Here is a 71,552-nt window from a genome sequence, read left to right as displayed (position 1 = left end):
TCTGGTCAAAATACTGGGTCCGGGCGCCCGGAAGGGTTCCGGGCACCCCGGTCTGCTCCAGGCGCCGCGGGCTGCTCCAGGCACCCCGGAGCCCAAAGTCAACCAACGTTGATTTTTTCATCCGGGGACCACTGCTCCGGTTTGGTTCGGCTCGGTCCGGGTCTTCTACTCCGGATCCGCTTGCTTGAGTGATCTCTGCCATCCGGAAAAGGGCTCACCCGAACCCAACTTCCGGTCTTCTCGAGCGGGCTTCCCTCCGGCTTCTTATCCCTCGGAATCGCTGCGTGTTTCCTTCTCGTCCGCCGGCGTACTCATCCGCAGTCTTCGTCCCTCGGACGCACCGCGTGTCATCCTTCTCGCTAGCTGCGTCTCTTGCTCCCCGAGCAATCTTCCGCTCCGGCTTTTGTCCCTCGGAACCACCGCACGCTTCCTTCTCGTTCGTCGGTGTACTCTTCCGCAGCACCTCGTCCCTCGGACTGCCGTCCTTCACGCTAGCTGCGTCTTCCACTCAACTACCTGTGCTCCTAAGCTCCTGCACACTTAGACACAAAGTTAAATACACACAGAACCTAACTTAACTTGTTGATCACACCAAAACAACTTTGGGTTCCAACAATCTCCCCCTTTTGGTGTGATCAACCCAAGTTAAGCTGGGGTTAAAATAGACATAAAATAAAATTAAGTAAATTAACTTAATTTATAATTTAAGTGTAAAAAGATAGAAAAGATAAAAAAAATAAATCTATCTACCTCCCCCTAGACTTTATACGTTCCCTTCTCCCCCCATTGATCACAAAAAAATGGGGTTCCAAGAAAAAATAATCTAAGGGTTTAAAAACTTAGAAAAAATATTTCTAAAAAAAAGTTCTAGGTTTTTAAGAAATTTAGAAAATTTTTCTAAGTAATTTAAGCTGAGATTTCTAGTTTCATGAAAAAGTTTTTAACTTAGGAAGAAATGATTTTTGAGAATTTTTCTAAGTAAGAAAAATCGTAAAAAAAAATCCTAACTTAAATTTTTGAGAATTTTTAAGCACACAAAAAAAACTTAGGGAGAAAAAAATTCTATGTAAGTAAATTTCTAAAATAAAATGTTTTGAATAACCTTTTTAAAACACTAATTAATTCTTGTATTAATGTTTTATTAGTAAGTTAATTAAACATTTATTTCAATATTTTGGCTTCCAGGTCGTGGCGAGGCACTAGACCTTCTTGGTTATTGGAGCAACAATCACTTCCTTGGCAAAGCCTCATAAGGAAATTCTTTATTTAATTTTCTCACTTAAAGCGCTAATTTTACAATTTAGTTTAGGCATGATTTAGGAACCCAATATAGGTTCCACCCTACTAAATTAATTAAAAAGCTTTTAGGGACATATTTTCTTGAAATGTTCCTAATTTATCCCGGGTGATATTTAAAGTACCAATTTAAATTATTAAATCTTCTAAAATTGGTTTTAGATGAACATGCATAGTTTTTCAAGTTATCTACTTGAATTTTCAAATCATCATTTTCAAGTTTCAATTTTTCATTTGCTATTTTTAATTTATCTAATTCTTCTAAGGGACAAGACTTAGCTAGAATTACTTTTAAATTTTTATTTTCACTTTCTAATTTACAGCAATCTTTTGTTAAAAGTTTAACGAACTTAAACATTTTATCGGGAGGAAGAGATCGTACCTGACTTACCTTGTCGATCTCATTGTCCGTTTCTCCCCCTGAGCTGCTGCTTTCTTCCGACGTGTCTCCCCCTTCATCGATGCTCTCGATGCTCATTTCGAAAGAGCTTGAATCGCAGTCGTCGTCTTAATGACTCGCCATCAGTGCGAGTCCGGAGAATACTTCGACTTCCGATTCGGACGATGTATCGTCCCACGTCGCCTTCAGGGCCTTTCGTTTATGGATAGGCTTCTTACCCTTTTTCTTGTCTTTGTTCTTCAGCTTGGGGCAGTTGTCCTTGACATGCCCTTCTTCGTCGCAATGGTAGCAGTGAATCGTTCTTTTCTTTCTACCCTGTAGATGGTTAGTTTTTCTTGAACTGTAAAACTTCTTAAATCGTCTTACCATCATTACTATTTCCTCGTCGTCGAGAGAAGATTCTGACTCAAGTTCATCTCTCGATGCTTTGAGGGCGACGTTTTTCTTGGGCTCCTTCAAACCTGCATATCTTGATTTGTGCACTTCAAATGTTGAGAAAAATTCTTCTAAAGAAATTTTTTCTAGGTCTTTTGAAATGTAAAAGGCATCTACTAGTGATGCCCATTTTGAGGTTCTAGGAAAAGAATTTAAAGCGTACCTGAGCGAATCTCGGTTACTTACCTCTTCTCCGAGATTCAAAAGTCCGGTGATGAGCTCCTGTATCCTTGAGTGTAGATGTGCAATTGCTTCACCTTCTTCAAGACGGAGGTTGGTGAGCTGGTTGCGAAGTAAGTCCCATCTCGCATGCTTGGATTCGGATGTTCCTTCGTGTAGTTCAAGGAACTTCTCCCAAAGCTCCTTTGCCGAGTTGTAGGTGCCGACACGGTTGACTTCTTGTGGCAGAAGTACGCTTTGCAGATGGAATTCTGCTTTCTTGTTTGACACGTACTCGGCCTGCTCTTTCTTTGTCCATTGATTTTTTGCTTTGCCCTCGGGGGCTTCAAAATCGAGTTCCATTGTTAGTAATAAATCGAAATCGGTACCGAAAAATACCTCAATGTGCTTCTTCCAGCTTGCAAAGTCCCCCTCAAATTTTGGCGGGTGGATGTTAAATCCGGCCATCTCGTTGCTTCGTTCGGCTGTTTGTCATCCTGAAGCGTCTCGGCTCTGATACCACTTGTAGGATCGTTGGGCCGGCTAGAAGGGGGGTTGAATAACCTGAAAAAAATAAACAGAAAAAACTTTTCTCGAACTTTCAACAGAACACTTGCACAAAGTAAATTAGCAGTAAATAAAAAGCAGAAAGAAGAGGCTCACAACTTGACTTGGTTACAATCAAGGAGGTTGTTAATCCAAGGAATGAACGTGCACAAAAATATCTCCTTCAGGCGGAGAAGCCTCTTACAGCAGTGAAAGTACAAAAGACAGAAGCTAAACTATAACAGAAGTGCACTAATGTTTGGATTGTAAATTTCTGAGTTGATTGAAAGCTTCTGGATCAAGGCTATATTTATAGCCTTCGTCGGAGCACCTGGAAGGGTTCTGGGCGCCTTGGGGGGGGATAAATTTTATCCCCCAACGTTCAGTTCGAGTTTTGACTCGATCTGGTCAAAATACTGGGTCCGGGCGCCCGGAAGGGTTCCGTGCGCCCCGGGCTACTCCGGGCGCCCCGGACTGTTCCGGGAGCCCCGGAGCCCAAAGTCAACCAACGTTGATTTTTTCATCCGGGGACCACTGCTCCAGTTTGGTTCGGCTCGGTCCGGGTCTTCTAATCCGAATCCGCTTGCTTGGGTGATCTCTGCCATCCGGAAAAGGGCTCACCCGAACCCAACTTCCGGTCTTCTCGAGCGGGCTTCCCTCCGACTTCTCGTCCCTCGGAATCACTGTGTGTTTCCTTCTCATCCGTCGGAGTACTCATTCGCAGTCTTCATCCCTCGGACGCACCGCGTGCCGTCCTTCTCGCTAGTTGTGTCTCTTGCTCCCCGAGCAATCTTCCGCTCCGGCTTTCGTCCCTCGGAACCACCGCACGCTTCCTTCTCGTCCGTCGGTGTACTCTTCCACAGCACCTCGTCCCTCGGACTGCTTTCCTTCACGCTAGCTGCGTCTTCCACTCAACTACCTATGCTCCTAAGCTCCTACACACTTAGACACAAGGTTAAATATTCACAGGACCTAACTTAACTTGTTGATCATACCAAAATAACCTTGGGATTCCAACAATCTCCCCCTTTTTGGTGTGATCAACCCAAGGTAAGTTAGGGTTAAAATAGACATAAAATAAAATTAAGTAAATTAACTTAATTTACAATTTAAGTGCAAAAAGATAAAAAAAATTAAATCTATCTACCTCCCCCTAGACTTTATACTTTCCCTTCTCCCCCATTGATCGCAAAAAAATGGGGTTCCAAGAAAAAACAATCTAAGGGTTTAAAAACTTAGAAAAAATATTTCTAAAAAAAATTTCTTGGTTTTTAAGAAAATTAGAAAAATTTTCTAAATAATTTAAGCTGAGATTTCTAGTTTCAGGAAAAAGTTTTTAACTTAGGTAGAAATGATTTTTGAGAATTTTTCTAAGTCTGAAAAATCGAAAAAAAAAAATCCTAACGTAAATTTTTGAGAATTTTTAAGCACACAAAAAGAAAGATTAGGGAAAAAAAATTCTAAGTAAGTAAATTTCTAAAATAAAATGTTTTGAATAATCTTTTTAAAGCACTAATTAATTCTTGTATTAATGTTTTATTAGTAAGTTAATTAAACATTTATTTCAATATTTTGGCTTCCAGGTCGTGGCGAGGCACTAGGCTTTCTTGGTTATTGGAGCAACAATCACTTCCTTGACAAAGTCTCATAAGGAAATTCTTTATTTAATTTTCTCACTTAAAGCTCTAATTTTACAATTTAGTTTAGGCATGATTTAGGAACCCAATATAGGTTCCACCCTACTGGATTAATTAAAAAGCTTTTAGGGACATATTTTCTTGAAATGTTCCTAATTTGTCCAGGGTGATATTGAAAGTACCAATTTAAATTATTAAATCTTCTAAAATTGGTTTTAGATGAACATGCATAGTTTTTCAAGTTATGTACTTGAATTTTCAAATCATCATTTTCAAGTTTCAATTTTTCATTTGCTATTTTTAATTTATCTAATTCTTCTAAGGGACAAGACTTAGCTAGAATTACTTTTAAATTTTTATTTTCACTTACTAATTTGCAGCAATCTTTTGTTAAAAGTTTAACGAACTTAAACATTTTATCGGGAGGAATAGATCGTACCTGACTTACCTTGTCGATCTCGTTGTCCGTTTCACCCCCTGAGCTGCTGCTTTCTTCCGACGTGTCTCCACCTTCATCGATGCTCTCGATGCTCATTTCGGAAGAGCTTGAATTGCAGTCGTCGTCTTGATGACTCGCCATCAGTGCGAGTCCGGAGAATGCTTCGACTTCCGATTCGGACGACGTATCGTCCCACGTCGCCTTCAGGGCCTTTCGTTTTTGGATAGGCTTCTTACCCTCTTCCTTGTCTTTGTTCTTCAGCTTGGGGCACCTTGACATGCCCTTCTTCGTCGCAATGGTAGCAGCGGATCGTTCTTTTCTTTCTACCCTGTGGATGGTTAGTTTTTCTAGAATTGTATAACTTCTTAAATCGTCTTACCATCATTACCATTTCCTCGTTGTCGAGAGAAGATTCTGACTCAAGTTCGTCTCTCGATGCTTTGAGGGCGACGTTGTTCTTGGGCTCCTTCAAACCTACGTATCTTGATTCGTGCACTTCAAATGTCGAGAAAAATTCTTCTAAAGAAATTTTTTCTAGGTCTTTTGAAATGTAAACGGCATCTAATAGTGATGCACATTTTGAGGTTCTAGGAAAGGAATTTGAAGCGTACCTGAGCGAATCTCGGTTACTTACCTCTTCACCGAGATTCGAAAGTCCGGTGATGAGCTCCTGTATCCTCGAGTGTAGATGTGCAATTGCTTCACCTTCTTCAAGACGGAGGTTGGTGAGCTAGTTGCGAAGTAAGTCCCGTCTCGCAAGCTTGGCTTCGGATGTTCCTTCGTGTAGTTCAAGGAACTTCTCCCAAAGCTCCTTTGCCGAGTTGTAGGTGCTAACACGGTTGACTTCTTGTGGCGGAAGTACGCTTAGCAGATGGAATTCTGCTTTCTTGTTTGCCACGTACTCGGCCTGCTCTTTCTTTGTCCATTGATTTTTTACTTTACCCTCGGGGGCTTCAAAACCGAGTTCCATTGTTAGTAATAAATCGAAATTGGTACCAAAAAATACCTCCATGTGCTTCTTCCAGCATGCAAAGTCCCCCTCGAATTTTGGCGGGTGGATGTTAGATTTGGCCATCTCGTTGCTTCGTTCGGCGGTTAGTCATCCTGAAGCGTCTCGGCTCTGATACCACTTGTAGGACTGTTGGGCTTGCTAGAAGGGGGGTTGAATAACCTAAAAAAAATAAACAGAAAAAACCCTTCTCGAACTTTCAACAGAACAATTGCATAAAGTAAATTAGCAGTAAATAAAATGCCGAAAGAAGAGACTCACAACTTGACTTGGTTACAACCAAGGAGGTTGTTAATCCAAGGAATGAACGTGCACAAAAATATCTCCTTCAGGCGGAGAAGCCTCTTACAGCAGTGAAAGCACAAAAGACAGAAGCTAAACTATAACAGAAGCGCACAAGTATTTGGAATGTAAATTTCTGAGTTGATTGAAAGCTTCTGGACCAAGGCTATATTTATAGCCTTGGTCGGAGCGCCTGGAAGGGTTCTGGGCACCTTTGGGGGATAAATTTTATCCCCCAATGTTCAGATCAAGTTTTGACTCGATCTGGTCAAAATACTGGGTCCGGGCGCCCGGAAGGGTTCCGTGCTCCCCGGGCCCCTTCCGGGCGCCCCGGGCTGCTTCGGGTGCCCCAGATTGTTCCGGGCGCCCTGGAGCCCAAAGTCAACCAACATTGATTTTTTCATTCGGGGACCACTGCTCCAGTTTGGTTCGGCTCGGTCCGGGTCTTCTACTCCGGATCCGCTTGCTTGGGTGATCTCTGCCATCCGGAAAAGGGCTCACCCGAACCCAACTTCCGGTCTTCTCGAGCGGGCTTCCCTCCGGCTTCTTGTCCCTCGGAATCGCTGCGTGTTTCCTTCTTGTCCGTCGGCGTACTCATCCGTAGTCTCCATCCCTCGGACACACCGCGTGTCGTCCTTCTCGCTAGCTGCGTCTCTTTCTCCCCGAGCAATCTTCCGCTCCTGCTTTCGTCCCTCGGAACCACCGCACGCTTCTTTCTCGTCCATCGGTGTACTCTTCCGCAGCACCTCATCCCTCGGACTGTCGTCCTTCACGCTAGCTGCGTCTTCCACTCAACTACCTTTGCTCCTAAGCTCCTACACACTTAGACACAAGGTTAAATATACACAGAATCTAACTTAACTTGTTGATCACACCAAAACAACCTTGGAATTCCAACAATCTCCCCCTTTTGGTGTGATCAACCCAAGTTAAGCTAGGGTTAAAATAGACATAAAATAAAATTAAGTAAATTAACTTAATTTTTAATTTAAGTGCAAAAAAATAGAAAAGATAAAAAAAATTAAATCTATCTACCTCCCCCTAGACTTTATACTTTCCCTTCTCCCCCATTGATCACAAAAAAATGGGGTTCAAAGAAAAAATAATCTAAAGGTTTAAAAACTTAGAAAAAATATTTCTAAAAAAAAGTTCTAGGTTTTTAAGAAATTTAGAAAATTTTTCTAAGTAATTTAAGCTGAGATTTCTAGTTTCATGAAAAAGTTTTAAACTTAGGAAGAAATGATTTTTGAGAATTTTTCTATGTAAGAAAAATCGTAAAAAAAATCCTAACTTAAATTTTTGAGAATTTTTAAGCATACAAAAAAAACTTAGGGAAAAAAAATTCTACGTAAGTAAATTTCTAAAATAAAATGTTTTAAATAACCTTTTTAAAGCACTAATTAATTCTTGTATTAATGCTTTATTAGTAAGTTAATTAAACATTTATTTCAATATTTTGGCTTCCAGGTCGTGGCGAGGCACAAGGCCTTCTTGGTTATTGGAGCAACAATCACTTCCTTGACAATGCCTCATAAGGAAATTCTTTATTTAATTTGCTCACTTAAAGCGCTAATTTTACAATTTAGTTTAGGCATGATTTAGGAACCCAATATAGGTTCCACCCTACTGGATTAATTAAAATGCTTTTAGGGACATATTTTCTTGAAATGTTCATAATTTATCCCGGGTGATATTTAAAGTACCAATTTAAATTATTAAATCTTCTAAAATTGATTTTAGATGAACATACATAGTTTTTCAAGTTATCTACTTGAATTTTCAAATCATCATTTTCAAGTTTCAATTTTGCATTTACTATTTTTAATTTATCTAATTCTTCTAAGGGACAAGACTTAGCTAGAATTACTTTTAAATTTTTATTTTCACTTTCTAATTTGCAGCAATCTTTTGTTAAAAGTTTAACGAACTTAAACATTTTATCGGGAGGAAGAGATCGTACCTGACTTACCTTGTCGATCTCGTTGTCCGTTTCTCCCCCTGAGCTGTTGCTTTCTTCCGACGTGTCTCCCCCTTCATTAATGCTCTCGATGCTCATTTTAAAAGAGCTTGAATCGCAGTCGTCGTCTTGATGACTCGCCATTAGTCCGAGTCCGGAGAATGCTTCGACTTCCGATTCGGACAACGTATCGTCCCACGTCGCCTTCAGGGCCTTTCGTTTTTGGATAGGCTTCTTACCTTTTTCCTTGTCTTTGTTCTTCAGCTTGGGGCAGTTGTCCTTGACATGCCCTTCTTCGTCGTAATGGTAGCAACGGATCGTTCTTTTCTTTCTACCCTGTGGATGGTTAGTTTTTCTAGAATTTTATAACTTCTTAAATTGTCTTACCATCATTACCATTTCCTCGTCGTCGAGAGAAGATTCCGACTCAAGTTTGTCTCTCGATGCTTTGAGGGCGACGTTGTTCTTGGGCTCCTTCAAACCTGCGTATCTTGATTCGTGCACTTCAAATGTCGAGAAAAATTCTTCTAAAGAAATTTTTTCTAGGTCTTTTGAAATGTAAAAGGCATCTAATAGTGATGCACATTTTGAGGTTCTAGGAAAGGAATTTGAAGCGTACCTGAGCGAATCTCGGTTACTTACCTCTTCACCGAGATTCGAAAGTCCGGTGATGAGCTCCTGTATCCTCGAGTGTAGATGTGCAATTGCTTCACCTTCTTCAAGACTGAGGTTGGTGAGCTGGTTGCGAAATAAGTCCCATCTCGTAAGCTTGGCTTCGGATGTTCCTTCGTGTCGTTCAAGGAACTTCTCCCAAAGCTCCTTTGCCGAGTTGTAGGTGCCGACACTGTTGACTTCTTGTGGCGGAAGTACGCTTAGCAGATGGAATTCTGCTTTCTTGTTTGCCACGTACTCGGCCTGCTCTTTCTTTGTCCATTGATTTTTTGCTTTGCCCTCGGGGGCTTCAAAACCGAGTTCCATTGTTAGTAATAAATTGAAATTGGTACCAAAAAATACCTCCATGTGCTTCTTCCAGCTTGCAAAGTCCCCCATGAATTTTGGCGGGTGGATGTTAGATCTGGCCATCTCATTGCTTCGTTCGGCGGTGAGTCATCCTGAAGCGTCTCGGCTCTGATACCACTTGTAGGACTGTTGGGCCTGCTAGAAGGGGGGTTGAATAGCCTGAAAAAAAAATAAACAGAAAAGACCCTTCTCGAACTTTCAACAGAACAATTACATAAAGTAAATTAGCAGTAAATAAAAAGCAGAAAGAAGAGGCTCACAACTTGACTTGGTTATAACCAAGGAGGTTGTTAATCCAAGGAATGAACGTGCACAAAAATATCTCCTTCAGGCGGAGAAGCCTCTTACAACAGTGAAAGCACAAAAGATAGAAGCTAAACTATAATAGAAGCGCACAAGTGTTTGGAATGTAAATTTCTGAGTTGATTGAAAGCTTCTGGACCAGGGCTATATTTATAGCCTTGGTCGGAGCGCCTGGAAGGGTTCTAGCGCCTTAGGGGGGATAAATTTTATCCCCCAACATTCAGATCGAGTTTTGACTCGATCTGGTCAAAATACTGGGTCTGGGCGCTCGGAAGGGTTCTGGGCGCCCCGGGCTGCTTCGGGTGCCACGGACTATTCCGGGCGCCCCGGAGCCCAAAGTCAACCAATGTTGATTTTTTCATCCGGGGACCACTACTCCGGTTTGGTTTGGCTCGGTCTAGGTCTTCTACTCCGGATTCGCTTGCTTGAGTGATCTCTGCCATCCGGAAAAGGGCTCACCCGAACCAACTTCCGGTCTTCTCGAGCGGGCTTCACTCCGGCTTCTCGTCCTTCGGAATCGCTGCGTGTCTCCTTCTCGTCTGTCGGCGTACTCATCCGCAGTCTTCGTCCTTCGGACGCACCGCGTGCTGTCCTACTCGCTAGCTGCGTCTCTTGCTCTCCGAGCAATCTTTCGCTCCGGCTTACGTCCCTCGGAACCACCGCACGCTTCCTTCTCATCCGTCGGTGTACTCTTCCGCAGCACCTTGTCCCACGGGCTGTCGTCCTTCACGCTAGCTGCGTCTTCCACTCAACTACCTTTGCTCCTAAGCTCCTGCACACTTAGACACAAGGTTAAATACACACAGAACCTAACTTAACTTGTTGATCACACCAAAACAACCTTGGGGTTCAACAATCTCCCTCTTTTGGTGTGATCAACCCAAGTTAAGCTAGGGTTAAAATAGACATAAAATAAAATTAAGTAAATTAACTTAATTTGTAATTTAAGTGCAAAAAGATAGAAAAGATAAAAAAAAATTTAAATCTATCTACCTCCCCCTAGACTTTATACTTTCCCTTCTCCCCCATTGATCACAAAAAAATGGGGTTCCAAGAAAAAATAATCTAAGGGTTTAAAAACTTAGAAAAAATATTTCTAAAAAAAATTTATAGGTTTTTAAGAAATTTAGAAAATTTTTCTAAGTAATTTAAGCTGAGATTTCTAGTTTCATGAAAAAGTTTTTAACTTAGGAAGAAATTATTTTTGAGAATTTTTCTAATTAAGAAATATCGTAAAAAAAAAATCCTAACTTAAATTTTTAAGAATTTTTAAGCACAAAAAAAAAAACTTAGGGAAAAAAAAAATTCTAAGTAAGTAAATTTCTAAAATAAAATGTTTTGAATAACCTTTTTAAAACACTAATTAATTCTTGTATTAATGCTTTATTAGTAAGTTAATTAAACATTTATTTCAATATTTTGGCTTCCAGGTCGTGGCGAGGTACTAGACCTTTTTGGTTATTGGAGCAATAATCACTTCCTTAACAAAGCCTCATAAGGAAATTCTTTATTTAATTTTCTCACTTAAAGCGCTAATTTTACAATTTAGTTTAGGCATGATTTAGGAACCCAATATAGGTTCCACCCTACTGGATTAATTAAAAAGCTTTTAGGGACATATTTTCTTGAAATGTTTCTAATTTATCCCGGGTGATATTTAAAGTACCAATTTAAATTATTAAATCTTCTAAAATTGGTTTTAGATGAACATGCATAGTTTTTCAAGTTATCTACTTGAATTTTCAAATCATCATTTTCAAGTTTCAATTTTTCATTTGCTATTTTTAATTTATCTAATTTTTCTAAGGGACAAGACTTAGCTAGAATTACTTTTAAATTTTTATTTTCACTTTCTAATTTGCAGCAATCTTTTGTTAAAAGTTTAACGAACTTAAACATTTTATCGGGAGGAAGAGATCGTACCTGACTTACCTTGTCGATCTCGTTGTCTGTTTCTCCCCCTGAGCTGCTGCTTTCTTCCAACGTGTCTCCCCCTTCATCGATGCTCTCGATGCTCATTTCGGAAGAGCTTGAATCGCAGTCGTCGTCTTGATGACTCGCCATCAGTGCGAGTCCGGAGAATGCTTCGACTTCCGATTCGGACGACATATCGTCCCACGTCGCCTTCAGGGCCTTTCGTTTTTGGATAGGCTTCTTACCCTTTTCCTTGTCTTTGTTCTTCAACTTGGGCCAGTTGTCCTTGACATGCCCTTCTTCGTCGCAATGGTAGCAGCGGATCGTTCTTTTCTTTCTACCCTGTGGATGGTTAGTTTTTCTAGAATTGTATAACTTCTTAAATTGTCTTACCATCATTACCATTTCCTCGTCGTCGAGAGAAGATTCTGACTCAAGTTCGTCTCTCGATGCTTTGAGGGCGACGTTGTTCTTGGGCTCCTTCAAACCTGCGTATCTTGATTCGTGCACTTCAAATGTCGAGAAAAATTCTTCTAAAGAAATTTTTTCTAGGTCTTTTGAAATGTAAAAGGCATCTAATAGTGATGCACATTTTGAGGTTCTAGGAAAGGAATTTAAAGCGTACCTGAGCGAATCTCGGTTACTTACCTCTTCTCCGAGATTCGAAAGTCCGGTGATGAGCTCCTGTATCCTAGAGTGTAGATGTGCAATTGCTTCACCTTCTTCAAGACGGAGGTTGGTGAGCTGGTTGCGAAGTAAGTCCCGTCTCGCAAGCTTGGCTTCGGATGTTCCTTCGTATAGTTCAAGGAACTTCTCCCAAAGCTCCTTTGCCGAGTTGTAGGTGCCGACGCGGTTGACTTCTTGTGGCGGAAGTACGCTTAACAGATGGAATTCTACTTTCTTGTTTGCCACGTACTCGGCCTGCTCTTTCTTTGTCCATTGATTTTTTCCTTTGCCCTCGGGGGCTTCAAAACCGAGTTCCATTGTTAGTAATAAATCGAAATCAGTACCGAAAAATACCTCAATGTGCTTCTTCCAGCTTGCAAAGTCCCCTTCGAATTTTGGCGGGTGGATGTTAGATCCGGCCATCTCGTTGCTTCGTTCGGCGGTTAGTCATCCTGAAGCGTCTCGGCTCTGATACCACTTGTAGGACCGTTGGGCCGGCTAGAAGGGATGTTTAATAGCCTGAAAAAAATAAACAGAAAAGATCCTTCTCGAACTTTCAACAGAACACTTGCACAAAGTAAATTAGCAGTAAATAAAAAGAAGAAAGAAGAGTTTCACAACTTGACTTTGTTACAACCAAGGAGGTTGTTAATCCAAGGAATGAACGTGCACTAAAATATCTCCTTCAGGCGGAGAAGCGTCTTACAGCAGTGAAAGCACAAAATACAGAAGCTAAACTATAACAGAAGCGCACAAGTGTTTGGAATGTAAATTTCTGAGTTGATTGAAAGCTTCTGGACCAAGGCTATATTTATAGCCTTGGTCGGAGCGCCTGGAAGGGTTCTGGGCACCTTGGGGGCGATAAATTTTATCCCCCAACGTTCAGATTGAGTTTTGACTCGATCTGGTCAAAATACTAGATCCGGGCACTCGGAAGGGTTCCGGGCGCCCTGGGCTGCTCCGGGCGCCCCGGAGCCCAAAGTCTACTGATCCGGTGGTAAGAACAGGGGACCCCCGTTATGGGGAGTCAACGCTACGTGGAAGTCTAAAGGTCATGTGGCCGACCGGAGATGGGTGGGTCGAAGGCCCGGCCGGCTGACCGGTGTCTAACTGATGGCAAAAGGCGCCCCAGCAGGAAGCTGGGCCCCGACGCTCATGGTACAGGATCGTAGGGCAGAGCGGATGACACGCTCGGCCGAAGACATGAGGAAGCATACTGCTAACAGTCCCCACGAAGCACATTACCGAGAATTTCCCAAGTATACCACTATATGTGTCCGGCCGGACGTAAGGCAAAGGCTGGCCGGAAGTAAGGGGAAAAGGACAAGGGACATCTTTTTCTGACAACGGGCATGTTCTACGTTTAGGCCATACTCCAAATCTTACGACAAGAGGTTCCGCTGTCCCATCGAAGGCATGCTTGGACTGTAGCGGTATGGGGTCAGGTAAGCTCACTGACAGGCCCTTACTGGGGTATGGGCTGAGGACACGTGTACACCTCGGTACGTGTGCACTCGCTTCTCCACTGCCCTATATAAAGGCCCTCATCCTTCGCCAGAGGTACGCGTTCTACAACTTTGGAGCCACTTTTTCACTGTTTGCTTGCCTGACTTGAGCGTCGGAGGGTCACCGCCGGGAACCCCTTCCCGGCCCGACTTCTGTGCAGGTTCCCCAGAGGTCCGTGCGGACAGTCAGGAGATCTACGTCAGCCGTTTGGAGAGCGCCACGTGCCCAGCGTCCGTTGATTCAGCTTTCGGACAGGATCAATTTGGCGGCGTCTGTGGGAACGGTCTTGCATCCGAACGGAAACAATGGACGAGGCTGGACGACAGCACACGGTGACGCTTTCCACGGAGGAACTCGATGCTCTGATCGAGTTGAGGGCCGCTAAGCTTATGGAACAAAAACAGAAGGCATCAGCCAATCGACCTGAGCAGCAAGCCACATCAGCATCAGGTGGCCGAGCGGAAGCACCACAGGACACGGTTCCATTCCATCGAGCTCTATTCCGCACTCCTGAAGCCGCAACAACTAATCGAGATCGGGGATCATCTTCGGATGAAATGCCAAGATGAGATAGCAGAAAAGGGAAAGCCCCTCGAGCGGACGCATCGCCCGAGCGGATCAACCGCCAATTTTCAGAGGTCATTCTACGAGACCCTCTGCCCAAGCACTATGTGCCTTCGACGATCGGCGAGTACAATGGAACCAGCGACCCGGATGATCATTTGGGTAAATTTGATAACACTGCAACCCTGCATCAATACACAGATGGGGTGAAGTGTCGAGTTTTCCTCACCACCCTCTCTGGATCGGCTCAACGGTGGTTTCAGAGGTTGCCGGACGGATCTATCACAAGCTTCAAAGACTTCCGCATCACTTCGCAAGCAGTCGGCGCTATCAAAAAACCAGTGTTAGTCTGTTTGCCATCAAACAGGAAGCCCGCGAATCGCTCCGAGCCTACATCCAGCGGTTCAACAAAGTGGCCATGGACATTCCAACGACCACCTCGGAGACCATGATGAATGCCTTCACACAAGGCCTCGTGGATGGGGATTTCTTCCGATCACTCATTTGGAAGCCGCCCCGAGACTACGACTACATGCTACACCGGGCCAACGAATACATCAACGTGGAGGAAGCGCAAGCGGCCCGAAAAAAAGAAACTCCAGCCGAGCGGGCTCCTCCTGCCGAACGAAAGCCTCACGCTGCTCATCAGCCACCTAGAGGACCACGGGCCGAAGCAATTCATGCTCATCCAAGACCTCATGTCCAAGAAGTAGCAGCCGAGCGGCCCAGGACAAAGAAGAGATGGACCCCAATGTTCTGCTCCTTCCACCGGACGGACACACATAACACCAGGGATTGCCGCAGTCTTCCTCTAATCGCCCACGTCGTTCCCAGAGGCGGCGGTCGTCGGTCGCCATCAGCCGACAGGCGGCAGAGGCCTCGTGAAGCCGATCGGACGGTAGCTGACAGACGACAACAACAGACTCCCGAGCGGCATTGACAGTGAGTCTGTCACTCTCAAAAATCAAATTAATTAATTTATACTCAACCGAACCCCTTAACCTACACTAAGGTAGTATAGTAGAGGACCGGATCGTCTCTCTCGCGGAACCAGTGATAGGACGTTTGTTTTCAGACAAGATCGAACCGAGGGGTTTGTTTGGGGGTTTTGTTCTCTAAACCTAATGCAATAATTGAAATCCTAACTAACCAGCAAAGATGAACCTATAACGCAGTGTCACTCTACGCTACAAGCTACACCTTCTACCGGTATAACAAACAAACATAACAGATAGTAAAACAAGCATAACTAAAACTAACCTACAATTCTATCTAACCATTGAAGAATATACTTACATCGCATCGTCACACTACGACACAAGCATAATCATCAACAGAACTAACATGAAAACATACCAAAGAACACAAACAAACATAAATGAAGCAACAAGACAGTAATTAAGTAAATTCAACAGAATTAACCAAACAAAGCAAGTAAATCCTAATTAACCAATCCACTTCTCCACAGTGAAACACGCACAAAGTACTCTGTCTGTCACTACAGAATCACCGAGGAAGAAGACCACTGTTACTCGGAAATCTCCTGAATCCGGTGAACGGCTGACGTTACTGGTCGGAACTGCAATCAACGATGGTGGAAGCGCGAAATCCTTGAAGAAACCTCTCCTTGGAAAGCTGCTGGAAATGAAGGAAAACTTGCAAGAACTGTCAACCCTACGCTGCCATCTTCACCGTGTCCAGCAGGTACGAGTTGTGTGGTATCAGAGCTTGGAAGAAGTCCGGCTGGAAATTCTCCGGCGAAGGGGAAATATGTGCTGCTGGAACCCTAAATCACTGCCTTCTTCACCGTTTCAGGCAGTGAAGCTTGGATTCCGATGCTGATGTGAGAAATGGAGTGACGCCGGAGAAGAACCCAGAACTCGCCACCGTCGGTAAGTCTCTGCCCTATTCACCGTGTCGGGCAGGAACCCCGACTGGGATGCGAGGAGGATGAAGAACCCACTGGAGTAACCACTCCGGTGAAGCCCTGTGATCGTCGCTGCTGCAGATCTGCCGAAATCGCCGCTGTCGCTTTGTCGTCTTCGATCGGGAGAAAGGAATCGAGGGCGTCGGGCATATGGAAGAGGAAGAATGGAAAGGGGGAAATGGATGTGGAGAGCCGGCCGACGGCAGTGAAGAGGAGTAGAGGTGCCGCTGGCCGGAGAGAAGAAAAGAGAAAGGGGAAGGTGGCCGCGTGCCCTAGCGCAGAAGAGGAAGAACGCCCCAGAGAGATTCTGTGCCATGCGGGTGAGTAAAGAGAAGAGGGATTTTTCTTAATGGGTTTGGGTTTCGGAATTGGGTCCATTAGAGATTAGATCCGGATCCAATAACCAATAAGAATTGAAATTGGGCTTTTATAATCGGGCTTTGGATAAGGCTTAGAAATGTAGGCTTTAGAATGGGTTTGAGAATTGGGTTGAGTTTTGAATTGGAGCTTGATTTCTTTGGATGAGAAAGATCTCAATGAACGGTCCAGATCACTTTAATTCAGGATGAAGGGCTGGATCACTTGATCTGACTGAAAGGGCAGATCTCTCTTGATCTGGATCAACGGTCCACACTGATTCAGCTTGATCTTCCTCATTTGGCCTCCAAATCAAGTCAAATTCGATCCGGTTCGACCCTAATCCATGGCTCTTAGAATTTCCTACAAAATCACATAAAAATATGAAATCAAATTCTATAAATTGTAGAAAATTTATAATTAAGTCCAAAATGAATCCTTATTCGCAAATCATAATATAAACACAACATTAAGTATGCGAAAAGGTATAAAATACTAAGTATAAGAGCCAAAATAATATAGAAAAATACCCATTATCAGGCATCGCTCTCCGAGGCGGGAGAATCTCCGGATGTCTAGGGAACGTCCCCGACCGTCCGCTCAGGAAGAAGAAAATAGAAGCAATACTTCCTGAGGCGAGATCAACATCATAGCTGGTGGGCCGACCGGAGGAGACTCCAACCGAGCAAGAAAGGCTAGCGTCCGGCAGCTCCAGATCCATGCAGTCGGCTGCAGCCGAGAGCGGGCGAGTGGACCCGAAATCAGTTTCGGGCCCGGGGACTTGGAAGGAGTTGAAGTGCCCCATGACGACGCTCTACTCATCAAAGCGGTAATAGCCAACTACACTATTCACCGCGTTTTTATTGACACAGGAAGCTCGGTCAACATCATATTCAAAAAGGCGTTCGATCAACTACAAATTGACCATGCCGAGTTGCTGCCCATGACAACCCCCCTCTACGGGTTTACGGGCAATGAAGTCCTGCCGGTCGGACAAATCCGGCTGGCTATCTCACTGGGAGAAGAGCCGCTCAGGAGGACGCGGACAGCAAACTTCATGGTGGTGGACTCTCCCTCATCATACAACGTCATTTTGGGACGACCGGCGCTCAACGAGTTCCGGGCGGCCGTCTCCACCTTCCACCAGAAGATCAAGTTCCCCGTCGAAGACAAAGTGGGAGAAGTACGGGGAGATCAACTAGCAGCTCGGCGATGCTACGTCGAGATGGTCCGAGCAGAAGCAAATTCCGCTCGGAAGTCGCCACGAATCGAGGTGAATGCTATAACTGAAAAGCCTCCCTCTTTAGTTTATGAAGAAAAAGAGGAAGTGCATATTCACCCGACCCGAGCAGAGGCCACAACGTTCGTTGCGTCCGACTTGGAGGCAGGCCAGAAACAGGAAGTGATCAAATGCCTCCGAAAAAACTGTGATGTCTTCGTCTGGTCGATGCACGAGCTGCCCAGAATCTCGCCTAACATATCGCAGCACGAGCTACATGTCCGACCGAACGCTCGGCCGGTGAAGCAGAGAAAAAGGGATTTCGGCACCGAACAGAATGTCATCATCCGGGCGGAAGTTAAGAAGCTTTTGGAGGCTGGCCATATACGCGAGGTTCAGTTCCCGAGCTGGCTGGCGAACGTAATATTAGTCTCCAAGCCGGGCAACAAGTGGAGAGTGTGCATAGATTTTCGAGATCTCAACAAAGCTTGCCCGAAAGATTTTTATCCTCTACCGCGGATCGATCAGCTGGTAGACTCCACCGCAGGCTGCGAGCTGATATGTATGCTCGACGCTTACCAAGGATATCATCAAGTGTCGCTCGCCCCGGAAGATCAAGAAAAAGTCAGCTTTGTTACAGCCGACGGCACCTACTGCTACAATGTGATGCCGTTCGGACTAAAGAACGCGTTCTACAACTTTGGAGCCACTTTTTCACTGTTTGCTTGCCTGACTTGAGCATCGGAGGGTCGCCGCCGGGAACCCCTTCCCGGCCCGACTTCTGTGCAGGTTCCCCGGAGGTCCGTGCGGACAGTCAGGAGATCTACGTCAGCCGTTTGGAGAGGGCCACGTGCTCAGCGTCCGTTGATTCAGCTTTCGGATAGGATCATCTACCAACGTTGATTTTTTCATTCGGGGACCACTACTCCGGTTTGGTTCGGCTCGGTCCGGGTCTTCTACTCCGGATCCGCTTGCTTGGGTGATCTCTGCCATCCGAAATAGGGCTCACCCGAACCCAACTTCCGGTCTTCTTGAGCGGGCTTCCCTCCGGCTTCTCGTCCCTCGGAATCGCTGCGTGTTTCCTTCTCGTCCGCCGGCGTACTCATCTGCAGTCTTCGTCCCTCGGACGCACCGCGTGCCGTCCTTCTCGCTAGCTGCGTCTCTTGCTCCCCGAGCAATCTTCCGCTCCGGCTTTCGACCCTCGGAACCACCGCACGCTTCCTTCTCGTCCGCCGGTGTACTCTTCCGCAGCACCTCGCCCCTCGGACTGTCGTCCTTCACGCTAGCTGCGTCTTCCACTCAACTACCTGTGCTCCTAAGCTCCTGCACACTTAGACACAAGGTTAAATACACACAGGACCTAACTTAACTTGTTGATCACACCAAAACAACCTTGGGGTTCCAACATACAAACCCCCCTCAAGCGGAAAGTCTATCTATTTGACGCCTAATCATGCCCATTAGGTCTTTTGTCTCTCAGTCCACCCCGATCTACTAGGACTTCCTCCCCCCCCTACCTACTAGGATTTCTCTGCCTGGCTATCCACCAGGACTTCTTGCCTGGTGTCTAGTCCTCTTGATCCGGATATGGGAGCCCCCCATTGTTGAATCGTAAAAGTCGCTAGAGGGGGGGGTGAATAGCAATCGAAAATTCGTTATCGAATTAGAGTAAGCAGCGGAAAAAGCACAAAACACAATGCTAACATGAACCAGTTTTACTTGGTTCAGAGTCTTCGTCGACTCCTACTCTAAGGCCTGCACTCGTCGAGTGCTTTTGTTGGGCAATTCACTAGCAGTTCGAAAAGTGTTTACAAATGAAAGTACAATAACTCGTTTAAAAAGAAAAAATATACCGACAACGATTAAAGATAACTTGAGCCGCAAGTTGTCGAAGAAGCGTCATCGCGTCATAAGAGCAGAGCACAATAGAGCAGCCGTAGGAAGCAGTTATTCTATTTCAGCTCTAGAGGTAGGCTCCTTATATAGGAGTGCTCCGGGCGCCTGGATCCCTTCCAGGAGCCCAGACCGTGACGTCGGCCCGGCCAATCAGTGTGCTCCACGTTGCGACGAGATAAAATTTTGCCTTCCGAACACCCGAACCAATTCCGGGTGCCCTAACCAACTCCGGGTGCTCGGATCCCTTCCAGGCGCTTGGACCATCATTTTCCAGAAATTCTTTTTTTTGCAAGAAAATATTAGTCCGAGGTAAAATAAAGATGAAACTACCCTGCAAAATAAAAGTTAGTACAAATATAATCAAACAGAGTAGTAATTATATTCTGTCTCCCCGAGACCAAAATCTAGTCAAGATCTTAACTTAGACTTCCGAAATGGATCTAAGTTGGATTGACGTCTACTGTTCCCTCGAACGGGGAACACATCCTCACCAAGTCACTCGCCTCTAGTGACTTATCTTAACTTACCTGCCAGACATTCGGTCAGCCCGTTGACCTATCTGGTCTTCGTGCTAGCTACCTGGTCAGCCCGTCGACCTAGTTAAACTCCCCTGCAACACTGAGTTAGCACAATAGATAAGGCAAAATAGTGTTAACAGAATTCAAGTATAACTTAAGGTTATCTCCCCCTAAGGTTGCCCAGCTTCACTCACTAGGACTTCCATTATTTGACTTCACTCACTAGGACTTCCATTATTTGACTTCACTCACCAGGACTTCCTCCACCTAACTTCACTCACCAGGACTTCCACCACCTAGTTTCACTCACTAGGGTCTGGCTTCACTCACCGGGACTTCCACCACCTAGCTTCACTCACTAGGGTCTGGCTTCACTCACCGGGACTTCCACCACCTAGCTTCACTCACTAGGGTCTGGCTTCACTCACCAGGACTTGTACCACCTAGCTTCACTCACAAGGGTCTGACTTCACTCACCAGGACTTCCACCTTGTCTAACCTCCAGTTAGGACTAGTCACTCAGTAGACTTCTCACCTGCCTATCCTTTGGTTAGGACTTATATTCGCTAGTCATCTAGTCCTGACTAGACTTCTAAACATCGAAACTCTAGAGGTCGACTGCACCAACACCCACTTCCTTTGTTCGACATCAATATTCTACTCACATAGCTCGATTAGACCATAGTTCTTGTGCACAGTCGACGGTTAGACCTTTTGACGATCCAAAATTTGATATCAATTGTTAGGAATAAAATAATTAAGATATCTCCATAATGATATAATATTATCCACTTTGGGCCTAAACCCTTATGGTTTTATTTTTGGACTCTATCCAAAAGACAGTATAGCAATGAAGAAATCTTCCTCTTTTAAATCCATGATCTTTTTCATGTGTTACAATATGAGACATTATTTGCAACCTTACAACACCAACACGTGCGACTCAACTTAGGAAGTCCTACTAAGTCAAATGGATCGGATACTAAACAAAAGTCTTAACAGATCAAGGACACCAAGCGAGAAGTCTAGATGGTTCAGTGGACTGAATGTATAGCAGGAAGAGCTTGATGGGTCAGGATTGGAGATTAAGTCAGGAAGTTATGGGGGTCAGATGATTCAATGCTAAATGGAGAAAGACTAAATGAGTCTGGAGAACCCAAGTTTGGCCAATGATAAGTTGAGGTAAGCGTCTAGAGTGGTGTGGTTCTTTTAAAAGAAATAGTAGGTAAGGATGAGCCTCTGTAAGGGGGCATCCTTAAGCATTAATTCGACTAAGGAATTCACTCGAATTCCAAAGTCAAAATAGTGAATTCCTTAGTCAAAATCGGGCAGTCATGTGATTGTCAGAACTTAAATTTCGTAATATTATTATTTACTATGCTAATATTTGTTTTGCAGGATCGATAGACTGATAAGATGGATTGGTAGGCCGATCAATTGAATCGGTAGGTCAAATGAAGATGTGTCAGAAAGTTCCTTTAGTCTGCTAACGTGACATTTGACGTGGACCGATCAAGGATAAGGATCGAGCTATTGACATAATAGAAGACTCTTATTGACAAGTCAACGTGGTAAAATAGGAGTAACTAAGACTGGATCGATAGACCAATCCAATGGATCTAGATTTGATGTCTATGCTGATCGATATACCAATAACTTCCAAGTTCTCCGACTCTTGCCTCACTCAGAAATGTTGACGACGACGTCTTGCTGCTCTGACAACTGTGCTTAATCTTCAGATTTTTATTGTCGATATTCACATTTTATTTAAATCATCTTTCGTACTTATTTTTCTGGAAAAAAACGATAAACTTATTATCGCTCCTAACTTTTATAAAAGACTAACCTCTTTCTCTTTTTAGGAAAAGATTACCAGTGGATTATTCATCGATCAACGACTACATATCTTGAACTAGCAGTTAAATCTATCCTTTGTACTATATTTTTTGTTTATTATTCCGTTGCTATTTCTGAAAGAGTTAACAGAAGATTTCGAAAAATGAAAGTTAGTGACAAGTTCACCTCCTAGCGTGTTTCTCGATCTTATAGGTTGAACAAGGGTGAGACCTAGTTTGATTAACCTAAGCAAATAATAGGATTCCCTTTTCTGTTTGGAATTACCAAATAGACTTTTTTTAAAAAAAATCGAAGTATTTAATTTTTTAAACCGATTAAATCCGGAAGGAAATAAACCCAAATCATAAAAAGCTCCCATCGACCATCTCAATAAATTTGAAAGCCCATGTGACTCCCCAAGCCTATGCCCTAAGTTTTTCATCCTATTAAAGAAAAATACCTGAATAAATTTGAACTCCCCACTCAGGAGCCTACGCCCTAAGTTTTTCATCCTATTAAAGAAAAATACCCCACAATGCATTCTAATTTGGAATCAAACTATGAATACATGATTAATCCATCAAACGTCTAGCTACACGATTGTTGTCTGGGGGCGTCATGTAATTTCCTGAACCAAACATGTGACAAGAGAATGAGTCAAATACTGATTTAATTTATTAGTTTACCATTGGAACGAAAGTCCCAAAACTTTCCCATAAAAAGTTGAACGCTATGCTTCTATTTCCTTTAATTACAAGTGACTAAAAATCAAAAGTAAGTTTATGGCCTTCGTACATTAAAAAGAACAAAATGAAAAAATAATAATAAATCAAAGTTCTAGACCGAGTTCATCTTCAATGTCATCGTCCTCTTCGAAGAGCTTGAGAAAGCGTGCCTGCTCCTGCTCCCTCTTTCTCTTTCTCCACCATCTGTACACCATCACCGCAGCAGCACCAGTTACGGCAGCAGCCAATGTGCATGCCGCTACGATCATGGCTATTTTCCTTCTCGTTTGGCCGGAGGCCTCATTCTTCGACTCGGTGGCGTCGCTGGTAGTAACTGTAGACACCCATCCAAACAAGTCAGAATTATTTCCGGTGAATCTACAAAATACGCCCTTGTTAATGGGAATGACTAAAATGTGCCCTAAATAAATCAAATGCTCCAACTCATTGTTTCTCCCATATTGTTTCCATAATGAATCTGATTGCAAAGAAAAAATAAATAAACATTCAAAACCATAATTTTGAACGCAATCGCTCAGAAGCATCGATATTCTACAGTGTGTGTAAAAGATAACAAAATTATTTATTTTGAAGGTGCAACAAGTTGATCAGCAAATGTGCTCGGACCCAAGTTGATTTACAAATTTTGGTCTAATGTTTCATTAAAATGAACTCCTTTTTAATAAAAAAGAAGCCTGGTAACTAGCTACTTATAATGTCAAAATTCAGATCAATTTGTTTTAATTGTGTACTAATTTTTGAGATGCAAGTTGATGTACTAATAATTTGCGCCTTTATTTTGAGCATTATGAACTTTCAGATAATTTATTAGGCCTCCTTGCACTGAAAAAATTGCAGATGTTGTAGAAAAAAATGAATTGGGACGTATTTTTTATCATTCCTATTTAACAAGGGCACCACAGATAAATTCACCTTTAATTTACAAAACAAAAAAAAAACTAGTTTCAGTTCCCAGGAATTGTTTTACTGCCCTGCAAACCATCTTCTGTAATAATATTCACTATAACCACTAATAGTCATATTGCTTTGAGTTATTTAATGTTCAGGTCACTTACCATCAGATGTAGTGCACTCAGGGCATATGAATGAAGCGTTGAATTGATTGTCTTTGGAGTGCAAATATTTTCCATTGACGAAATTTCCAGCACACAGCTCCCACTCATCGTATACATCATCAGATGTATATGTGTCCTCTTCGTAAACGCCACACCTTTTACATTTCTTCTCTGGAAGTTCTGTAAGGGGCTGCCAAAGAACACACGATGGATAATGATAACTTGGTTTGGATAAGCAAATTAAATGCAGTACAAGTGTGAATAATAGAAATGATCAAATGATGCGAGATAGTATTAACGTGAAGATGAAAACAATTATACAAGAAAAGTTACAAATTTTATAAGAGTCAAGACTTTCCAGTCCTGATTCAAAAGGTAGGAGACAAGCAGTGCTAGCAAAATTTGCACACTAAGATTACCCGATACAATCTGCCCCACAATGAAGGTGTTCATAGTTTGGTTCATAAACAAGGAAGATATAGATGGGAATATTTGGATAATGCATATAGAAATAATAAGCAATAACTAACTAAAGCAATCAAATATACTAATCATATCTCTTCGATATGAAGACATTAAGAAGGCCTTGCAAACAAGGAAAGTGCAGCAAAACATATTTAATAAATGAAACACAATCAAAGGGTGGTTTATTTCCCAATATGATGGGCAAATCTAAGAAGGAATTTATGTATCTAGATCTGGATATAGTTAAATTTAGACCAAATTCATAAAGCTAAAATGACAATATAGTGTGGTACTGAAAGCTAATATACATTAAGTACACAGGTATACATAGATAAACAAGAATAAAATATGCACATATGACACTAACACAATTTTTTGGAGAAAATTATCCAATCTACTTCAACCTCTGCTACAATTTACAAACTAAAATTTGCAGATGAAATTTGAAATACTGACCAAATATATGCAAAAAAAAAACAAAAATAGAACATAAATGATAAAAATCTCATTTTACCACAAACCTGCCAAGATTCATCCCCATTGAAAGTGTACAAAATGTCTTTTTGCTTTACATCAGGCAAGTAGGTCTTATTTTCTCCTTGACAGCGAAAGTAGACAATTGGTTTGGTAGGAAACCACTCATGAGTAGTGAATATCGCAATAGAACCTAAGCTCACAATCCTTGATGAAAAAATTCCTGGAAAGAGAAAACCAAAAGCTACCAACGTGAGATCAAAGTCCAATCAAACAATTTTACAAGCAAGAATTTACAAACTTCATGGTTCTATGTTCCTTATGAAACCCCTCGAGTTCAGCAAGGATGATAAAATGTTTTATTACTTAACCTAGGAATCCCAAGTAGCAGAAGCACATTACAAGAACATCGGATTAAGCATTTAACACCGCAAAATATAAGAACATATGAATTATTATATAAAAAAAAACTAATTTTAATGTTCTTCTAACGAAACACGTTCCTAATCGTACCTTCCCAATAAGCCCCCACCTTCTCCGCCAAAATTTGTTTAAGATGAACAAAAGGTAACAAACCTGATTCCGTGGTTTAACGTCAGATACTACCTAAACAATAATATAGCTACAACAACGAGTTGTTTATTTAATATAAATCATAATAAACAGAATTGAAGTCTGCAGGCCAACAGAGAAGAAGGAAGAAAATTGATGAATAAATCAAATTAAAACAAAAAGAAAAGAAAAATCAAAGCGGAAACAGAGAGAACAGAGCGGCGACTTGTTACCAGGAATTGAGCAAACCAAGACGTGCAAGACAAGGCAAAGGCGAGCAACTGCGATCGACGAGCTCGGAGGCCGTCGAGTTCTCCGCATACCGATCGGAGCTTAACAGATCGCGAGAGATCGAGAGAAAGACGAATCAAGCGAGCGAAGGTAGAAATCGGAGGAAGACTTGATCGAGACGCAGTAAATAAAAATAATGTAAACGAATGGTTTTTACATGCTTGGCCCACCCCCTCGGCCCATGGGTCCCATGGCCGAGATCCGACCTGAATTCCTGACCTAGCATAGCACCAATCGATCGACAAATAAGATGATTGGTATGTACGAAGGCTCGACTCGAAACACCAAATCTAGGAAATGCTAGATTAACCAATTGTGAGCGAAGAGAAATAAGATACCTCCCTTTGTTGTTGCATATTGTTTGATTTTTTTTTTTTAATCGCATCTAATTAATAAAATCATCAAATTTGAATGCCCACAAAATATGTTTATATAAATTATTAATTAAAAAAATTTATTACAAATTATTTTGTTCCGAATTGCTTAATAAAGTCCCATACTAATTGGGCTGTTCCATATAGTTGAACAGATAGATCAATTAATCCAATCGGATATTTGCTTTGAGTCCGTGGACCGCTTCTGCAAACTATGAACTCCACGATCACGACCGTCCATATTGTCTTACCTAAAACCTAATCTGACGTTCCATAACTTAAACACCTCATCCATCCGAACCGAACTGGAGTCTACCAATCACCGCCATCTACTCTCGTCTTTATAAACCGCCCCAACCCATCCACTTTTTCATCATCTCGATCTAAGTCGTCTGCTCGCCCAATCTCTCTTTTTTAGCTCTCTCGATTGCGAACTCCCATGGCGCCCAAGGCGGAGAAGAAGCCCGCGGAGAAGAAGCCCGCCTCCTCCGATAAACCAGCGGAGGAGAAGGAGAAGAAGGCTGCCGCTGAGAAGGCCCCTGCGGAAAAAAAACCTAAGGCCGGGAAGCGCCTGCCGTCCAAGGACGGTGCGGCCGCCAGCGGCGATAAGAAAAAAAAGAAGGTGAAGAAGGGCACTGAAACCTATAAGATCTACATATTCAAGGTGCTTAAGCAGGTTCATCCGGACATTGGGATCTCCAGCAAGGCCATGTCCATCATGAATTCCTTCATCAACGACATCTTCGAGAAGCTCGCCCAGGAATCCTCTCGCCTCGCCCGCTACAACAAGAAGCCCACCATCACTTCTCGCGAGATCCAGACTTCGGTGCGCCTGGTCCTACCTGGTGAGCTCGCGAAGCATGCCGTCTCCGAGGGCACGAAGGCTGTTACCAAATTCACAAGTTCTTGAAGCAATGATGCTCATTAGGGTTTCAAAAACCTTTGAATCTTTGAGACGTGTTGGATTGAAGGGGTTCTCTAGTCATGTTTTCTTTACCTTCTTTTGTTGCCGTTCCCAGGTGGATCGATGCTATTGTAATATAGTATTTGCCAATGTCGAAGCAATGGAAGCTTGATCTTTTAACGGATGAGCGGTTTTACTGGTCCTGAAACAATCAGAACGATTGCGATGTTAGCAAATGCAAATATCGCATAGCTTTCACTTCACATAAATAAATACAAATGCAAATGATGCTTAAATGGCCTCTATGTTTGTGATCGAGGATAAAATCTCATTAACAAGAATTATCTCCATTTGTGACTGCGAAAAACAGAACGAACAAATTAGCATTACGTTTAAGCTAAATCTATATTGATGCTCATTTTTTTCAAGATTAAATGTTCCTTGGCTTGTGGATGACCTCTGCAGATTCTTAGAAGATTGATGCAGTTGAAGATAAAAGAGCGAGAGATTACTTTAAAGAGAAGATCCAGGAGAATTGAAGCTGTAGGAACATGCCTTTAGTCTTGTACTTGTCATTCTCAGCTCTAGACCTATAAAGTCGTAGGTGATATTAAAGATTGAGTCTGCAAGAAGATAATTGCTTTCGGTTGGAAGTTTGGAACATTGTATTAAAAGAAAATTGAACTGATGGATATATGTCAAACCTAGTATTGCAGCAGTGTATTTGTGATACCTAGTATTGCCTATTTGTAAGCAAATGAAGGCCGGTACAAGCATGACAAACCTGATCAGTAAGTTCGATCACAAATGCATCTGCGTGGCCTCCAATCAAGAAAGCATTTGGGAAAGTGGAAAAAAAATTCAGAAAAATTTCAAGAGAGTCATCTGATAGTAGCAAAGTTAAGAAATCAAATGAGAGATCATAATAAGGTTGGAAGTGGTGTTAGAAGTAGTGAAAAAACACACCAGCATCGTTGAAGAATAAGAACCTGAAAGGAGAAGGTAGAGATCTCGACTGGCCTAGAAAAGAAAATCAATGGCAACAAGATTGCAGAAATTAAACTTTGATACTTGGGGGGTCAGGAACAAAACAAAAATGTCATGTACAGTTAAGAAATTAGAAAGCAAAACCTGCAGAGATATCTTAGCGCTTCGCTCCGGTACAAGAGCAACTTCCTCTAGAGGATACTGAAAAGAAAATAACATACAATATTGTTGACGTTTGCGCTTAAACACTAATTGAATTGTTTGAAAGGAGCCAGAAGCCTTGACCTACAGTGAACAGTGATAAAAATATCCTCCCATATGTTTGGATGACAATCTTGATAAAGCCAAAAAAAAAAAAAACAAGGCTGTCAGAAATATAATTCTGCAAATATATTTCAGAAAATAATTCAGATGAATCAATATCCAAGATAAACTAAACTCCTAACGAACTTGAAAGCTAGATTCACCAATATCATAAATTAAGGGTAGAGTGAGAATTCAATGAGATGTAGAGGAGCTGTGTTTGCATAACTCGAGTAATTCTTAATTAAACTGGCCAATATCATACTAATGGACCAACCAATCAACACCATGGATATCTATCTATCCAATATAAGACCAGTAAATGCAGGTAGACTAAAGTGTAACTGAAAATAAGGATATGTAACTGATATTATTGTAACTATGTTAACGGGGAGCTGTTTGGATAGAATATTACTTCTTACAAGATTGATTGTTCATACTATTTTTTTGCACCATATGATTTCTTGATTTTTCTAAATAAATTATTAAGTAGGTAGCTTTCTGATTAACTTTGCAGGAAACCAACACAAAGGAACTAGGATATTCATGAATATGTAAGACATTGATGTCAGCAAGTTATTACATACAACGAGGGGAACTAAAATAAGTTATTTGCTATTTTCATTCACAGATATAAAAGACTACTGCAGCATATGCTGCTAACCCAAAGATATTGGTAACACATTAAAGCATCGTACCAGAAAACATTGCCTGCACCTTGAACAAGGGCGGATCCATAACGTAGCAGTGCTTCAGAATTTTCAACAGAAACTACAAATAATTGAAAGCTCAGAACAAGTAGCCAGAAAATCATGAGATATGGTGTGATAAAAAAATAATGAAGTTGACATTAAAAATCTTCTCATGTGTAACATAAATCTAAGTTTTTGCTGCAATGTCTTTTCTTTCTTTTAAAAGAACACTTTTGTTGTTTATATTCTTTCTTGCAACCTATTTTGTAATGAGAAATGATCGCTGAAAGAAAAAAATGCACGAAAATGAGTCATTATATCCTACGTGGAAAAAAGGGACAAAGTCTCTTACTAAAAACTCAAGCTTCGCACAGCAGCGGGGAGCGGCGTGTACACAAGTTTCCTGTTTCACTTTTCCAGTGTCGCCCTCGTTTCCTAGGATTTCCCCAACCCGCCGCTACGACGTGGCCAACCCACTCCATCACCATCCATTTTTGATCGGTTTCGAGATCTCTAGGTGCTGATCTCCTCCTTCCTTGGAAGGACGTAAGTGATCCCAGAGACTTCTTTCGTTTCCACTGGCGCACGAAGTAGAGATCTGCCACCAGCGATGTTCTGCCATGACCGACCGAACCCTAAAGCCTCAACCACCAACGAAGTGACGCCACCCCAGCAAAGCCGTGAAGCTCCTCTACGGTTGACTGAACCCTAGCGCCATAACTGTTGGGACCTTGGCGCCCGCTAGAGGGGGTGAATAGCGCCTCACCAAAATCGATTGCTTCCTATAATGTTAGTTCACAGCGGAAATACGAAAACAAATACTACCAAGAGAAAGCAAACCTAACAAGTTGATTTAACGTGGTTCAGAGATAAAACTCCTACTCCACTGCTATCCATAAGGTGGATGATCCCGATCCGTCGGTGGATAACTCCCCGAAAAACCTCCGGCTAGCTCAAACTCCTTGTCGGTGGAGAAATCTCGCCACAAACACTTGAATACAAGCACACCGATCACACGAAGGCTTGGGAGACTCTAATAGGCTTTAACCAAGTCTATTTCGTCAACCATGCCCAAACATCCCGAGCTCTATTAAATAAAGCTCGAGAGGAAAACACTAAGCTGTTTTCCCGCTACCAGTCGACTGGTGTATGCACCAATCGATTGGTGTATGCACCAATCGATTGGTCCATTAAGTGAAGCCGACCGTTACCCAACGGTCGGCTACCAGTCGACTGCTACAGTATACCAGTCGATTGCTACAGTAATCCGTCGACTGTTACAGTGCTGCTACAGTGTCGCTACAATACTGCTGCAATGTCGCTACGGTAAATCCTAAAACACATAGAATTTTGGCCTGAGTACAATCACTCAGCACTCGTCCTCGCCCGACCAACCTACACCTAGCCTTCTAACCTCCTTCATCAGTCTCGCGTCCCTCGGATGTCTCCCCATCCTTCACGTCTTGTCTTCTGGAGCTTCCTTCAGCCTTGTCCATATTGTCGGGTCTTCCTTTGCCAAGAGGCTCCTCACCTCCGGGACTTCATCCATTGTCAAGTCACACTTAGACTTACATTGCCAAAACTACATGCTTGGACTTACACCGCCAAGACTCATCCTTGGACTCTCCTCCTTTGCCAAGATCACACTTGGACTTTCCTTGTTGTACCTGTATCTTGCACACTCACAATGCATATCAAATATAACAATAAACCTAACTTAAACCTTTGCCCAAACATCAAAACCTAGGGTACTCATATTGCTCCAACAATCTCTCCCTTTTTGATGTTTGGCAACCCGTTTAAGTTAGGAAACAATATAGCAATACATATGTAAATAAATATGCAAATCAACTCATGCATAAATAATGAAACCTAAATCCCTAGGCTCCCCCTTCACCTAAGCTCCCCCTTGAGCTAGGATTTCCCGCAAAGGTAAACTTCTCTTCCTTAAACAATCGTTCCCCCTTCACCCCTGATGCTAGGATTTTTTGCAAAGGTGTGTAGGTTTCCCACTTAAACCTAAATTTCTCCCCCTTTGTCATACATTAAAAAAAGCTCCAACAATATCCCAATTGTTGAAAACTTGTCATCCAAATTGACCCTAAACTCATGATTTATCCCCCATGAATCTCATACATCTAAACAAGTTGAAAACACGGTTAAGAATAGTGTTGAAAAACACTTTTAGGCTGGTATCAGTCGACTGCACTAGGTACCAGTCGACTAACCCCTTCGATTTCCACTCACAGAACCTTCTGTGTTCGAAATACACTGTTACTGGTCGACTGGTATCGGAACCAGTTGACTACCCTCATCAAAATGAGCTTACAGGGACATTCTGTGCTCAAAAACATTGTTACCAGTCGACTGGTATTTGCACCAGTCGACTAGTACCCTATTTCTGCAAAAATCAGCCTTTACTGACCAACTTCAGAAATGCACCAGAAATTCTACAGACCTCCAAAAAAATCCCAAATTTTGTGGAGAGGTTTATTTTATCCATGTCTACTTGGGAAAAATATATATAAAAATATATTTATTACAGATCCCAAAATTAACACAAAATTCAAAACTAGCTAAATAGTTCAATTGAGCATTGACCTAAAGTCCTAGTTTTGACTTCCTCTTGATGGATCTGCTCATACTAAACCACAATACTTCTCTAGCATGGGTTTATATGGCATTTATACATCAAAAACTAATTTTTATGTAATATGACCCCCAATGTCATATTTTTATGCATGATATCATCCCAATTGTGCCAACCTACTAGGTTAGAGACTTAAGTCCGTCTCCTAACCACTTGACACATTTGATAACCCATCTACCATGGGTCCCAAAGGCTCTTCCTCACCTTAGGAATCTTAACCTTAGTCACCTCCCTTAGTGACTCATCCACTATGGCTAGGCCACTTCGGTGTACCTCGAGTGACACTTGGCCTACAAAACTCACCTTCTTAACCTTAGACACATTGTCTTTGGTTAATTTCTTCTTGTCCTTAACCTTGGACACCTCATCCTTACAATAATTATATGTCACCCTAACATATTCCTTCTTATTGGCCTTGGATGACTTTCCCTTGTCCTTGGTCACTCCTCCCTTACCAATGTTATGGGTCATCTTAGCACTTGACCTCCTTTTGATCTTGGAGGGACCCAATTTGATATTTTTGGATCTTTGACCACCCAAATACATGTCAAGTCCTTTAGGTCCAATAATGAACCTCTCTAGGACTTTCTCCATTTCCTCAAGCTTTACCTTCAATGCTTGATTTTCCAATTCTAGGATTCTAACCCTAGAATCAACATGTCCATCATAGACATTCTTAGATCTACCCTTCATAGGCATGTGTCTCCCCTTCTTGGGATTAATACCTAGGTTTTCAACCATCTTCTTCTCCTTAGGCAAGATAAGTTGTTTCCTTTTAGGTTTATCATTTGAAAATGATTTCCTAGGGTTATCACCTACATTAACCCTATTCCTATCATTATATCTAAATCCATGATTATGCTTGGGTAAATCATAAAAATTATTTCTAAAATGCATGGAAGAATTTAAATTTGAACTTGAATTCAAATTAGGGTTTACCTCCCTTACCCTTGAAGCTCTCTTCTTCTTCCACTTCTTCAAGTGCGCCAATTTCTTGAGCTCTCCTCTCCTTGGGCACTTTGTGTGGTAGTGACCCCACTCACCACATGTAAAGCACCTAATGTGCTTCTTCTCCTTCTTCTTCTTCTTCTTCTTCCTACAACTCACATTAATTTCTAAATTAACTTTAGTGAGTTTAGGGTTTACCTCCTATATCTTCTTGAGCGAAGGACACCTACTCTTGTAGTGCACCATCTTACCACACTCAAAACATTTGATGTGGTCCTTTGTGCTCTTCTTGGTAGTTGAGGTGGAGGGTTGAGCTTCCAAGATCTCCTCTTCCTCGGATTTCTCTTCTTCCTCTTCACTTGAAGATGTGGATGATTTCACTTCTTCCTCCCTTGAAGATGTGGATGATACCTCCTCATCTTCCTTCTCCTCGGATGTTGAACTCGTGTCAACATTCGATTGGTCCTTCTCTTGTTTGACCAATAAGTCCTTCTCCTTGGGTTCCTCCTCTTCTTGGATTTGTGTAGAACTCTCATGAAGTACAATTACCTTTTTCCAAAGGTCGCTTGCGTTCTCGTACTCACCTACATTCAATACCGCATTAGGAGGTAATAAATTAATCAAAATTCTAGTTACCTCCTTGTCCATCTTCGATTGCTTCCTTTGCTTCTCGGTCCAATACCGAGGCCGGAGGCGCTTTCCCTTCTTATTTGTTGGAGCTTCAAACGGTTCCTCTAACCGATTCCTCCAATACTCGAAATTATCTCGATCGTATGAAGGTGGGATCCGAATATCCCATCCAAGCAGACCTTCCGACTCCATCTCGTTCTACCTCTAACGGTTGCTCCTTTGGCGATTAATCCAACGAAGAGCTCACCTCGCTCTGATACCACTTGTTGAGACCTTGACGTCCGCTAGAAGGGGGTGAATAACGTCTCACCCAAATCGATTGCTTCCTATAATGTTAGTTCACAGCGGAAATACAAAAACAAATACTAACAAGAGAAAGCAAACCTAACAAGTTGATTTAACGTGGTTCGGAGATAAAGTTCCTGTTGGTTGCTACTCGGAAAACCTAGAAGTTCCACTGTACAAAAATTTTGTACAAAGGTCTGAACCTTTTCCTAGCTACCATGTGTTCTTTTAAATTAAATTTTGGATCGCCTGCGGAACTTAATACGTTTGATCCAAAACTTAATCTATTTGTTCTTTTAGGTTTTGACTTGGATCTCCTGCGGAACTTAACACGCTCGACCTAAGTCACCTTAAGTTATTAATTCCATTAAATATTAATTTCCATAATTGGTTCCCAGTACTGACGTGGCGAGGCACATGACCTTCTTGGATATGGGAGCAACCACCACCGACTAGACAAAACCTTTTATGGAAAGCTAATATTTAATTTCCTAAAATAACTTTAGGTTAACCGAAAAGAACAATCAAATCACAAGGAAAAGAAAAACAAAAGAACACTATATCGAAAACAAATTCGAAACTCTAGAATCGTATGCCTCTTGTATTTAGTATTATTTCCAAAAATAACTAGTATGATGCGGAAAGAAAAATACTAGTTATACCTTTTAGAAAAACCTCTTGATCTTCTACCGTATTCCTCTTCTAACCTCGGACGTTGTGTAGGCAACGATCTTCCGAGATGAGAAACCACCAAAGCACCTTCTCCTTTCTTCAAATTTCGGCCAAGCACAAAGCTTCCAAAAGATGAAGATCTTTTCCACTAACCAAGCTCTAAGGGATGTAGGCTTTCTCTCCTTCTTCCTCAAGCTAGATCCGGCCACCAATTAAACTCCATGAGCATGAAGAGGTTCGGCCACAAAGAGAAGAAAAAGAGAAGAAGGAAGGGCCGGCCACACCACCAAGGAAAAGAGGAAGAAAAATAGAATAGAGTCGTTCGCATTGAAGTCACCTCTACCCCCTCTTTTATAATCCTTGGTCTTGGCAAATAAGGAAAATTTAATAAAAACTTCCTTAATTCTTTTTCCATTGAAAAGGAAAATTTATTTAATTAAAAATAATTTTCTTTCTCAATTTTATTTGGCCGGCCATATAAAAGCTACAAACAAGGAGAGTTTTAATTAATTAAAACTTTCTAATTTGTCTCCAGAAATTTATAAAAAATTTCTCCAATAATTTTTATCCCTTCATGATTGGTTTATAAAAAGGAAATTTAATAAATTAAAATCTTTCTTTTAAACATGTGGATAAAAATAAAGTTATCTCTAAAAATTAAAATCTCTTTTAATCTACAAATAAGGAAATATATCAAATCTTTTCTTAATCTTTTGTAGAAACTTATAAAAGAGAATATTTAATTTTAAACTCTCTTTTAAATCATGAACATGGTTAAAAAGGAAAGTTTTCTTAAAATTTAAAATCCACCTTTAATCAACAAATAAGGAAAGATTTCAAATTTTAAACTCTCTTTTAAACATATAGATGATTTACAAATAAGGAAAGTTTTTACCAAAAATTAAAACCATCCTTTTAATCTACAAATAAGGAAAGAGATTAATCTCTTCTCTTAATCTTTTGTAGAAAGCTATAAAAGGATATTTTTAATTTTTAAACTCTCTTTTTAAAACCTTGATATCCACATAAGAAATAATTTTAATAAAAATCTCTTTTAATATTCTAGTGGCCGGCCACCTAAGCTTGGGACCCAAGCTTTGGCAGGCCACCTACATGGCTCATCTACTTGGTCTTGGCCGGCCCTAGCTTGGGTTCCAAGCTAGCTTGGCCGACCCTATTGGATGGGTAAGAAGGTGGGTATGCGGTGGGTATAAATCTCTATATACTAGAGGCTACGATAGGGACCGAGAGGAGGAATTGGTTTTGGTCTCCCGATGAAATTAAGCATCCCGTGTTCGCCCCGAACACACAACTTAATTTCATCAATAATAATTCATTCCACTAAAGAACTATTATTGAACTACCGCACCAATTTCAAATTACATTTTGGGCTCCTTCTTATTATGAGTGTGTTAGTCTCCCTGTGTTTAAGATAACAAATGTCCACTAATTAAGTAAGTTACTGACAACTCACTTAATTAATATCTAGCTCCAAGAGTAGTACCACTCAACTTCATCGTCATGTCGGACTAAGTCCACCTGCAGGGTTTAACATGACAATCCTTATGAGCTCCTCTTGGGGACATTCTCAACCTAGATCACTAGGACACGCTTCCTTCTATAATCAACACACACACTATAAGTGATATCATTTCCCAACTTATCGGGCTTATTGATTCATCGAACTAAATCTCACCCATTGATAAATTAAAGAAATAAATATCAAATATATGTGCTTGTTATTATATTAGGATTAAGAGCACACACTTCCATAATAACTGAGGTCTTTGTTTCTTTATAAAGTCAGTATAAAAGAAACGACCTCTAATGATCTTACTCAATACACTCTAAGTGTACTAGTGTAATTATATAGTTAAGATAAACTAATACCTAATTACACTACGACCTTCCAATGGTTTGTTCCTTTCCATTATGGTCGTGAGCTACTGTTTATAATTTATAAGGTACTGATAACATGATCCTCTGTGTGTGACACCACACACCATGTTATCTACAATATAAATTAATTGAACAACTACATTTATCATAAATGTAGACATTTGACCAATGTGATTCTTATTTCTAGATAAATGTTTATACCAAAAGCTAGGGTTTTAGTATACACTCTAACAGTTTCTACTCCACGGCTGTCCGTAAGGTGGACGATCCCGATCCATCGGTGAATGACTCCCCGGAAAACCTCCGGCTAGCACAAGCTCCTTGTCGGTGGAGAAACCTCGCCACAAACACTTGAATACAAGCACACCGATCACACGAAGGCTTGGGAGACTCTAATAGGCTTTAACCAAGTTTATTTCGTTAACCATGCCCAAGCACCCCGAGCTCTATTAAATAGAGCTCGAGAGGAAAACACTAAGCTGTTTTCCTGCTACCAGTCAACTGGTGTATGCACCAGTCGACTGGTCCTTTAAGTTAAGTCGACCGTTATCCAATGGTCGGCTACCAGTCGACTGCTACAGTATACCTGCTACAGTAACCAGTCGACCGCTACAGTGTTGCAACAGTACTGCTGCAGTGTCGCTACGGTAAATCCTAAAACACATAAAATTTTGCCCTGAGTACAATCACTCAACACTCGTCCTCGTCCTCGCCCGACCAACCTAGACCTAGCCTTCTAACCTCCTCCATCAGTCTCGCGTCCCTCGGATGTCTCCCCATCCTTCACGTCTTGCCTTCTGGAGCTTCCTTCGGCTTTGTCCATATTGTCGGGTCTTCCTTTGCCAAGAGGCTCCTCACCTCCGGGACTTCATCCATTGCCAAGTCACACTTGGACTTACGTTGCCAAAACTACATACTTGGACTTACACCGCTAAGACTCATCCTTGGACTCTCCTCCTTTGCCAAGATCACACTTGGGCTTTCCTTGTTGTACCTATATCCTGCACACTCACAATGCATATCAAATACAACAATAAACCTAACTTAAACCTTTGTCCAAACATCAAAACCTAGAGTACTCAGATTGCTCCAATAATAACCACCAGCCAAGTGGCGCCACCCCCATCCGCGAAGCTCCTCCACGGCCTAAGCCCTAAAGCTCCTCCACCAGCGATGCTCCCCCACCCAATTTTATCATCCGCACAGAGGGCATTTACTCCATGGTAGAACCCTAAAGCCGGATAAGGTCTATACGAGTTTGTTTCTTAACACTTGATGAATCTTGATGTTATTCTTTCTGCCTTCCTCTTATCCACCTACAAAATAACTAACAACATTGAACATTAAGCTTTTCACATGCCTGAGAACTTGTAGTTCTTGCCGCATATCATTTCTCATCTTTGTGTTATTGTTATTTATGTTCGCCAATAACTATTTTGTTTGGATTTAGGTTATAAAATTGTTATGGAGCAAGAACTATTAATTGAGAGTGATTTCCAAGTGTTGGGTGATTCGTCATGCTCAAATACAGTTGATACTCCACGAGTTGGGATGTATTTTTCAGCTGAAGAAGTTCATGCTTTTTACAAATCCTATACCCAAGGTCTTGGTTTTGGTATTTCAAAACTGGGTTCCAATAAAGGAGATGATAGTCAGCTGAGGTATTTTTCATTCTCTAAAAATGGTAAGACCGCTCCTAGATTGAAAAACTCCTTTTATCCTAGACCTTGTAGCGAAACGGATTGCAAAACAAAGATTAATATTACAGTTCAGAATGATGGATTATGTGTCAGTACTAGTATTCAACTTAAACATAATCATGCATTAAGTCCAAGGAAGTCAAGACATTTTAGATGTAATAAAGTATTAGATTCTCAAACTAAGAGGAAATTAGAGTTGAATGATCAAGCGGGAATAACTTTGAGTAGGAATTTTCAATCATTTGTTGTTGAAGCTAATGACTATGAAAATTTGACGTTTGATGAGAGAAAATGTAGAAATTATGTGGCTGAAGCACGGAGATTAAGGCTTGGGAATGGTGATGCAGAAGCCTTGAATAATTACTTTTGTCGTATGCAAAGTAGAAATTCAAATTTCTTTTATGTGATTGATGTAGATGAAGATTCTCGTATAAGAAATATATTTTGGGCGGATGTAAGATGTAGGGTTACATGTGATTCTTTTTCTGATATCATTACATTTGATACTATAGATCTTACCAATAGTTATAATATGTTATTTGCTTCGTTTATCGGAGTAAATCATCATGGTGAATCCATATTACTTGGACGTGATTTGATATTTAAAGAAGATTATAAAACTTTCATTTGGTTATTTAAATCATGGTTGACATGCATAAGAGGAGGAGCTCCATAAGCTATTATTACGGATCAATACAAAGTCATGGAAATTGTAATTCTGGAGGTATTTCCGGAGTCTCATCATTGTTTATGTCTTTGGTATATTATGAAAAGACTTCCAGTCAAGTTTAGTAGCCATGCCAACTGTAAATTGATAAAGAGAAACTTGAATAATATTGTTTACAATTCTATGAAATCTGAAGAATGTGATAGCAACTAGAAAAAATTGATCGAAGAATTTAACTTGGAGAAAAATGATTGGTTGAATTCTTTATCTGAAATTCGTCATAAGTGGATGTCTGTGTATGTGAAAGATAAATTTTGGGCAAGGATGCCGATAAGTCAAAGAAGTGAGAGTTTGAATGTATTTTTTGATGATTATGTTCATTCGAATACAACTTTGAAGTAGTTTATTGAACAATATAGCAATGCTTTGAAAAGCAAGATTGAAAAGGAAAATAATTCTAATTTTGCGTCTTTCAATTCAATCATTCCGGTCATCAGTGGCAATCCAATTGAAAAGTAGTTTCAAAGTGTTTATACTAACAAGATATGCAAATTGTTTCAAGATGAGCTGCAAGGTTTGATGTTTTGTAACACTTCATTTGTGAAGCAAGAAGGGTCAACACTCTTTTTTGAGGTGACGAAGACTGTATATGGAAAAGAGGGAGCAACTCCAAAAGATATTTCTTTTTGGGTACAATATAGTGAGTTACAATGTCAGATGAAATGTTTGTGTCATCCCTTTGAGTTTCGTGGAATTATGTGTAGACATTTGATGTCTATTCTAGTGAAAAGAAATGTCACTATAGTTCCATAAAATTATATTTTGGAACGGTGCAAAGGCATTAAACGTGGATATCAAGGAATCATCAATATTTATGATGATTCTTGTCATCATGCAGAGGAACGACGAAGATATGATAATCTTCAACCATTGTTACAGGAAGCGGGACAGCTTAGGTAAAAAAAAAAATGATGAGAGGTGCTTGTTTTAACAGGGATATTGAAAGAAGTAAAAAAAAGGCTTATCGATATAAATATTGGGGATTCATTGAATGGTGATTAGGACAGCAACAGAATACATGAGGAATCAAGAAATGAGAGCAAAAAACAGTCCACTGAAAGTAAGGTCTCATGGGCGTCTATCGACGAAACAAAATTAATCCAAAATTGAGCAAATTGTGAAAAAGGCAAGGCAAAGTCTCAGAAAAAGGTTTGGTTGCATATTTGGTGTAATTTGTTTTTGGTGTTATGTTTTGGTGATAATTGATTTTACTTTTTGTTATTTTTTAACATTGAACATAAGTACATCTCTCTACGAGGTTCTACAGTTGATAGAAAGCAAGATGAGTTATCCAATTTGAATTCTCCAAGTATGATCGATGATCAAACCAGTCAAAATGTAAGTTAGACGCATGAAATATTTTTGAATTTAAAATTTATCATTTTACATTTCATTAGTATATGTACTTAGAGTTGGTAATTTTGGCAAGAAATTGGTACTATTTTATTTAAGAGTCCAGTCAAAATTGAAAAGCATGATTTTAGATTTATCTTCTGTTGATATGATTACAATTGATAACAGTTTGTTAATACTTGTTGTTCTTTTTGGTAATGGAGCTGTATCATTTTGAAAATAATATGGTGTTAAAGACATGGAGTCCACAAGTACTATTTTTCCAGCAACCTTTTATCATAATGATTTATGCACATTAAAAGTGCTACATTTTCTTAGTACTGCATTCCTATGTAAACCTAAATAAAGTCCTGCATTTTGTTTGATTGCTCCTTTAATAATCCTCAGCTATGTTAATCCAAGTTGTACGAGTCTCTAAGATTTTGGTTGGTTTATATGCAAACTTGTTTTAAGCTGAATTTATCAGATGTTTCTTCTATACTGTCTGACATTCTGATTCCTTCACTACTGGAACAATTTCATAGGTTACAGGGTATTTGGCAGAACACCTCTCAGTTGGGAGACAAGGAAGATTGTAATGTTGGCCCTCTTAGGGGTTGCAAGGTTTATGGTGGCACTGGGTTCTTTTTTAATTGAAGATAAATGTAATGCAATTGAAGATTGTAATACAATTAGGTTTATATGTAACACATTTAGTAAAAGACATTATGTTATTGATTTGGTTATTTTTGGACTTTTTATGCAAAAGCCAATTAGTGTAACTAGCATTTGAAATTTTTGATGGATTAGTTTACATGTTTTTGAGGTGGACCTGATTTATTTGAGTATCATATATATTACATAGCAAAAGCATAAGTTCACTTCCAATACAGAAGCAGTCATAAACTCACTTCTCTTTCCACTCCCACACTCTTTGAAAACTCCTCTCTACTCAGTTTAGACCTTTTGATGCCTTCAGATGCAAGTAGTTTTTCCACCACCAACTAAAAGATAGTAACACAGAAACACTTGATAAGCACTAGACAAAAACAAATAGTTCATACTCAAGTTACCTAGTGTCACAGTATATATAGAGGATTTACCTGAGTTGCTATGCCAGCATGATTTGTACGAGGAATCCAAAGTGTAGGCGTACCTTTCATGCGGTTGTACCTAGTATAAGAAAAATTCATATGAAAGATCAAATTTAACCAATAATTTCAGCTGTAGAAATCTTTGGAGAAACTTGTTATTTTCTGGAAATTCAAGTCATAACCAAATTGCATTAACCAGAAATAACATAATTTCATCAAACAACCCCAACAAAAAAACCAAAAAACACTAAGAAGGCACATTAAAAAACCAAAAAAATCTTCTATTACTTCAACGGTTATTTGCTTATAGCAAATTACATCAACCATTTCAAAATCATCACAATTTAAGTAAATGCAACTATAGTGCTAGCAACTCTAAACTTCCTATTCAATGAACATATTTCATCACTCAACTTCATAGTAACATACTAACAAAGTTGTTCACATTCTTTAGGAGATCATTGCAATCAACTGCACTTTCGATGTACATATTAGATTTCTTCAATTCACTAATCTCCATCTATAATTTTTTTTTATCCCTCTTCAGATCATTAATAATTACCTTAGTTCTCTCTGACAATTCTAGATCATGCCATAAGAAGAAGCCACATCCCCTTTCCTGAATATCGAATAAACTTAATAAAAACCCAATAATTAAAAAACACATAAATACAGTTAGTTTTGAAACAATTTTATATAAAGAAAACTTACTCTAAATTTTGGACATGAAAAAATCGCCTTCCTGGATTTGTTTCCTTCCATGATGTCCATAGAGTAGCCCTTAACCCACAATAACATAATATATGGGGAGTTTCACCTTGTTCATCATTCATGCGCCTTTAAGTGAAAGATGTTGTTGATGAAGAGCCGACAAACATGAATATTTGTTCCTTTGTCCAGTAATTTTTTTTATATCAATTAATGCAAATTACATGAAAAAAGTAAACATTTTAAGGCTAATTTATAGTGCAAAAAATTATCAGCAGACCTAATTGAATATTAAAAATATTGATCACAGAGCGACCAAGTAAAATATTACCCAATAAATGATCGAAAATAATAGTAAATGATAAATTAGCTGGTAAAGTACCCCAAAAGCTGAAGTTCATTCAAACAAGCTAAATCTGACCATAAACACATGAACAACAAAATCTCCAATCACAAATATGCAAAACACAACATAAATCCGCTAAAAGTAGAAAAATTTGATACGCACGCTAGCTCTCGAAAAAAAATTGGAACTGAAAAATAAAATCAATGAAAAAGACAAACTTACTTCGCGGCAGAATGCTAAACTTGGATGAGCCGGAGAAGGCGAAAGGAGTCTTTGGGATCACTTACGTCCTTCCAAGGAAGGAGGAGATCAACACCTGGAGATCTCAAAACCGATCGAAAATGAATGATGGCGGAGTGGGCTGGCCGCATCGTAGCGACGGGTTTGAGAAACTCTAGAAAACGAGGGCGACACTGGAAAAGCGAAGCAGGAAACTTGTGTACACGCCGCTCTTTTTAGTAAGAGACTTCGTCCCTTTTTTCCACCTAGGATATAATGACTCATTCCTTAAGCCTTTCGTGTGTTTTTTTTCTTGCGGCATATCATTTCTCTTTCGGAATATCTATTGAATTGAACATGTTTATGGTACAGTAATGGGATATGCTTTGTTTTAAGATGATTATTCACATTTTAGGAAATAATACATTAATTGAATAGCCAAAGATGAATTGACATGCTATTTTTCTATAGTAAGGGGAGTTTTGGCGCAACGGTAAAGTTGTTGTTGTATGACCTAAAGGTTACAGATTCGAGTCTCGAAAATAGCTTCTTGCAAAACAGGTAAAGCTGCATACAATAGACCATTCCCTAGGACTTGCATTGGTGGGAGCTTCATGCACCGAACTGCCCTTTTTTAAAGTTTCAATATCAGTATACATCATAATTTAATTTTGGTATCCAGATTAGTAATTGTACAAACTGTCGATGTTGTAAATTCATAACATGGTTGGATAATGACAGTGTCACTAATTAACTTCACTTTATATATGAAACCTTTTGGGTGCCATGTAGTGTGTTACACAATTACGAAATAAAGATAAACATACTAGAGTTGATAAACATTGTATTAGGGGTGGCAAAAGATGGCATGAGTCATTTACAAGACATGAATTGACCCAGAAATTTGTGGCTTACAGGTCAGTTAAACGAGCTGGGTCATAACATGATGTGTTAAGGTTTAATGACTTGAGTCACTTTGACCTTTTTACCACTTTGACCCATTTAAACGCGATTCATTTTGACCTGCTAAAATAAGATACATAACTTGTTTCAACATCTATTCATTATCAAAAAATCATGTTTTCAAAATTTTGAGGCTTCGTAACAGTTTGTTTCCCAAACCAGTCTACAGGCGTCGATGAATCATTATATTGTGCTAATGATATTGCATACATAGCTTGAATAGAGCTTCATGAATGGATTAAATTCATGCAGCTGGTCTCAAATAATTGAGACAAACATTGCTTGATGACTAGGATGAAGATGATGATGTTGAATGTCAGTGCAAGTTTATCACATGCATCTGATATTTTTGGAGGTACTTGTGTCAGCTTTTGACCAATTCTATATGGAGGTTTTTTTTCTTAATACTTAGAAATCTAACTTCTAGGTATGAAAAACAAGTAATTCCAATAAAAGAACTTGTGAGAACGTTCCAATCTACACAAAAGATCTAATGATGATTTACTGAAGTATGTTATCAGAAAGTTCAAGAAGGTATCTTGAACAACTGATACAGGGGAAAAAAAATTAATGTAGCACAAGCCTATTTTATGTGATATAAAGTAATTATCAATAAACTCAATCAGAAGGGCAAACAAGTTAAAAGCATGATTTGGATGAGAAATGCCATAATTCAATAAGTACTTATTGAATGGGGGAAAAACGTACCCATTTGTGAAAGAGGAGGGCAAATATATGCGACACAAAAGATTGGCTCCATAACTGGACAATTAAATCAAATATGCACTTTCCTTTTCAGGTGTTTTGACATAATAATCAGTGGGTACATCATAGAAACAAAGGCTAGTATCAATTCCATAATTTGCAGTGGCAATTTGATCTTCATCCTTGTTAAAAATTATATCTGCAGCAGTATCATAGGGAATTAGTCTCTCATTTTATACTTTATTTTCATTACAAAACAATATTATTACAATTTTTTTAACAAAGAATAACAAACAGGCGACCTACCAATTCCAAGTGTATAATAGGCGTACAGATAAAAGATGCAGACAGGATGTGAAAAGTAACAATATATACTTTCTAATTAGTAGAATTAATAGCTTACGGGATTCACTATTAAGTCTCAGGTAGTCTGTTAACGACGAGAGAGTAGAAGTTATAATGAGACAAACTGCTCTTTGCTAATGAATTGCAAGGGAAGCTAAATATAGTGTAAACTGTGTTTAGCTACACTTGCGTGTTTATTTCTATCATTCTTTGTCAGTTGAGAAACATACATATTTATTTCTTATTTTGAATTTTCAGTAAACATATATCACAATCTTGACAGTGGGTTCTTAGATCTCATATTTCATACTACAACCATTCTGTATTTGAAGTTCAAAGACCTATAAAGTCTATTTACTATACCATTGAATTAGACTAAAGGTTCTTAAATCTCACATTACCTATGACTGATGATCCTGTCTGAAAACTGCGGAGATGGAACGCTGGGCACGGTGGGTTGACGGTTGACCGAGAGAAGACCTTTCACTCCACAGAAGAACCTCCTTTTGACCCCGCGCACACGGATACCGGCTAACAAAATGTCAGTGCCTTGAGGCCAAGGGGACTCCTGGCGAAGGCACTTCAACGCTCAAGTCAGTACAATTCCGGCCGGGTGAACGAAGAATAGTAAGAACATGCACGAGAGTGAGTTGCAGATATTCAAAGAACGTACCTTGTCCAGAGAGGACTCCCCGTTTATGTACCACCTCTCATAACCTCCGCAATCATGAGGTGACCATGTGTGTCAGAGGTTGTTAGGGAAAGGAAAGCGCACAACCTTGGCAATATGCAATAATTGTCCAAGGAATTTTTTCACTTACTCGCATGTATACCTCTTTTATCGTTTGTAGTTTATGCCCTTGTTGAGGTTAGTGAGGGATTATGCTATCATAAGTGGTCGGATGATGGAAGACACAATAACCCTTGACGAAGGTTTTAGAAGAATGTTTTTTGACATGTGGTTATTATTCTGACAAGTTGTTAGGATGTTGTCTGCTGAGTATCTCTTGGCTGGCTAGTAAAGCCGGCCACCTTTATATCTATTTCTGCATTAAGCTGCCAGTCACATTCTATATAGTCCACTCTATTATATCTTATGCGGTGTATATCTCAGCCGACTAGTAAGGTCGGTCACCTTTATATTTGTCTCTGCTTTAAGCTGCTCAGTCATGTTCTGTATAACATTGGAGATTTGCTCGAAGAATGATTATAATGACTTAGTTATGTTAGAGAAATCCGTTTGAGAAATAATACGATAACCTGCGCGTCCTGGAAATTCATCTGATAACTGGTGCTTGCTAGAAATTCGTCCGGGTAGCAATATGAGGTTAAGTGCCTTAAGCCCAATCGGCCTTTTACCCAATTGGGCGCGCGTAGAGAGATTTGTGCGCCTTGAGTGCCTTAAGCCCGGCCGGCCTTTACTCTGGCTGGGCTTGCATAGAGAGATCTGTAAGCCTAAGGTGCCTTAAGCCCGACTAACCTTTTATCTGGCCGGCCAAGTCTAGAGTGATTTGTGAGCCTCAAGGAGGCTGACCTTTACTCTAATCACACCTATGGCAGGTCGATTGAGAGATGGGTCGACCATCCCGCAGGCCTGTAAGGCTGGCCGAACTTAAACTCAACCGGGCGAGTTACCTTTTCAGTAAAGTACTAGGCTCCTTATGCTTGACCAGCTTAAGGGTCGGCCGGCCTTTGATTATCCGGCTTATAATCCGGCCAGGTTGGACCCTAGAGCCCTAATGTTGGGTGAGCGCCAAAGCCAGATGGGGCATGCACTCTTCCCCTGCCCTTGACCACCATATCATCTTGACTTTGACCGCCATATCACGGTGACTTTGACTGTCATGTCATCTCTTGGGTCAGCTCGTGACATCTTGCATCAACTGACAATACAATTTCGAAGACCCATGAATCAAAGTATTGTAGTTTCCATTATCTACGTGAAAAAACATATCATTTTATTCGTAGTTTTTAAATACCTGAGATTACATCGAAAAAAAAAAAACAGGGAATACAACATTACCAAAAGCTCGGTCATCGATTCCCAAAGCTACATCAGCAAACAACTGCTGAAGCAAATCAGGTCTCAGCCCTGGCGAGCTCAAAGCCTGCAGAAAAACAAGATCACCAACTAAGTAATGAGCATCAATTCAACATCCCTACAGATGAGTACAGAACGCAGTCCAAGAAACGTTACTCGATGCGACCCTCGAGTTAAAAAAAACAAAAAACAGAACTAATAAAGGACAAACAACCCCAATCCTACCCAAGGACCAGAACCCTCACCTTCCGGAGCTTCCTCTCGACCTCCAGAGTGAGCGCGTCCAGGTAAGTCGATCTCCGATCCGACGAGGCAGGCTGCATCGTCCCGGCCACTCAAAACGCAGAAGCATTTGAATATAAACGCGGCAGAATCCTAACCCTTCTGCAACCGCGATCCGATCGAAAAGGGCTCCAAGGACGCAATAACTCGAACCCCTAGCAAAAAAAAACAAAAGAGATCGACGAACGATGCGAGGGCCAGCAACCGTTCTCCTCGCACGAAGTCAAAACACGACAAAACCAACCTTCGCCATTTCACTCCGTTTGAATCTCCCAACTCGCCCGTTACCAGGCCTTATGATGACGTGTATGCTCTTATCGAAGAGGTGAGAGGTGTAACGAGTCTAACGACAACTACCGTAGCCACTTCTAAGTAAAAATTTTTACATATTTTTTCATTATCAAAAAATCTATCAAGAACTCAATAACTTACTTCTACACTTTTCATATTATATATATATATATTTCATCTTTCTATCCTATATTATTTATATTTAAATTTTAATAAAATTTAAATTCATAAATTATTAATCAAAAATTAACATTTCTGAGTTTTTTTAATATTTTATTTTTAAATTAAAAATAAAAAAATTTAATAAAAAAATAATGAACAAACTGTTCCGTATTCATAGAGTCGCTCTTGTTATCGGAGCCACGTCACAGTGGGAGTTCAGAACTATGAATGCAAGTAAAAACAGAAATGAGTTAAACGAGAATGGGGGTTATTTTCGCCGTTTTGTTACATTTTTTTTATACAGCACGTTTTGGGTGACGGAAAGCAGGTGAGACGGCGTTGATTCTCGAAGATTCGTTGTACCGTCAACAAAATTAATGAAAAAAAGTACACTTTTACATCAAAATTACATAATTATATTAATGTCTGAGGAAGACTGTACAATTGACCCATTGACTATTTACGTTTACATAGGGGTGGTAAAGAAAATAAATGTTAAAAAAAAAGGCTGAAACATGAACGCTTCTCTAAATTAGATAGGTTTCTGCTTACCAGCCCATTAAAGTTCTTCTCACCCTATCAACAATATGATTCTTAGCATGTCTACTTGACAAAGGCAAGTCGTTGCTATCAACCAAGAGAAACCTATAGACCTCCCATTCCCTATCAGATGATGAGTGCCTGCCAATTTCAGCCTGCAAATGATATATATATGTGGAGATTGAATAATCGCAGTATTGCGACCAAAAGGTGTTTAGAGATTGTAGCTTTGCTTACAGAGAAAATGCAAATCCCTAGCAATTTAAGAGCAAGAGTGGAATCATAGAAGACACGAGGCCTTCCTTTTCCAGAAAGCTCAACGGGATTGGCAACGAGGAGCTCGGTCTCGGGCCCACGATTAACGATCATAACTCTCAATGGGTGAAGCATTTCTGATCTCAAACGAGAGAATAGGAATTCCTGCTTTTCTGGATCAGTAATCTTCTTTCCATCAGTTTGCTGGATGAATAGATCAATCTCTCGGGAGCCTTTCGTATGCGACATGAATCGCCCGTAAGCTATCTGAATCATGGGGAACAAGATCATTATCGGTTATCATGCATCTTCAATGTGCATTTGCAATGACCTGGCAAACTGGGATTATGAGTGCAGTGGAATCTTTGTGAAGGTAACATGAGCAATAAAGAGCTAGATAGAATATGCTAGCAGTTTGTATATATTTTTATTGGATAATAAATATAGATGCAATTTTAATCCTGATGACTGGAGAATGTTGTTAGATCTAGCTTTGTGAGGATGTGAAAAATTCAGCTTCTTCATGAAATTGGAACTCATGTCAGGGGTAAATGTTGTTAATCATCACTTTGCTGCAGTTCTCTTCTTTCCTAGTGTGAGAGGCAGGGTTACACAAGAATCAATAACCAATAATCAATTAACTAATATGCTAAATAATTCATTTTTTAACAGCTATAAGTGATATCTAGCTTAAGTTAAATAGCAAAAGTCAGAGGAGAAAGGGAACCTGAATATTGCAATCCTTCAATGTCCTCAAAATGTCATAGAGGAGTCCCTTTTGATCAACACAATGAATTTGAAGCAAAGTCGAAGTATGACTTAATGTATTATCAAAATTCAGATCGGGTTTCTTCAGATTTTTCATGTCTGGAGTGACAGAATGTGAACAAAGTTCGTTGTCTACTAGCTCCAGGCCAAATAGATTTTCAGCAACTTGTGGTGGAAGGCTGGAGAAGCCATGTTGAAAACCATTAGCTGGCAAAATCTCAAAGCTATAAAGAGACTCCCCAAGGATTGCACTCAGTTGTTCACGCGTCTCATCCTGTCTCCTTTGTGTGTGCAAGAGCTCCCTGCCAAAACAGCAAAGTAGAAGGTACAAATTTCCATCTTATCTAAACAGGGCACAGAAGTCTGTCAAGATAACAGTCTTGAAACCATATGCTACCTTATGCACAGACGCTTGCCAAAAAAAAAATATGCACCTATTGCATTAGTTGCTAGAACTTCATTGCATTACATAGTTGATGCAACATTCCAAATGAAAACTAGCATGATAATAGAAATTCGAACAAACACAAGATCCAAGAGAAGAAGTTGAAACAAATTGGTAGATCCACTTACATGCCATCAGTAATAAAGAAAAGGTTCATGGCCTTGCAATCCGGGGTTGTTGAGACCTTCACTCTGTGAATCAAAAGCTCAAGCTCACAAAGAACCCGTGTGACATCTACAACAAATACGGCAATGATTAAGAAGTGCAACTTCCAACATAAGATCAACTCAGAGGTAAGATATGAATTACCATGCAAGAGTCCTTTCCGATCAGTAGAAAACAACTTCATGAGGTAAACCTGAGAATGCATAGGCTGGTTCGATGAATCAATGTCAAATGGAAAAGACCAAGTCGGGCAAATGGATATTAGTCGGTTCTTCAAACTCGTCCAATGGATGTTACTGGAGGCTGAGCACGGGATGACCCATAATACCAAATAGCACCATTGCCCATCAGTCGATAAATCTTCAATCAAAACAAAAATAATAATATTACAGACCAATTCCAAGAAAGTTTGACTTGGTGACATCAATGAAAAGGTAGCATCCAAACTCGTCATTCAAAAAATGCAGCAGCATTTCCAAGAGTAAAAAAATCAAAACAAACAAAACAGATGATGACATGTGAACAGCAGTGAGGAGATAACTATCAAGAAAAGGCATTCGCAAACTAGAGATAATTAGTTCAATTTTTAGACAGGAAGAAGCAATTTGATTAAAAAAACACACGATTTCCCGAATCGGGAAAAAGAACACTGCGTCATCAAACAGTATAATGGAGATGAGAAAATAAGAGTTTCAGCAATTACTTGTCAATAAACCTAAAATGTCATTAAAATCAATAATCAGAACACCAGAATCAAAAGGGGATAGAACGATGTACAAGGTATCTAAAGAGGACCACAAAAGCAAGAACAATGACATCGGGATTCGCCCAAGCAAGAATAAAACTAACAGAATTGTAAAAATAATAATAACCACTATCACCTCCTCTGGTGATGCGAAGGCCGAACTCGAGGATCGTGCGGCAGAGGTCGCATCCGAGGCCCGTCTGATCGGGGCAATTGATGGTGATGACGCTGAGCTCCCCGGCCCTCTTGGCGACCTGGATTGCTACCGCCTCGTCGCTCGCCATTCCTATCCACCAGCTCTCCCGATCGGACGCAGCCGATGAATCCGCTGCCTACACGGAATATTCCACGAAGATTCCGGCCTGCCTCCCCCTTACCCTCTCTCGTTCTTTCTCTCCTCTTGCTTTTTCACGCACCGCAAAAAGTTTATAGGGACTAGTCGGCGAGCAGGGTCAGGGTTTAATACTTTGCCATAAATGTAGCTGACCTGTCTCACCAGAAACAGGAAACACGTTAATTCCACGCTCGTATCTCCATCGAAGACGCTAGCGAAAGGATGGACCGATGGAGCCTGGTCAGCAGATTTCTCATGACGTCATCTCTTCCTCATCGCGATATCTGGTAACGCGTTCCGTGAGTTGCTCGCGACAGCTGGTGTCCAGGTCAATCGCTGCAGAAGCAAGGCAAAAACGACGCGGACGGGCCTTGGAAGGGATCACAACCGTCCGTCTACGATCGGACAGTTCCCAGTGTGCGTTGCGTGGCGGAGTCCACCGCAACCGTAGGATATGTCGCAAGTGGAGCTGAGGTTTCCAGAAACAGGGGGGTCAGCGTAAATGTGAACCTGATGCAGTCCACTTCTTTTTCAATTTTAAAACAAAATAAATAAATAAATAAAAATATCAAAACAAATACTGTAGTCTAATATTAAAAAAACGAATTCAGGTACCAAACTATTCCTTTATAATTGGATCATGGCCTATTATTTTCTAATTCCCTCTGATAGAGCATGACATGCGATCCATATCAACCAAAAGCTTTGCTTAGAGATAAAGATTTATTATCGAACTCTATCCATTTTACATTTTTACAACATTCTAAATGATATAAAATTTAAGTATATATAAAAATAAAATAAATCATAAGAGTCTTTATTAATAAAGTCGGAATCAAAAGGCATCTCTAATTATTCTCATATAAAAAAAATAAGGGTCTAATCGAGCCGAGACGAGTCGAGTCGAACTCTTGAATGTTTGAGCTTGACTCGTTTATAATTGAATCATGCTCGAGCTTTATTTAATAAATATATTCATGGTTCACGAGTTTATTCAAACTTTTATCGAGCCTAAACGAGCTTAATAAATATAAATTATAAATTTAAATATTTATTAAAAAGTAAATTATATATTTAGAGAAAATTATAATATTCTTATTATAATTTATAATTTTATTCTAATAAATAAATTTAATATAATTTATTTATTGTTTTTATCTATATTTTTCATAAGTAGAATGCAAAATCTATAAATTCAATATCAAAACTATTATTTTTTTTTATTTAAAAGTTTATTCATGAGTTTAACGAACGTGTTCACAAGCTAAAGAGTCGAGTATTGTGAAGTTTGAGTTTGATTTGTTTATCTTAACGAGTCTCATTAAACAAGTTCAAACGAATTTTTATCGAATCGAGTTTCGAATAACTCACGAACGACTTGATTCATTTACCCACCTAAAAATAAAATAATATTTTTTTTCAAAAAATAAATCAATAGATGACTCATCATATTCTCTTATAAAAAAATACATTTATTTCAATAATTTTTTTAACAATGATAGAGGAGCTCTTATAATATATAGTATATAAGGTAATTGATATAATATGTCAAAATAAATTATTTTTTTAGTTTGCTCAAAATACTATATAATAAAAAAAATATATTATTTTTTTATTATAGGAACTTTCTGATAATTGGTATAATAATTGGATGTAATGGTCAAAAGTGAAATAGTCCCTTAGGATGTTGCTATATATTTTAAAAGGAGATAAATTATATAGATTTATTCAGTATTAGCCGAATGATCTATTTATTTTGTAGGAGGTCAGATCTAGTTAATTTGAATCTGTCCTTAAGGGCAGTGCTCTCACCTCTGAGGGAGTAGGTGGGGTCCATCAGGGGCACTGCCCTTAAGCGTCAAATAAATCGTTAGATTTTTTGGTCAGTAAAAGAATAGATCAGGGATAAATAATTTATAATTATTGTCAAATTATGACCATGATTTAATCGTAGTTAGTTGTGATTAATTTTTTTTAGATTCATCATCTTCTAGGTTATAATTTAGATTGAGAAAAATAGCTGAAAGTTATCTGAAGGCCTCTCTTGCTCGACACCTAATAATCTGACCATTTGTCTATCGTTGACCGCCTCTAGAAGCCTTTGGTCATCCGTCCCAGTCCAAATTATATCCTAAGAGACGGTGGACTCAGAGAGATAACAACTAGTTACAATTAAATCATGATCATAATCTAATTATAATTATAAGTAATTCATCTTCTAATCTATTTTTTTTTATTTTTAATGAACCAAGAAATCTAGTCTCAGGAGACCTGAGATAATTTGAATCAATATTTAAATCTGTTAAGAATCGAAAAGTCATGTTTGAATACCAACTCTGCTATCCCCTCTATAATTGTTTGATCAAGCTAAATAGATTGTGATCAAATTTATATAATTATTACTGTTTTGAAAAATGATATGAAAATATTTTTATATTATTTTTTAATTAAATTGAATTAATTTATTATAAAATAATATAATAGTTATTACAATAACAATGAAATAAGGATATCTTTTATATGAAAAAATATAGTGAGGGTCTCTTTTTTATAATGTCCTTCTAAATTTTACCCTTATTTATATATTAAAAAACTATGTCAAAATTAGTAACACCACTAGACCCGGCAAAGACCAAAGAGTGGCAACAAAAAAAATCCTTGTTTCTATATCGGCGAATCCGTTACGCTCATATCCCACCCACCGTTTTATTTAATCGTGTCGCTTCTCGATTGGCCCGTAGTCCGACCCCGAGCTGAGCTGTACCCAACTCCCGTCTCTGCACAACCCCGCACCAATCTTACTATGCGATATCTTCACAACTTCGGCGGAGAAAATCCAACGGCTGATAGTCTGTATCGCTTAGACTCTTTTATGTCACCACATCCACCCCCTCTCTTAATTCCTCCTATACGCATCTTCATTGCCTTTATTTTTATTATTTATTTGTTTGTTTATTTTCGAGCGCTCTATTGCCTGCTGGTTTTGCTCGAGCCGCTGCGTTCGACGGCGATTTCTGACCAAATCTCTCGTCCTGTCCCTGCGCCATTGCCGACGATATCCCCAACCAAAAGCGAAGGATAAGCTGGAGACAAGCAGAAGAGTAGCGCCATCGCAATTGCCGCTGGTTTTCTCGCCAACGGCGTCGGAAATTGAGGGATTTGTGAGGGGAGACTCGTAGGTCGCAAGCAGATCTGGGCGTCGGCTAGATCACTCTTTTCAAAATCGAGATCAGCGTGTGAAAAGACTAGCTTTGGCGAAAGAGGTCGCCGTGATCAGGTGATTGTTTATGCTCTCGTTATCTGGTCGCGTTATTGAACATCCTTTATAGACCTGCCAGTGAGTTTGCTACTGCTGTTAGTCTTAATTTTAACCATCTAGATGTTAATAGATTTAAGAGCCGATTCAGATCTGCGGTCAAAGCTGCTTCTGAGTTCATTTCTTGTTTCTATTTTCTTATATAAAATCTTCTGCGAATTCATTAGTCGGCTGAAGTTACTGGAGATCTCAATGTCTTTTCAAGCCTTTGATCCATGTAGAATGTAGTCCATTTTCTTTGTAACAGGGATCGATGGGATGAGTGGTCAATTTTAGTCCATTATTTCTTTTCAGCTAACTGCTAGTTTATGAACAACTAAAGGTGTGTCAAATTATCCGAGGAGAAAAAAAAGAAGATTAATGTGACAGAATGATCATCTAAGAGTACACAGTGGGTTTTTCCCTTGTCGTGTTGGAAGGCTGTTACAAGTTTTGTACATTATCGCATCCTGAACTTACACAACACATTTGGACATAAGTATTGATCTAGTACCTTGATTTGTCTTCTACCGACAAGTTGCAAGCTCTTTCTCACTACAAAGAATCTTCTCGTTTAACTCGATTTGGTTGCTTTTTGGACATTTTGGTTCTTGATTTATTGAAAGGAAAATGGATTCTACTTTTCAGTTTACAATGGCCAGAACAAGTCCATGGCATTATGTCACCTTGCAAATTGCCTCAAAATTTTCTCGCCTTAATGCATGATGAACATTATTATATGTGTATATTAGACATTTATCAACAGTAAATTGTAACTTCTTGTAACTCTTGTTTGAGCAAATTCAGTGAGTTATTATGCTTCTCGTGCTTGACACTAATAAAATTCTCCAGGCAACACCTTACTAAAAGGATATAAAGAAGCACACATACAAGTTAGCAGATAGTCTACGGGAAGGGAAGAAATGGCACCTAGCATCAGAAAGGCTCTGGGAACAATGAAGGACCAGACTAGCATTGGCCTGGCCAAGGTTTCAAGCAACATGGCTCCTGAACTTGATGTGGCTATTGTCAAGGCAACCAGTCATGACGATGAACCTTCTAATGAGAAGTACCTATATGAGATTCTGAACCTTACATCCCACTCTAGGGGTTATGTTAGTGCTTGCATGGTTAGTGTTTCAAGGAGGCTCAGTAAAACCCATGACTGGGTCGTGGCTCTCAAAGCCCTGATTCTTGTTCATCGTCTTATGGTCGATGGGGATCCTGCATTCCAACATGAGATTCTTTATGCCACCAGGAGAGGAACCCGTCTCTTAAACATGTCTGATTTCCGCGATGAGGCACATTCCAATTCCTGGGATCACTCTGCTTTTGTTCGCACTTATGCACTCTATTTGGATCAGCGGTTAGAGTGCATAATGTATGAAAGGAAACAAGGTGGTGGTAGCAAACACTCAAATGAATCTAGAACCAACCGCTGGAAATCCCCTCAACGAAATGGATCTGATTTTGGTGACCATGATCCTTATGCACATGGGAATTATGGAAGGTCCTCTTATTCATCCCCTCAAAGTAATGGCAGAGATGTGTATTATGAAGAACGCCAGAATGGGGAAGAGAAGAAGCCACTGACACCACTGAATGACATGAAGCTAGAGAGGGTGTTTGGCAGGATGCACCATTTGCAACAGCTACTTGAGCGCTTCCTTGCTTGTCGTCCCACGGGCAATGCAAAACATTGTAGGATGATTCTCATTGCTCTTTACCCTCTTGTCCGAGAGAGCTTTCAGCTTTACGCGGATATATGTGAGATACTAGCTGTTCTTCTAAACCGCTTCTTTGACATGGAGTATCCTGACTGTGTCAAATCATTTGAGGCATATGCTAGTGCTGCAAAGCAGATTGATGAGCTGTGTGCTTTCTATGCTTGGTGCAAGGATACAGGAGTGGCAAGGTCTTCTGAGTACCCAGAGGTGCAACGCATTACTGACAAGCTTCTGGAGACACTCGAGGAGTTTATGAGGGATAGAGGGAGGAGCACAAAGAGCCCTCTAAAAGAGACAATCCCTGCACCTGCAGAGGACAAAGAACCAGAGCAGGATATGAACAGCATCAAAGCTCTTCCTGCACCTTCTGACTACAAGGAAGAAGAGCCAGAGCCAGCAAAGGTGACAGTGGAACCAATCAAGCAGCAACCACCGGAACCCCAACCTGACCTGGTGGATCTTAGAGAGGATGGCTTGACTGTCAACGACCACTCTAATAGGCTTGCATTAGCCCTTTTCCAGGGGCCGGCAGCAGCCAGTGGTGTAAATGGTTCATGGGAACCATTCCCTTCATCTAACGGGGATTCTGGAGTAAGTTCCGCATGGCAAAATCCTGCAGCAGAACCTGGAAAAGCAGACTGGGAGCTTGCCCTCGTGGAGACTGCTAGCAATCTCTCAAAGCAGAAGGCTGCAATGGGCGGGGGATTGGATCCATTACTACTGAATGGCATGTATGATCAAGGTGCAGTGAGGCAGCAGGTTAATGCCCAGGCGAGTGCAGGGAGTGCGAGTAGTGTGGCCTTGCCGGTGCCTGGACGAGGTGCTGCTCCTGTGCTTGCCCTTCCCGCGCCTGATGGCACGGTTCAGACAATCGGGCAGGACCCTTTCGTTGCATCCCTCAGTATCCCAGCACCTTCCTATGTTCAGATGGCGGAGATAGAGAAGAAACAACAGTTGTTAGTCCAAGAGCAGCTCGTCTGGCAGCAGTACTCCAAGGATGGTATGCAGGGCCAACCAAGCTTGGCCAGGATCAATAACACCTTCATGGCCAACCCCACAATGCCCTACGGAATGCCGGCTGCCTACAACACCGCAAGCGGATACTACTATCCAACCTATTGAATCTTGTTCCTTCTCAATTCTGTGCTTTGCTTCGCTTCAGTTTTACTTTAATGTTCATCTCCCTTCCTTACATATGTATTAACTATTGTTTGTTCCATGTATTATGTTGAGCTGAGAGACTCTCTTCTGGTGGCGTATCTTGTGCGAGCCTCTCGATCGAGTGCTCTCCGTCCGAACTATTCTTTGTTTCATTAGACTGTGCAACCTATACTTTGTTTCATTAGACTGTGCAACCCTTTGGAGCACTTAATCGTTGTTCTTTCTGAAGGCCTAAAAGTCGTTCTCCTATTTTTCCACTCTACAAGGAATCCGGGGTTAAAATATTTTTACTTTCCGTTGATTCGTTAAGATAGCGAAGTCCACGTTGAGATGACCACTGAAAATGGAAGTTGAATATTCTGTCGCATCGTCAACGTTATGACAAGCATCAGACTTGTTACTTTCCGACAAGGTAAAGAGATGACTTTTTTTTTTTCTTAACAGCACCGAGTCTAAAATTAATCAACCTACTGACTATTTAAATAAGGTGAATACATATTATCTAAATTTATTTATTGTTTAATAAATCAGTAAATTCTCAAAGGCAAACATAAAATTTCAGAACATTATTGCTAAAAGGCATATCAAAATACAATTTTACCCATTTACATGCATGCAACTCCTCTTTCCTCCTAAATTAAATTAAATTAATTTAAACATCTTTAATAAATAATTCTCTATATTTATTTATTTTTATTTTTAAAAATTTAATAAAAAAATAATATATATATATATAACATTAAAAAAATCCTATTTTTAATATCTCCAATTTTTTAATATGCAATTATAAAAGGATAAACAGGAAATTAAAATTAAAAACAAGAGTTGATTTTAATAATAAATAAAAAAATTCACTTTGGTACTAGTTTGGTCAAACTAGCACCACTGTGGTGCTAGTCTTCAAAAACTAATATCATAGTGTTATGAAAATTTCAAATCATTTGAAGAACTTTTTGGAAGGATTTAAAATTGTAAAAGAGAGTTTATTTAGACTCATGTTCACCTAATAAATCCACTGAAGTTGGAATGAGTCTGATCGAAACTCTCTAGGTCTATCAATAGATTTTGATCAAAACTCATTGATGGATCTAGATGACTTGGATTTATGAAATTTTACAATGGGATAGAAGTGTGGAGTATGTAAAAGGTGGATATGGTGAGAAATCTTTATCCTGAGTCTTCTATGTGAAGTTATAGGCTTGTACCAATTTGCACAAAGTCCGAAACTTTTTAAACCTTTTGAGCAATGCTGGAAATCATGCGTAACAATGGAGAACACATTTGAACTCTTGAGCACTATAAAAACCTATATGAGTTGGAATGAGTCCGATCATAGCTATCTAAGTCTATCAATGGATCCTGACCGAAATCTATTGATGGACCCGACTTTGATTTCTAAAATTTTACAATGAGATAGAAGTGCTAAATGTGTAAAAAATAGATACGGTAAGAAATTTTAGTTTTGGGTCTCTTACAAGAAGTTATAGACCCATGTGACACAAAGTCTGAAACTTTCTAAATCATTTCAACAATATTAGAAATCTTTTATGATGATAATGGAGAACACACTTGGACTCCTGGACACTACAGAAACTTAAAAGATTTGGAATGAGTCCAATTAAAGATTTCTACGTCTATCAATGAGTTTTGACCGAAACTTATTGATGAATCTAAGATATTTGGATTTCTAAAATTTTATCATGAGATGAGAGAGATTAGTATGTAGAAGCTATATATACATTCTACACACTTCACACTTTTATCTCATTATAAAATTTTAGAAATCTAAGTCGTCTAGGTCCATCAATGTATTTCAATCAAAATTCATTGATGAATTTAGATAGCTCTGATCGGGCTCATTCCCACTCATATAGGTTTCTAAAGTGCTCAGGAGTCCAAATGTGTTCTTCATTATTATCTTACAGGATTTCTAGCATTGTTCAAAAGGTTTAAAAAGTTTTAGACTTTGTACAAATTGCTACAAGCCTATAACTTCGTGCAGGAGACTCAGGATTAAGATTTCTCATTATATTTACCTTCTACACATTACATACTTTCATCTAATTGTAAAAATTTAGAAATCCAAGTTGTTTAAGTCCATCGATAGATTTCAATCAAAATTCATTGATAGACCTAGAGAATTCCGATCGGGCTCAATCCAACTTCAGTGGATTTATTAGGAGAACATGAGTCCAAATAAACTCGCTTTTACTATTTTAAAACCCTCAAAATAGTGCTTAAAATGATTTGAAACTTTTAAAATACTATGATACTGTTTTTAAAAATAGCACCACCATGGTACTAATTTAATCAAATCAATACTATTGTGGTATTCGTCAAACCAGCACCAAAGTAATTTTTTATTTTTATTAATAAAATTAACTATTGTTATTATTATTTTTATTTATTACTCTTTTATAATTACATATTAAATTTTTTTAAGATATTAAAATAGGGAAAAATATTTTTAATGTTTGATTAACCTTATTTTTATATATTTTAAATAAATTTATAAAATTAAAATTAAATAAATTTAGAGGATTATTTATTATTGTAAATTTCCAAAACTCTAAAATTATTTTTAATTTTAGAAATCAGTACCACAGTATTACTAGTTTGATCAAACCAGCACCAAAGTAATTTATTATTATTATTATTATTTTTATTAATAAAATTAACTTTTGTTATTAATTTTTTTTTTTTTACTCTTTTATAATTACGTATTAAAAAATTGAAGATAATGCAAAAATATATATAAAAAATATTTTATTAACTATTTATATATTTTTTAAATTTTTTATAAAATTTTAAAAATAAAAATAAAAATAAATAAATATCAAGGATTGTTTATTAAAATTTAGATGATGTTTAAATTAATTTAATTTAATTTAGTGGAAGAAAAGAGAAAAGATGAAAGAGAAAGAGAAAGAGAGAGAGAAAAAAAAATTACATGCATGCAAAAGGGTACAATTGTAAGTTGATTGTCTTTTAAAAATAATGAAATCTTGATATGTGTTTTAGGAATTCTAAAATTTTATATATGCCTTTGAGCATTTGTCGTTAATAAATTATTTAAATTTATTCATTATTTGTTTTTAACAAATGCTTTAAGTCTCAATACCTAATTTATTCACGACAGTTCGATTCAATTTATTCTCTGAATATAGAGGTCAAAATAATAGCGTGCTTTAAATTAAAGAAAAATATCACTTTTTTCTGAAAAAGCAAAAAAAAATATCTGCTAAAGTTTGTTGGCACTGAAGTCTCTTACGGATGCCGCGTCCTTTCGATGCAAAATTGGTAGCTCTCATGTCCTTTCCTTAACCATTCATTCAACCGGACCATACCTTGCTGCCATTGCTGACATGACATCTTTCAGTGTTTTACTTTTTTACAGTTTGGTAAAAATTAAAAGCATAGTAATGAATTACTGTACATTATAACAGCTGCCTGTTATTATTCTAGATACATATACATTTAAAAATAATAGATGTCATGAGATCTTTGTATTATTTATTAAAATATTATTTTAAATCGACGGAGCCATCTAGATCCTCATGGTTCAAACTTTAGTTACGATTTATTTATAGCATTTTTTTTTAAATAAAAAAATATAATTAAAAGATGTTAGATTTGTGGACGCACGTCACGTGAGCTTCTCTATTATTTTAATGACTTCCAAATAAATAAAATAATATGAAATAATATTTAAGTAAAAGTTAGTCTAATTTCTATATATAATTAATTGTAATAAAATAATATATATTTAAAATGTAGCGTCCACCAGTACCCTTCTTAATTTATTTTACTTATTAAAATATTACTTTAATTAAGATATCATTCTCTAATGAGTAAAATTAATAAAAAATAAATAGGGACAATATTGCAGAAACTAATAACTCACTATTACGCATTATAAAAACTAATAGCCAGTTTGCTACCATTTAAATCTTAAAATCCATCCGAGAGTATTTAGTTGACGATTTGTCAAACGAGAGCGTTCACATGACATGACGATTTGTCAAACGAGGAAAGCATTTTAATTTTTAACTTTTACGGTGATGAAGAGGATCCCATTAAAAATGGATTACATGAGTAGGAAAGAACATTTAAGGTAGAGATCAAAATTAAAATAGTCAATAATCTAAGATGAAGTTGGCTGATTAGATATTTAATATCAATCGGATATGATAATCCGAACTATCATTTTCTGAAAATTTATGATTGAGAGTAAATTTTTTGATCTATTGTCTCTGTCGATCAGACGACATGTCCAGTCAAACAAAAGGTAGTCATCCAGCAATAGAAAAGTCAAGTGAAAGATAGATCGATAGCTCTATTTAGTACGATCGAATTAGATCATCTCTATCGAGTGACTTTTGGTTGATCTATAAGTGGGACCCACTTATTTATATCATCGTACTCTTTTAGAAATTTGTATCACCGACAACATAGCATGTCTAAACATACAAATCATACTTTGGAAGCTTCTAGCTTATCACATTATATATTTAAGTATTCGTTTAAGGAAAGATATCAGAGATATATTTTTTGACTTATCTTTTTTAGAATGTTTTGAAAAATGTGCATATGTTTTGAAACGCATACGTAACTCTACAATGATAATTTTAAAAAAAGGTCTTCATTTACAGACGTAAGTACGCGATACTTCGTTATTTACACCCTCTTAGCTACTGTTGATTTTTATTATTCTTCTCGACTGATTTGAAAACTGACTTAAACATAACAGGATTAACTTAAAAAAATTCTTCCCGGCCCCATACAAATGCACCTAATTTTCGAAGACAATGTAGAATTTTTTGTTCAGTCAACCGTAGAATCATATTTTCTGCCTATTATTTCCTCAGTTTTCGGACTGATCAACCCCAAAACTATTATTTTTCAGAAAAGAAATACCAAACTGCTGCTCATTAACTCAATGAGTCGTGATTCCCAAAGGATTCAAGACAGCGGTCTGGTGACCGACAAGACCCAATCGGATTGGCCGTAATTGGCATCCGGACGGATCCAATATTGATGGATCCGCATCCGCTTACCTTTTTTTTTATCTGGCATAAATTAATTGATCGCTTTTTATTTTCAATATTAAAAAATATTAAAAAGATACTCCTTCCGACATAATCATTCATATGTTAAAACACTCAAAACAAAATTACTTAAAATAACATAGAATTAAAATAAACACCTTTAATCATCCAATTATTAAAACAACACTCAAATTATAATTTTCTAAAATACCCTTTTATACCAATATTTTTATATACTTTTAATCAAAATTAAACCAAAATTACTCAAAAACAAAAACTCCAGTAATCTGAGCAAAACTGATAAAGAATAGATGTACATTTTAAATATTAAATTTATTTTTAATAATTTTTATAAAAAAAAGAAGACACTTATGTAATTAGGAATTTCTTTTTTCTTATTTCCTGTTTTAAAAATTTATATTTAAGTGTTATTTTAATATTTTATCATTTTGATATTTTGTTAATATGCGGCGTTTTTTTTGGCCCTTTTATTTTAAATATTTTTTAAAAATGTCTTTAGCATTTAATAATTTTTAAACTGTGCTTAAAAATTTGTTAATAGAAAAAGTGTATCTCTAGTTGATCTTAGAATGAGATATTTTTATAGTAAAATAAAATTTTTTAGAAATATTTTGATAATTCTTTTTATTTTATAATTTAATGGTATTTTAAAATGTATTTAAAATTTTATTAATATAAAAAAGGTCCTGCTGCATTTATTTTGCCTTCAATATGTCCTAATAATAAATTTTAAGAATACTTTAATATTAATGAAACTTTACGGGTCATTTTTAAAAAATATTGGGAAACCTTAAATCTTTATTACGTTAATTATTTCTTACCTTCTCGTCTTCTCCTGCTCACTCTACTGGACCAATAGCCCTCTCCGGCTCTCCTGCATCCTCCGACACCCTCCATCTCCCGCCTGCCGGCGAGGGGCGACAGTATATCCATTTTCAGGTTCAGGAGGTATTATCGTTCTGGATGGGACAGGGACTGAGCTGCGCCAGCGCCAGCCACGACCACGACTTCTTCGCCGCAGTCCAAGGCGGTGACTTGGGCGCCGTGGAGTCATCTCTCACTGCCAACCCTTACATTCTCTCACGGACTACCATATACGACCGCCTTTCGGCTCTCCACATCGCCGCCGCCAATGGGCGCGTCGAGGTGCGCCTCGCCCTCTCACTGACCATCTCCCGGTCCCGTCCCCTTCCGTGGCTCCCTCTTATGGTGATTTTTTGAACGGATCTCGATTTATGACTATTTTCAGGTGTTGTCGGCTATCTTGGATCGATCTGTCGATCCTGATGTCGTGAATCGGTCTAAGCAGGTGAGGAAGTTCAAAATTTTGCAGCGTTTGGTCTCTCTCGTGTGATTTCCCCCCATTTACTTCTTCTTGGTTTTTATTAAGCAAAGACTCCGTTGATGTTGGCTGCAATGCACGGGAAGCTCGCCTGCGTGCAGAAGCTCCTTGAAGCCGAGGCAAACGTGAGCCAAATTGATGTCTTGAGTTTCACATTTCTGAGCTGCGATGCCCAAATTGATTTGTTGTTCTTTCTATCTTCTAGATCTTAATGTTTGATTCGTTAAATCGAAGGACTTGCTTGCATCATGCTGCTTATTTTGGTCGCTCCGATTGTCTCCGAGTGATTCTCTCATCGGCCCAAACCGCACCTATTTCTGATTCATGGTGAATGCTTGTAAAAATTCATCTTTTTGTCGGTTGAATTGGATCAAGCTCTCAAGAAGTCGCATTCTTCTGGAAGTTAACTGATTCCTTACTTTTCTCTTTAAATTTCTTATGAGTTAAAGGGGATTTGCTCGGTTTGTAAATGTGAGAGACGGCAATGGAGCCACCCCTTTGCATCTGGCAGCAAGGCAGAGACAAGCAGATTGTGTGCACATTTTGTTAGACAATGGTGCTCTTGTCTCCTCCATTGCTGGTGGATATGGGTGAGTTAGAGTTTTCATTATTTTCACATGATCCACAGGCACTCGTAAGATTAGTTAGTGCTATTAGATTTTTATCAGATGCTTCCAGAGAGACATAATACTATGTGATTAAAAGATTTAACACCGCAGATACCTTGGGAGCACCCCTTTGCACTTAGCAGCTAGGAATGGAAGCTTGGACTGTATTCGTGAGTTGCTTGCATGGGGAGCTGATAGGCTTCAGAGAGATTCATCAGGGTCCGTAAGCTTCGCACACTGTTTTTGCAAGTGTAGTTAGGGTCCTATGAGCTTTATATGCAGCAATGTAGTAAGTTATATACGGCTTGATGGTTACAATGTTAACAAGTTTTCTAAAGGAGTACATTTCCTGACTGTGGTAACTACAGAAGAATACCTTATCTTGTTGCACTCAAGCGAGGCCATCAAGCATGTGCAGCTCTGTTGAACCCATCAGCAGCTGAACCTCTTGTATGGCCAGCACCATTAAAGTTCATCAGTGAGCTTGACCCAGATGCAAAGGCTCTGTTAGAGGCAGCTCTAATGGAGGCTAACAGGGAAAGGGAAAAGAAATTATTGAAGGCAACATCGTGTTCCTTGCCATCTCCCACACATTCTGATACAGATGCTGATGAGAACACTACTGAGGTACTCTAAACTTCCTGGTTAGGGTTTCAGTTTCAATGAAACAACTGCATCCCTTTGTTATATCTATATATGAAAACTATGCAGCAGAACTAATAGACCTTAGAATTGGATCATGAAAACTTTTATCCTCTTGTGATGTTATGAAACTAAACATAACTCACTTTGAAGTTCAATGATTATCTTTCTGATGTGTGAATAGTCATAACGAATATGGCTTCTTATTAGTTGCCAACAGTTATGGTGAAAAAAATTGGTTGTTGAAGAAGCATTGTTCTAATTTCCTAAGCTGTCAAATTACAGAAAGACATGCAATTTGACTGTTGGATCAACCATAGTATCTCATCCTTCATGTCCATGTAAGCGTATACAAGTCCACACCCAGCTAGTCTTATCTCACCAGGATTGTTCTATCTATGTTTTTCTTTTTCTAGATCAGTTCCCCATGACTTCTCATGGTCTTAATGAACATCTTATTGGCAGATATTCTTTCTTGTGCTGATTATAGTAATGACGAGTCTCCACTTTTGTAAAACTAGCTTCATATATGAAATCCTTGCAGGGGAGTGATATCGAGCTCTGTGATATCTGCTTTGATCAAGTGTGTACTATTGAGGTCCAAGAATGTGGCCATAAGATGTGTGCTCATTGCATGCTCGCACTCTGCTGCCACAACAATAAGCAGAACCCCATGAATCTGTGTATATCATCACCAACCTGCCCTTTCTGCCGCAGCAGCATCATACGTCTGGTAGTTGCAAAAACTAAAGCCAAAGACAAGGAAGATAAAGATGCCATCTCCAAGCTTAGCAGATCAAAGAGGCATAGAAACTTAAGTGAGGGAAGTAGTAGCTATAAAGGCTTGTCCTCGGCTATCGAGTCGAGCGCAAAGACGAGTTGTGCTGCAGGATGCCTCCCTGATAGCAATGTCAATGTGGATAAACCCTTAGACATATAGCTATGACTTCCTTCCCTTTTCATGCTCATGGAATTCTACATCTGCAATGGTATATCATCGTTAAATTGAATTGCAAACTCTCTGATGCCAAACTTACTGCTGGTTAGATCGCGTGAAGACATGCCGCTTATGCTTCTGAGGTAAGTACAGATGGGTTCACTTGAATGTTTCATAAGCTACTTCAACCCTGTCAATGTTCTTATTTAGGAAGAAGTGTGAAGGTCTGGCTATCTACATTGAATTATGATGCTTTCTTATCAATAAATTTATCAATTCACAAGTCTAAATACTTCATGATGAGACTCCGTTGCTATTATCTCATCTCTGTGCCATGCATTTTGAGTTCTCTGGGAATCAAATCTGCAAATGAAAAAAAAAAACACTAATGTAATACTATCACTGCGCAAAGAGTTGGTGAATAGATCTGAGATCCATAAAGTTGCGCCCTCGATTTGGTAGTGTCTTTACTCCTTGCATCTATCTCTCATGATTGTAACAGGCACAGGTTTTGAGAAAAATCTATCTTAACAACAGACACAATGGTGATGTTAGCTTGTTTGTGAGCTTTCTGCAAACAGTTGGAAGTTTTTTTTCCCCCTTAGAAATGATATGCATTTTTGTTGGGACTTAACTTTAATTGATCAGGCAGTGGTCCAACAAAGTTTTGGCAGTTAGTTGGTTCAGGCTTTAAAAGAGTATTTCCGAGCAGTAGGTTGGAAGGTGGTCTAATTTGATAAGGTTACACTTCTTCTAACACTAGCATGTAATTTGCCTTTGGATTCAGCATAATTTGATGGTGGATTTTTTTCAGAAATTTGCACCGAGAAATTCTCAGTTAAGAATCTTGTCTATAATGTTCAGTTGCTGTAATGAAAAGTAAAACCTGATTAGGTATTTTGGAATATAAAGGTCTGAACTTAAAATGGTCAATCAGCAATGGCCTTTTATGTAAGTATGGAAGCAATAAGTAAAAGCTTTATTGAGCAGGATGTTGTCCAGCCCGTGACACAGCACTGCAAGCAGTGCAGAGATGATTCCTTCCAGGCCAATCTTAACATTCAATGACAGCAATCAATTGCAAGTCTTGTGAGATGAAAAAAGAAAAAGAAAATATTTATTGTGAAATCATTGAACATAGGTGAAGTTTTATGGAGGAGAGAACAAGAAAGGGAAGTGAAAGAGATTATCTTATAATCTTTTACTTATTTGTATTGATAGTAGTTAGATTATTTATAATTATATAATCTTATATATATATACATATATATATATATATATATATATATAGGGTTACCTTGCACATTCACGGTGAGCAATCACTGTAGGCGTCCTCACGTGTGAGAAGCGCCAATAGTGGTCACCCACCCTGGGTGTGCAAGGTATATATATATATACACACATGTGGTCACCCATCCTGGGTGAGCAAGGTATCACCCTGCTATATATATATATATATATATATATATATATATATATATATATAGCAGGGTGATACCTTGCACACCCAGGGTGGGTGACCACTATGAGCGCTTCTCACACGTAAGGGCGCCTACGGTTATCGCCCATCGTGGTATATATAGGGTTACCTTGCACATCCACGGTGGGCGGTCACCGTAGGCGCCCTCACGTGTGAGAAGCGCCCATAATGGTCACCCACCCTGGGTGTGTAAGGTATCACCCTGCTATATATATATATATATATATATTATAAATTGTTAGCCGGTACAACACGTATGTGCGCCTCTCACGCGGGGAGGCTCCTCCAATGATCGAAGGCGCCTTCCCGTGTGAGAGGCACCCACGCGCATTGTGCACGCTAATATTCCTCTCTCTCTCTCTATTTATATATATGGTACTTATCTATGGCCAACTAATGAGCATCTAGTATTAATTTATTTTAGGATTTAGTGTTTAGACTAAAGGAAGTGGTTTTTTTAAAAAATTATTATTAAGTACTCATGGAGTCACGGATTGCCCATAGATGGATGTGTAGAGTAACAAAATTATATATATATATATATATATATATACACACTTATCTATGGCCAACTAACGAGCATCTAGTATTAATTTATTTTAGGATCTAGGGTTTAGTGTTTAGACTAAAGGAAGTAATTTTTTTTTAAAAAAATTATTATTAAGTACTCACGGAGTCACAGATTGTCCATGGATGGATGTGTGGAGTAACAAAATGATACACACACTTGATTGTTACCTTGCACATCGCATTGTGTGTGATTGTGTGCGGGCATTACCCACGGTAGCATTCGGGTACCACTCAGTTCGCCATGACCACCAGTGCTTGGTGGAGTTCATGGTCAGACCGTTGTATCCTGGGAAACAGACCACCCAAATAAGCCTCGAAGCACAGTCGGAGGTGGGGGCGAATCTGTTTCAAGGAAACTGCTACTTGCATGCCTCGGTCAGCTTGCCCGGTCGGGATTTTGCCCGACCTTACTGCTCTGTCAAGACCTGTTGCTCTGTTGAGACTGCTCTGCAGAACTGGTCTTCTGTTCTGCAGATCTTCTCTAAACAGACCTGGTCATTCTGCTCTAAACAGACCTGGTCTTCCTTTCTGTCAAGACCTGCTCTGCTGTCGATCGACCGACTTGCAGTCCGACCGACCGACCGACCTGCTGACCGACCGACCGACCGACCCACTCGGCTGACCGACTGACCCAACCGGCCGACCCGACTGACCGACCGATCGACCCGGCCGACCGACCGACCCAACTGATAGGATCGAGTAGCGCGATAGAGGGGTGGGGGGGTGGGGGGGGGGGGGTGAATATCGCTTCTTTTTAAAAGCTATTCTTTTCGTATTTAAATCAAAGTCGTGCACAGCGAAAAGTAAATAGAGACACAAATGTTTTACTTCGTTCGGAGCCTAGCTCGACTCCTACTCGAAGGCCCGCGGTCCTTGACCGCACCGATGGGCAATCACTATATTTCTTCTTTCCGAAATCCTTCGAAAAGAAGCAAATCGTACAAGTATGAGCAAGATATAGTAACACCCTACTATCTTGCTTAAGTTAAATACAATGCAAGCAAAAAGTAAAGTTATACCGACAAGAAGATTGAAAGACAAAGCTTGTGGTCGGCACTTCCGGGCAATGTGGCTTGCTGAATTAACGAAGACGTGTAGCTCAAATTGCTTGCAGAACAGAGTTTTGGTTTTTCAGAAAAATTATCTTCGCCTCTGTCTTCGAGCCTGGTTTTATAGGTGGACTGAGGTTCGGTCGACCGATCCCTCTGTTCGGTCGACCGAACCAGCTCCGATCACCCACAGCTGGAATCTGACGCTGGCTCGTAAATTCTGCATTAACTGGCCTTCAATGGTTCGGTCGACCGAACCCTTTTATCGGTCGATCGAACAAGCTTTTACCTTGTTCGTCGAAGTCTGCCAGAATCATGAATTAATGGGCAATTAATGTTGATTGGATCGGTCGATCGATCCCCAGGTTCGGTCGACCGATCAGCTTCTATTTCCTTTGCTGCTGATCGGTGTTGACATAACTGATCTGTGCTGAGTCAACTTGGTTCGGTCGACCGATCCCTCGTTCGGTCGACCGATCCGGCTATACCTGCAACACAGAGTTAAGCAAAGTATCCCTGCAACACAAAGATTAGAACAGTAATATATAATGCATGAGTAGTATAAAGATAGTAGGACTGTCTTGATCTCAACTTGGAAACCTTCCCGGTTTCTTTAGTTGGATCAGCGACCTTAGGTTGTTCCCTTTGGGAACCCGACCTCACTGTCACTCCTCCAGTTGTTTACCTCAACTTACCTGCCAAACATGCTCCTCCAGACATGTTTGGACTTTTGCCTGCTCAGTGTCTGATCGCCTGATCCACTAAGACTTTTCCTGCAATACCATATTAGCCAACAACAATAATAGTAATACAGAAAACAATAGTAAACCTAAACCTAGATTTACCGAGATCCACTGGTCCGATCGACCGCGCATGGTCGACCGGAAACCATCCGATCAACCTTGCTTGGAGTTCACTCCTCCAAGACTTCTCTTTACCTAAGGTTACCACCCCTTAGGATTTTCTCCACTTGGCTTCACTCACCAAGACTCAATATTCAGCTACCCAGGGATCAAGTCCTCCAGACCGATCCACCTGGCTTCCACGACATACCGAGATTTCCCTTACCTAGCCTACAACTAGGACTCAGTATTCGGCTACCCAGGGATCAAGTCCTCCAGACCTATCCACCTGGCTTCCACGATACACTGAGATTTCTCTCCCTGCCTAGCCTCTAACTAGGACTTCCCTTGCCTAGCCTACAACTAGGACTTCCCTAGATCAATCTCCATACTAAAACATTCTTACTTAAACATATTTGTCTGACATTAAAACCTAGGAGGTCGATTGCACCAACAATCTCCCCCTTTTTGATGTTTGAAAAATATGTTTAATGTAGGTCAATTTAAAAAGATTTAGATTTTTAACTTAAACCTCTTTTCTCCCCTTTTTGTCATACAACAAAAAGAACCCTTCATAAATGACTTTTAATTGCTAAGGATCCCTAAGTTTTGCACCAACAATGATAGAATACCTTTAAACATTTCCAAGATATTTTCTAAGGTATTCTCCCACCCTTTTGAAGGACAATAATAAGATGTATTTATCTAAGTGAGCATGCATCAAATATTAATTAAAAAATTTCAAAAATTCCAAAAAAAATTATTTGTAAAGCGTTTTTATCAAGCATTCTTTCCAAAGAGTATTTGAAATCTGAGTTCAATACCATTTTCAAAATAAATATAAAATATTTCAAGGCTAAAAATATTTTCAAGGATTTTAAAAAGATATTCCAAGGCTTGGACTTTGTCAAATTTTTTTTTTTTACTGGTTTACTAAGATATGAATGTCAAAATATCCAAAGTATTTTCAAAGTATGAAACATAAAGTTTTTAGAGTAATTTTCAAAGTATTTTTCAAAAAGTATGAATTTGAAAAATATGATTTTGAAAAGATAATGCTTGAAGAAGAATTTTGTAAAAGTAATATATATATTTTTTTTTAAAAAAATATTTGATTAAGAGATTTTAAGATTTTTTTTTTAAAATTTGTAAAGAAGTTTTATCAAGTAATTTTCAAAGAGTGTTTTGAAACAATATTTTTAGAATATGTTTTCAAAAGCATGATTTTAAAAATATGTCCTTCAACCAAGTCTCTCCCCCTTAACTGGACACTATTTTTTAGATATCCTTGTTATCCATAAGGAAGACTTTTCTATGTGTGTCTAAGAGTCACGATTGACTTAAGGTTCTAAAGACTTAGGCGGTGAATAACAATAATTATATATAATACACTCAATCAATCATCAATCAAGATTTGAAAAATATTTCATAAGAAAATAGATTTATAAGTTTTCAAAATCCTTTTTAAGAAAATAGTTTAAATTTTAATTTTCTTAGCATCTCACCCATTCTAAATTTTCAAGTATGGTAATCTTATAATTGTGTGAGATGACTTTACTTAAATTGAATTTTAGTTTAACTTAAATTAATTTTGGGTTAAAATGAATGATTAATTAATGGTAACATTATTTGAACTAATATTTAGTTTACTGATTTTAAATTTATTAACTAATTAATAAAGGATTAATTTTAAAATTCAATGATTATTAATTAATTTTAATTGCTATGGTTGTAGGTTGTTAGATTAATAATTGGTTTAAAAAAATAGTTTCAATTTAGTATGATTATTTAAGTTTAATTAATTACTTTTTAAAGGTTAAAGTTAAATTAATTTATTTAATGTTTTAAAAATAATTTTGATTAAGTTTTAAAAATAATTAAGTTTTAAAATAATTTTAATTAAGTTTTAAAATAATTTTAATAATTTATTTAAGTTTTTTTTTAAAAAATAATTTTAATTAAGTTTTTAAAATAATTTTAATTAAGTTTTTAAATAATTTTAATTAAGTTTTAAAATAATTTTAATTAAGTTTTTAAATCATTTTAATTAAGTTTTTAAATAATTTTAATAATAATTTAGTTTGAATTAAGTTTGAATTTGATTTTATTGAAAAAGGTTATTGAACCCATGTTAGATTCAAACTTAGCTTTGGGTTAATCAAGCAGGCGTCCTAAGGATAAGTTTCAGTTCAGTGGCGATGCATATGACCTACTTGAATATCATTAGACCACTTGCTGAAGACTTTCCAAACTGTTCCTGCCCAAAAAACTTAATACTAAATTTTGGTCTAACTAGCCCATGTTTGACTGGGGTAGCTTCGGTCAGATCCACTAAGTCTAGTGCACCAGGTAGAATTCCATATTCAACCTAGACATGCCTTCGACAGAGTTTCCTTGACGTACTATCATCCTAATCCATTCCGGTGCTATGTTATTATGGTTTGGTAAACCTTTTTAACTAACCGTTCTAAACTAGTAGCATATAGAAAAGATGCATGACATGTTAAATAATAGATAAGTATGCATGAACATGACAAGTCATATAATTCAAACAAGTCATACATGATTTATTATTGTTTAGTTATTTATTTATTGTGTTATTATTGTTATTATTGCTGTTATTGTTGTTTTATTATTATTATTATTATTATTATTATTATTATTATTGTTGTTGTTGTTGTTGTTTTATTATTATTGTTATTATTATTATTGTTGTTGTTATTGTTTTATTATTATTGTTATTATTATTATTGTTGTTGTTGTTTTATTATTATTATTATTATTATTATTGTTTAGTTTTATAATTAAAAGGTACATTATTATAATTAAGTTTATGAAAGTTTTGTTTTA

At 39.0% G+C, this 71,552-nt stretch overlaps 5 protein-coding genes across 6 annotated transcripts; 3 read left to right on the top strand and 2 right to left on the bottom strand.

Annotated features, from left to right (window-relative positions):
- Positions 1–22,539: 22,539 nt before the first annotated feature.
- LOC122002531 lies at positions 22,540–25,608 on the bottom strand. Of its 2 annotated transcripts, XM_042557732.1 has the most exons (5): positions 25,412–25,608; positions 25,140–25,202; positions 24,674–24,849; positions 23,688–23,877; positions 22,540–22,945 (listed from the first exon to the last, which is right to left on the bottom strand). In XM_042557732.1, the coding sequence occupies exons 1-5, from the start codon at positions 25,497–25,499 to the stop codon at positions 22,716–22,718; spliced, it is 747 nt and encodes a 248-aa protein (XP_042413666.1). In that variant the 5' UTR covers positions 25,500–25,608; the 3' UTR covers positions 22,540–22,715. The 2 variants fall into 2 exon arrangements, with proteins under 2 accessions (XP_042413666.1, XP_042413667.1); XM_042557733.1 differs by lacking the exon at positions 25,140–25,202 and having other exon boundaries at positions 25,412–25,606.
- Positions 25,609–26,201: 593 nt separating this feature from the next.
- LOC122002532 (histone H2B) lies at positions 26,202–26,931 on the top strand. The gene has a single exon (XM_042557734.1). The coding sequence runs from the start codon at positions 26,283–26,285 to the stop codon at positions 26,751–26,753; it is 471 nt and encodes a 156-aa protein (XP_042413668.1). The 5' UTR covers positions 26,202–26,282; the 3' UTR covers positions 26,754–26,931.
- A 20,136-nt stretch (positions 26,932–47,067) lies between these two features.
- Positions 47,068–50,087, bottom strand: LOC122002530 (ACT domain-containing protein ACR9-like). Its single transcript, XM_042557731.1, has 6 exons — positions 49,783–50,087; positions 49,046–49,261; positions 48,865–48,970; positions 48,251–48,593; positions 47,506–47,790; positions 47,068–47,423 (listed from the first exon to the last, which is right to left on the bottom strand). The coding sequence occupies exons 1-6, from the start codon at positions 49,928–49,930 to the stop codon at positions 47,277–47,279; spliced, it is 1,245 nt and encodes a 414-aa protein (XP_042413665.1). The 5' UTR covers positions 49,931–50,087; the 3' UTR covers positions 47,068–47,276.
- Positions 50,088–53,022: 2,935 nt separating this feature from the next.
- LOC122002529 (probable clathrin assembly protein At4g32285) lies at positions 53,023–56,347 on the top strand. The gene is made up of 2 exons (XM_042557730.1): positions 53,023–53,257; positions 54,128–56,347. Exon 2 carries the CDS (start codon positions 54,199–54,201, stop codon positions 56,122–56,124), a length of 1,926 nt encoding a protein of 641 aa, XP_042413664.1. The 5' UTR covers positions 53,023–53,257; positions 54,128–54,198; the 3' UTR covers positions 56,125–56,347.
- Positions 56,348–62,065: 5,718 nt separating this feature from the next.
- Positions 62,066–65,044, top strand: LOC122002528 (E3 ubiquitin-protein ligase XB3-like). Its single transcript, XM_042557729.1, has 8 exons — positions 62,066–62,378; positions 62,482–62,541; positions 62,628–62,699; positions 62,780–62,901; positions 63,024–63,164; positions 63,294–63,401; positions 63,551–63,809; positions 64,369–65,044. Exons 1-8 carry the CDS (start codon positions 62,196–62,198, stop codon positions 64,762–64,764), a joined length of 1,341 nt encoding a protein of 446 aa, XP_042413663.1. The 5' UTR covers positions 62,066–62,195; the 3' UTR covers positions 64,765–65,044.
- Positions 65,045–71,552: the final 6,508 nt, after the last annotated feature.

The sequence above is a fragment of the Zingiber officinale genome, chromosome 7A (genome assembly GCF_018446385.1).
Source record: "Zingiber officinale cultivar Zhangliang chromosome 7A, Zo_v1.1, whole genome shotgun sequence".
Taxonomy (NCBI): domain Eukaryota; kingdom Viridiplantae; phylum Streptophyta; class Magnoliopsida; order Zingiberales; family Zingiberaceae; genus Zingiber; species Zingiber officinale.
Note: the sequence above shows the minus strand (reverse complement) of the source record. Positions and strands in the feature narration are given on the sequence as shown.

What these genes read in the sequence shown, in the direction of transcription:
- LOC122002531 (XM_042557732.1), bottom strand. Translation starts at nt 25,499, where the DNA reads ATGCGGAGAACTCGACGGCCTCCGAGCTCGTCGATCGCAGTTGCTCGC. An exon ending in CTTGGTTTGCTCAATTCCTG is followed by an intron (nt 25,203 to 25,411) that starts GTAACAAGTCGC and finishes CCACGGAATCAG; the next exon opens with GTTTGTTACCTTTTGTTCAT. An exon ending in ATGGGGATGAATCTTGGCAG is followed by an intron (nt 23,878 to 24,673) that starts GTTTGTGGTAAA and finishes GTTCTTTGGCAG; the next exon opens with CCCCTTACAGAACTTCCAGA.
- LOC122002532 (XM_042557734.1), top strand. Translation starts at nt 26,283, where the DNA reads ATGGCGCCCAAGGCGGAGAAGAAGCCCGCGGAGAAGAAGCCCGCCTCC.
- LOC122002530 (XM_042557731.1), bottom strand. Translation starts at nt 49,930, where the DNA reads ATGGCGAGCGACGAGGCGGTAGCAATCCAGGTCGCCAAGAGGGCCGGG. An exon ending in TCGGAAAGGACTCTTGCATG is followed by an intron (nt 48,971 to 49,045) that starts GTAATTCATATC and finishes TATTTGTTGTAG; the next exon opens with ATGTCACACGGGTTCTTTGT. An exon ending in TGAAGGATTGCAATATTCAG is followed by an intron (nt 47,791 to 48,250) that starts GTTCCCTTTCTC and finishes CCCATGATTCAG; the next exon opens with ATAGCTTACGGGCGATTCAT.
- LOC122002529 (XM_042557730.1), top strand. Translation starts at nt 54,199, where the DNA reads ATGGCACCTAGCATCAGAAAGGCTCTGGGAACAATGAAGGACCAGACT.
- LOC122002528 (XM_042557729.1), top strand. Translation starts at nt 62,196, where the DNA reads ATGGGACAGGGACTGAGCTGCGCCAGCGCCAGCCACGACCACGACTTC. An exon ending in TCGTGAATCGGTCTAAGCAG is followed by an intron (nt 62,542 to 62,627) that starts GTGAGGAAGTTC and finishes TATTAAGCAAAG; the next exon opens with ACTCCGTTGATGTTGGCTGC. An exon ending in TCCTTGAAGCCGAGGCAAAC is followed by an intron (nt 62,700 to 62,779) that starts GTGAGCCAAATT and finishes TCTATCTTCTAG; the next exon opens with ATCTTAATGTTTGATTCGTT.